Genomic DNA, 72,089 nt, shown 5'->3' with positions numbered 1-72,089 from the left:
TCTAACAATAAATTTGGAGGTAAATGCCTGCTAGCATTTGTTATGCTACTAAATGATGCCACTGGGAATATATCCAAGCCTTCCTACTTTTAACAAGTTGACTTTTATTTCTATGCATATTACCTACCGCATAATAGCAAGATTGTTGCTGAAGATCAGATAGCTAGTCTATCTTCAAGGCAGAAAAGGACAAAGAACAGCATCAACAGATCTGAAGCCCCTTTCCCTCTTTTTTAAAAGTCAGAATACAAAAACTTGTCAAAAAAGTTGTAGGAAACTTCACTTTTATTCACCTGAACTGTGGTACATGGCTCCTGCCATAAACAAGGGAGATTAAGAAAGTGAGTATCTTGCTTGGAACTGGGAACTTGGTTATCCCAAACTAAGATGAGCTTTGTTAGCAAGGAATAATTAGGGAATAGGTATTGAGAAAGCAAATGACAATGTCTAACTCAGGCATTCTATTTAGTTGAAATATATTTTAAAAGTTTTCTCTTACTTCTCTGATTGGTTCTTCTTAGTTTCCAATTTGCCTTTCTCTATCATACTTCTAGAAGTTAACATTCCTAAGTCTTGGTCCTAGTGCCTTTATATTTCATTTGGTACTCTCCACTTAGCTAATAGCATCCATGCTCATAAACTTGATTACTTATAATTTAATGACTCCCAAATTTATGTCCTCATCCAAGAAGTCGCCTATAAGCTCCAGAATTAAGTGTGTGTGTGTGTGTATACATATATATATATATATATATTTTTTAAATAATTGCTTGTTTGTGTCTGTCTCCTCTACTGAAAGGGCTGATACCATGTCTCTTTTTATCTCTGCTCTATCTCGTCTAGCCCAGTAACTTCTACATAGTGGGTGCTTATAAAATATTTCATAAATGAATGAAGTTATTTTCTAAGCTACTGACCATGGGATACATCCCTAGCCGTATGGGTGGCATAGTAAGTAGTGCCAGTTGATTTCTGCACAGACCAGTGGAGTCTTGAGAACGTCAATCATGCCACTGGAGAGTAACTTTTATGAGTCTTTGGATGACCACTCCATATCACCAGGCAAAGAAACCCCTGGAGAAACAGCTCTCTACCATACTTTTTATGACCAACTATCCCTTCAAGTGTTATACTGAAAGTCCAGAAAATAAAAATGTTCGCAATGTCTGAGACTAAAATAATAGAAACAAGTTATTCTGGAGCTGTGACAGAGCCCATTTGAACTCACAATATGGAACAAACGTAGACTTTCCTTCCCCCAGAGAATGGGCAAACAGAATGTTCCTAAATTTATGAAAAGACTTACAATCACAGAGAAAGGCAACAAGGGCAGCAGTACACTTTGATATTGATTAGGACCGAGACATAGGAGCAAATATAAGAAACTCTTAAATTATAATGAGATTAGAGAGAGCATTATGTTTATAAAAAAAAGGAACAATTTGAAGTCTGCTTTATAATTGAAATTTGAAAGTTCTGGCAAAATTTTAAATTTCAAGAATGAAAACTCACCCTCAAATATATGGTCAGAAGATTATACATAAAAAGGAAAACAAAGGGACACCTGGGTGGCTTGGTCGGTTAAGCGGCTGCCTTTGGCTCAGGTCATGATCACAGGAACCCCACGTCATCGTGGGGCTCTCTGCTCAGCAGGGAGCCTGCTTCTTCCTCTCCCTTTGCATGTTGCTCTGCCTGCTTGTGCACATGCGCTCTCTCTCATTCTCTCTCTATCAAATAAGTAAAAATCTTTTTTTTTTAAAAAGAAAAATAAAATAATTGGGCTTTTCATCTGAAATACTAAATACCAGAAAATGTTTGAGCGGTGTCTAAAATCTTTTGAGAAAGAGTTTGCATCCCAAGGGTTTTCTCTACCCTTCAAATTAAGGAGGCAGCAGGAAACAGGAAGATTCTTAGACCAGTTCATTAAGATTCTCCAACCAGACACTTACATAGCCTGAAAAGCAGTGTTTCCATGGACTAAGAAGTGCTTCAAAATCAAGGTCTCAACTATGGCCAGAAATTGTACTCATTTCACATAAATTGAGGTAGTGATTTGTATATATTTTCTCCCTTTCTCCATGCCCACCTCCTAATCATTACCCCCATTCCTTTTCTAAACAGGTATCCATAATATTTTAATTTTCTCCCCTTAGAATTTTCAAGCATTTTCTAACTTTTCTAAAGTTAGTTCTGTGCAGTGTGTTGAGTAATTAACAACTGAGAGAACATTACAAGTTTTATATATGGCCAAATCTGAATTTATGGGAAATCCACAGAACTAGGTAGAGCTAGAAATGCTTTAGAAAGTGACAAAGTTTGAAAACAATACCAGTTTTCAATTATAGAAATTAGAAAAAGGGCTGAAAGCTTAACTAGAAAAAGTAAGGAGAAGGAAAATGAGGGCAAAATCAGTGAGAAATTTAAAAAGAAACCTTTAAGAATAGGAAAAAAGAAAAAATAGAATATGGTGTTGGGAAAACAGGACAACTACATGGAAATAAATGAATTTGAGCCACTTTCTGACATAACACAGAAAAATAAACTCAACATGGATTAAAGATATAAATGTGAGACCTGAAGCCATAAAACTTCCAAAAGAAAACATAAGCAGTAATCTCTCAGATGTTGGTCTTGGCAACGTATTTATGGAAATGTCACCTCAGGCAAGAAAAACAAAAACAAAAATAAACTATTGGGAATATACCAAGATAAAGTTTTTGCACAGAAAGAGAAACCACCAATTAAACAAAAAGGCAATTTAACTGAATAGGAGAAGATATTTGCAAATGACAGATATGATAAGGGGTTAATGTCCAAAATATATAAAGAACTTATGCAATGCAACACCAAAAAACCTACAAACAATCCAATTAAAAAATGGGTAGAGGACCTGAATAGACATTTTTTCCAAGGAAGACATCCAGATGGCTAACACAAAAAGATACTCAACAACACAGATCATCAGGGAAGTGCAAATCAAAACCATGGTGAGATATCACTTCACACATGTCAGAATGGTTAGTATTAAAAAGACAAATAATAACAAGTGCTGGTAAGGTTGTGGAGAAAAGGGAACTGTTGCATGCTGTTGGTGGGAAGATAAATTGGGGCAACCACTATGGAAAACAGTATGGAGGTTCCTAAAAAATTAAAAATAGAAATACCATATGATCTAGTAATTCCACTGTTGGGTATTTACCCAAATGAAAAAGAAAAGATAAATACAATACTATGTTTACTGCAGCATTATTTGCAATAGCCAAGATGTGAAAGCAACCCAACTGTCCATCCCTAGATGAATGAATAAAGAAGATGTGATGTATATGTATACAATGGAATATTACTCAACCATAAAAAAGGATGATATCTTGACATTTGCAACAACATGGGTGGACCTAAAGGGTATTATGCTAAATGAAATAAGTAAGACAGAAAAATAAATATATGATTTCACTTATACGTGGAATCTAAAAAACAAAATAAAAGAATAAATAAAAAACAAATAGACTCTTAAATACATAGAGCAAACTGGTGATTGCCAGAGAGATAGTGTGTGGGGTGATGGGCAAAATGGGTGCAAGGGTTTAAGAGGTACAAACTCAAAAAGGTGGAAAGCACAGCATAGGGAATATAGTAAATAATATTGTTATGACCTTGTATGGTGACAGATGGTAACTACACTTATGGTGAATGTTGAATAATGTGTAGAATTGTCAAATCACTACGTTGTACATCTGAAACTAATATAACATTGTATATCAATTGTACTTCAAACTGCCCCCCCAAATTAAAAAAACAAAAATTTATTAAATACTGGTTTATATAAACTCAACCCATTATACAAATTTTCAGATATACAAACCTGTGATAAGGGTGGTAGAGAGAAAAGAAAGTTTATATAAATACATAATATTAAGGAATATCACCATGTAAAAAGATGAGATTAAACAATTTTTAAGGAAAACACGAGGTACAACATGGTCCTAATAAGCCTTCTGGATAAAATGGATGATTTTATGGGGAAATTAAAAAATGACCAAAATTGATGCAAAAAAGATGAAAATCTAAGTGGAAAAATAACTGGAAGAAATAATAATTTTAAAAACTGTCACAGAATTATTGAAAATAAGCATGCTAGGCCCAGATGATATTTTAAAATGTTTATTTATTTATCTTAGAGAGAGACGGACAGGAACAGGATAGAACAGGAGGGAGGGGCAGAGGGAGAGAGAATCTGAGCCAGACTTCCTGCTGAGCACAGAACCTGACACAGGGCTTGATCTCATAACCCTGAGATCATGACCTGAGCCAAAACTAAGGGTCGGATGCTTACCTAACTGTGCCACCCAGATGATTTTTTTTTAGAAAAGATTGATTGATTGATTGATTGATTTTAGAGAGAGGGAGGGAGGAAGGAAAAGAAAGGGGATGGGAGGGGTTAGAGGCAGAGGGAGAGAATCTTCAAGCAGACTCCCTTCTGAGCAAGGAGCCTGACATGGGGCTGTATCTCATGACCCTTGAGATCATGACCTGAGCTGAAACTAAGAGTTTGAAGCTTAGCTAACTGAACCACCCAGGTACCCCTAAGCCCAGATGATTTTTAGAGAAAATTTCAACACACTTGCAAGAAACATATACTACTGTCTTTGCTATTTAAACTGCCCAAGCATAGAAAAAAGGGTGAAATTTCCAGATAATTTTACAAGGTTGACACAAACCCAGTTTCAAATCTTAATAGTATAAGTGATATACATATATACAAAAACTAAAGAAAAATAACAGTTAACCGAGCATAAATAAACTACTGGCAAATAAATTCAGGAGTGTTTTAAAAAGGCAGTACACCTTATATTAGTCAGGGTTCTTCACAGAAATAGAACCAGTAGAACACAAACACACATTTATCATAAGGGATTGGCTCACACAGTCATGGAGGTTGACAGGTCCTGAGAACTGTGATCAGCAAGGGGAAGTCCCAGGGCAACTAATGGTGTAGATCCAGTCTGAATCTGAGGGCCAAAACCAGGACAGCTAATAATGTTAAGTTCCATTCCAAAAACTGGCAGGTTTGAGACCCAAGTAGCAATATTTCAGTTAGAGTCTAATGGTGGAAAAAGATTGATGTCCCAGCTCAAAGCAGTCAGGCAGAAGGAGTTATTAGCCAGGGCTGCCTTAACAAAATACCAGAGACTGGGTAGCTTAAAAAACAAAAAAAATTTTTCTCACAGTTTTGGAGGCTTAAAGTTAAAGATCAAGATGCCACCACGATTTGTTTCTGGTGAGAACTCTCTTCCTATGTTATAGATGACCTTGCTATGTTCTCACATGGCAAGGAGAGTAAGGGAGAAAATTCTGTGGTGTTTCTTCGTATAAGGGCACTAATCCCATTATGAGGGCCTGACCCTCAGAATCTCATCCTGTGTGGTTTCCAGAGGCCCCATCTCCCCATATCATCACCATGGAAGTTAGGGCTTCAATTTAGGAATTTGGGGAGAATAAAATTGAGTTCATCCCACACCTTCACTAAGTAGGATTTATACCAGAAATGTAAAGATGATTCAATTGTTGGTATATTTTGATTAAATTCATTAAATCAAAAGGTTCAACAGACCATTTCAATTAATGCCAAAGATATGTTAAGATTAATCTGTTTCTTCTATAAGATGATAGAGACTCTGAAACCAAAGGCACTTTTTTAAGAGTACAATACTATAGGTAAAAAGTAGTGACAAGGGTACTCCCTATCATTGCTATTATTAAATTTTTTTTTGGAATGTCCCAGCCAGACTAGTAAGAAAAGAAAAAGCAACAAGAGAACTAAGAAAGACAAAATTGGCATTGTTTGCAGATCATGTAATTATGTAATAGGAAAACACTACAGATATACGGATTTAAGATATATTGAAATAATAAGAATTTAGTAAGTGACCATATATGGATAAATGAAAACAAAAATCAATAGCTTTCCTACACCAGTGGTAACCAGAAAATATAAGAAAAAATTTTCTAATTTGTAATGTAAATAACAGTAACAGTGTAAGCCACCTAGGAATAGACTTAGCAGGGAATATCCAAGACATGCATGAGAACACTTTAGAACTACTGAGGGCATAAAAAGAGATTGTGTTTTTAGAAGGAAAAACTGAACCCAGAGACTCCGAGTTCTATGTTGTAGCTGCTTTCCAGGATAACACATTTTAAAGTAGACAATCTTACACAGCTTTTAAGATCTCTTTTCCTTGGTGTTCTGAAATTTCACAAGGGAGGGCCCAGGTGAAAGTCTACTTTTCATTCATCTTGCTTAGAACTGAGTGGGCTCTTTCAATTTAAAGGTTGTTGCCTCTTTGTTGTTTAGAAATTTTGCTCTTTGACAATTCCTCCTCTGTTTTCATTTTTGGAGACTCCTATTACTTATTTGATGAACCATGTGGATTATGTTTCACCATTTACAACGGCAACATAATATACAAGTTACTTATGAATAAACCTAACAAAAGATATAAAATGTTAACATTAGGGGAAGCCATGTGAGTGGTAAACCTAGATCTTCGGTATTACTTTTGCTATTTCTCTCTGAATCTAAAATTATCCTACATTGAAAAGCTCACTGGAAAAAGATATGGGGGAAATATAATACATTATTAAAAAATATTAAAGGAAGCTGAAACAAAGGGAAAGACACATTATATTTATGAATTAGAGGATCCAATAAAGATGTCAGTTTCTCCCCAATTTTCCATAGATGCAGTATAATTTCAATGAAAATATCAGCAGCACTTTTGAAGGAATAAGACAATCTGATGCCTAAATTTTTATGGATAAGCAAAGCCCCAAGAGTAGCTAAAACGTTCTAAAAGGAGGAAGAAGTAGGACTTGTTTTTTGCATATCAATAATTGAGCAGAGTATCCGCAGTTAAGACAGTGTGGTATTGGTTCAAGGATAGAAAAGCAGGTTAATGGAAAAGAAAAAAGGGCCCAGAACGAGACAATTATATGGAATCTTGATATTGATGCATTGTAGTAGGTTGACTAAGTATAGCCTTCAAAATTCATGTCTACCTAAAACCTTAGCATATGACCTGATTTGGAAATAGTGTCTTTGCAAATGCAATTAAGGATATAGAGAGGAAATCATCCTAGACCCTAAATCCAATACTGCTGTTCTTTCAAGAAGAGAAGTAATTTGGAGATCTAATTCCATTTTCTTCATATTTTTTTTTTTTTTTTTTTTTTTTTTTTTTTTTTAATTTATTTTTATTTCCAGCATAACAGTATTCATTATTTTTGCACCACACCCCGTGCTCCATGCAATCCGTGCCCTCTATAATACCCACCACCTGGTACCCCAACCTCCCACCCCCCGTCCCTTCAAAACCCTCAGATTGTTTTTCAGAGTCCATAGTCTCTCATGGTTCACCTCCCCTTCCAATTTCCCCCAACTCCCTTCTCCACTCTAAGTCCCCATGTCCTCCATGCTATTTTTTTTTTAAGATTTTATTTATTTATTTGGCAGAGAGAGATCACGAGTAGGCCGAGAGGCAGAAGCAGGCTCCCTGCCAAGCAAGGAGCCTGACACGGGGCTCAATCCCAGGACCCTGAGATCATGACCTGAGCTGAAGGCAGACATTTAAGCCACTGAGCCACCCAGGCACCCCTCCATATTCTTTATCTATACATGTATATATGTGTAGATATCTCAACATCCTTTTTGTCATGTTTATGTCTCCACTCTCCATTGATTTGCAATATGAATGTACTAGATTCTTAGAGCTGCTGTAGTAAGTTAATCACTTGGTGGCTTAAAATGACAGAAATCTATTGTTTCACAGCTCTGGAAAACAGAAGTCTGAAATCAAGGTGTCAACAGGGTTGGTTCCTCCCATAGGCTCTGAGGAAGAGATCCTTTGCCTCTCTTTTAGCTTTTTTTGGCTGCCCACAATCCTTGGTGTCCCTTGGCTTGCCGATGCACCACTCGTCTGCCTCCGTCTCACTCTGTCCTGTCCTCTTCTTGAAAGGACAGCCTTATATCTCTCTACCCCTCCCCACAAATCTGGGTTTATTGGGTTTAAAAACAAGTTATTAAAAACAAACTATCATGGATGGAACTAGAGCGTATCATGCTTAGCGAAATAAGTCAAGCGGAGAAAGACAGCAATCATATGATCTCCCTGATATGAGGAAGTGGTGATGCAACATGGGAGCTTAAGGGGGTAGGAGAAGAATAAATGAAACAAGATGGGATTGGGAGGGAGACAAACCATAACTGACTCTTAATCTCACAAGACAAACTGAGGGTTGCTGGGGGGAGGAGGGTTGGGAGAAGGGGGGTGGGGTTATGGACATTGGGGAGGGTATGTGCTTTGGTGAGTGCTGTGAAGTGTGTAAACCTGGCAATTCACAGACCTGTACCCCTGGGGATAAAAATATATGTTTATAAAAAATTAAAAATTAAAAACAAACAAACAAGCTATTGTTTAAGGATACACTCATATGTACAAAAAAAAGTAAAATTTCAAAAGCAAGGTCATAACATTTACCTCTGGTTGGGATGCAGGCAGTGGGCATAGAGCTGGAATAAACAGATTGATGATGCTCTGTGGGAGCTGGACTCACTGGTGTTCATGTGATTGTCATAACTTACAGCTGTTACATATATTCTTTCATGTATGTCAGGTATTATACAATACACATTATAAAAATAGTTTCTGTTGACTTTTCCCTCATGCTTTCCATTTTTCTTTGGTTTTACTTTGCAGATTTCTTTTTCTTTCAGCACTTCTGTAGCACTTGTAATTTTCACAATCATGTTTTTAATTCCCAAGATTTCTTTCTTGTTTCTTAGTTGCTGCTTCATCATAGCAGCCTAAACTTTTTTAGTAGCTGCAGCATCTTCTCAAATCTCTCTAAGAAATTCACTGGGATTTTTAAAAGACTTCACTGTTCTCTAAGTTGTTTCTCCTTCCCTTGGACCAGTTTGGTTTGTTATCTTGATCGTTTTTCAGACATGCTACTGTTTTCCTCATTGGTCTGCAGGATTTTGGTTATGAGTAAAAAATTAGGTGATGAATGAGACTTATCGTGGGCCATTCTTCTTAGGGGCAGCTTGCTTAGGGCAGAATCCTGGGTTCGTGGGAAGAAGGTCTCTGTTCAAGAACAGGAAAGCTCTTTACTGAAGCCTTGTGTGTAAACTCTCTTCCCCAGACAAGCCCAAATTCCAGACCCCAAAATGAACATGGACTCCGATTTTTGTCTTATTAATTATTTGTAGAAATTTCCACTTCTTTCTTTCTTTCAAACGTGGCTATGTATTGTAAAGTTATTTTTAACAAAAGTTTTTTTATCTATGTGTCTGTCTGTACTTGTGGTGGGGGTTCTTTTACATAAGCTTAGTAGACTATCTTGGCAGGAAATCTGCACTCTGATATCTATAATCCTTTTAGCAAACACCTCTGCTTGTATGGTATTTGTCTGTCTGCATGCACAAGGAATTTTGGCACACAGTTTTGAGAACACATCAGAAAAATACATGATTTCTACCAGATCCTCTAGCTATAAGACAGTTATCTACTTACCCAGAGCTTCTTTTCTCTCTTTTTATACCAGCAGCCCCATACTCTCTAGAGGTGCCTTACCTCCCTTTTATTGGCTCCTGGCTCACATCTATATGTTAGTATGTGGTTTTATACAAATATGTTTTGAAGTATAATCAACAGGATCTCCTGACAGGTTGTGTGTGGATTGTGAACAAAAGAGTTGTTATCAAGGATAACTCCAATCAGGGAATATTATTTCCTAAGATTGAGAGTGTTGCTTGGAGGGGTTGTTAAGAAGTCAAGGGCTTGTTTTCTGAAATATGAGTTTATTATTAGACATTCTAGCAAAGATGTCAAGTAGGCCGGTGGATATATAAGTTGGGAGTTTAGGGGAGCAGTTGGGCTGGAGATATATACTAGGGAGTCACTGGCATAGAGCTGGTTGTTAAAGTCAGGAGACAGCCTGAAATTACCTACAAACAATGTGGAATAAATAGTGAGGAAGACTGAGATTACAGCATTCCACAATTTTGAGTGAAAGGGGAAGGATCTAGCAATGGAGAATAAGGAGGGGAGGGTGAGAAGAGAGGAAACACAGGAGATGTGGTATCTCTGAAGCCGAGTGGCAGAAGTGTCAAATGCTGCTGAGAGATTGAGACCTAAACGTTATTTGGCCAGGTAGAGATTACTGGTGGTGTTGACAGGAGCAATTTCAGTGGAGTACTAAGATAAAAGCCTGATTGAAATGAGTTCAAGAAAGCCTATGCAAAGAATTAATGGAAATAATGATACAGACAACTTTTTGCAGAATTTACTGTAAAGAGAAGTGAGAAATGGAACAGAAGAGAAACAGATGTGGGGTTAAGGAACATAATGAAGAGTATTTGTTCATTAATAGGGATTTTGAGACCACTTAGAATAAAAAACAAGTAAAGTCTTAAAACATCAAAGAAAGAATCCCAAAGAAATTCAAAGCATAAAAACATTCTTTATAGTGAAAAGTTAGGCAAATTTCCTTTAAACATACAAAGATGTTTTTATTCCACAGTGTAATGGAAGTCTTTGTTTGCAGGCAGGGTAATTATCTACATTCAAAGTCTATAAACTTGAAAACTTTTTGATTTGAAGATTTAGTAAAGTTTTTGGATATAAGATCAATATACACAAATTGTGGTTCTTATCTGTTAGTTAAAGAAATACAAAATGGATTTTAGAAAATATAACATCTAAAGATACAATAAAACATAACCTAGAAAATAATTCAGAATTTATGCAAGAAAAAATGTATAGGGTCTCTATGTGTAGCCTTATCAAATTTGCCCAAAAGGGTCTAAACAAAAAGAGAAACCATGTTCAGTCCGTTAATGGAAAGATTTTAGTTCTAAGGATGGCAATTGCACGGAAAATAACCTGTTAATTCAAAGCAGTCAAGTAAATACTTTATCAGTTGTGTGTGTGTGTGTGTGTGTGTGTGTGTGTGTGTGAGAAATTTTACAAAAGGTTAAAGTTGCCAAGATAATTTTGAAGTGAAAAAATAACAGACTAGGTTATCTTACCCTATTGTGAAACTAAAATAATTAAATAAGACAATATTGACATATGGATGAGCAAATAAATCCATGGAATGGGACAGAAATCCCAGAAATGGTACTGTGTACATATGAAAAATTGACATATGGCAGAAATCTTATTATCATTATAAATATTCGGGGAAATAACTCACTATTTGATTAATAATAATAGTTATCCATGTGGAAAGATAATACATCTCTACCTCACACCATATATAAAAATAGACGGTTTTAAATTTAAATGAGAAAAGCAAAAAAAAAGAAAGAGAATTATGAGAATTATGTATCATTTCTGCCATAACCTGAATCTATAGATAGATTTATTTATTTATTTGAGAGAGAGACCATGTGCCTGGGGGGAGGGGCAGAGATAGAGGGGGAAAAAACCTCAAGCAGACTCCATGTTGAGTGCAGAGCCTGAAGCAGGGCTTGATCCCGAGACCCTAAGATTATGACCTGAGCTGAAATCAGGAGTGGGCCTCTTGTCCGACTGAGCCATCCAGGTGCCCTTCCATAACCTGAATCTAATCATGAGAAAACAACAGATGGCTAAGAGACATTCTGCAAAACAGATGGCTTGTATGCCTTAAAAAAAAAAAAAAAAAGTCAATGTTAGAAAAGATATAAAGCGTGATGAAGTGTTTAAATGAAAGGAAACTAAATAGACATAAAATTAAATGTAATATAATTGGATCATATACCAGAAAAAAATTTCAAAAAATTACAATATTAGAAAAACTGACAAAATTTGAATATGATCTATATATTATAGTTTTATATCAGAGTTAAAATTCCTGATAATTATACTGTGGTGACGTAAGTGAATGTCTTTGTTCTCAGGAAGTATACAGTGAAGTGTTAAAGAAATGGGATATTTCTTTCAAATTATTTAGAAAATGTACGTTAAAGCGTACTAATTAAAGTAATATATAGTGAGTAATATAATTATATAATATGAATTATACTTATATAATTATCATTTGTAATTTATTCTTTTCTACCTGTGGTAATATGTAATATACAACACATTTGATTATATTAACATACAGAAGAGTAACTGTATATAGAGAGAGGGAGATAATAAAAAAGCACATTTGATAAAATGTTGACAATTGGTAAATCTGGGTAAAAAAAATTTATCACTTCACATATTTGAATTATTTGAAAATTATTTGAAAAGTAAATATAGGAAAATATCACACTTATAAATCACATGTCAAATACACAAATCATAAAGAGAAAGATTCATTAATTTGACTATATTAAAATTTTCAAAAGGTGTCAATATGAGGAAAAAAGAGAAGTTAAACTCTGAAGGAGGGTTGCAAAATTTATAATCAGTTAGGACCCAAAATATATTAAAAGTCCCAGTAAATTAACAAGAGAAAACAAAAAAGCTTAAGTATATAAATGAGCAATTCACAGAAAGAGAAAACTTAATGGCTACTAGATATGCCTCATTATTCAACCAGTTAGGAATCAAGAAAATGAAATTATTAAAGCAATAAATAATTTCACACCAGCTATATAGACAAAAATTTAAAAAAATATGATCGTTCAAAATATTAGCAAGGATATTGAGTGTGAATTCCCGGATAGAGCTGGTGGGTGTTTAATTTGTTATTACTAGTTTTGGACAGCAGTTTAGCAATACCTTCTAAAGATTGAAGATGCCCAAATCCTACAAACCTAGTCCCCACTTTCCTATATTTATACCTGAGACAAACAGGTATAAAGGTACACAAGCAATGTGTGTAAAGAAGTTTATTGCAGTAATTTTTGTGATCATTACATAACAGAAGCAACAAAAGTGCCCATAAAAGGAGAATGGATAAGTAATTGTGTTATGTTCATACAAGGGAATATGATGTCATACTTATGTTAAAACGAACAAACCACAGTTGCAAGTATAAAGACAGATTAATCTCAGAATTATAAGTAAACGAACAAAAGCCAGTTGCAGAATGATATCATTTATGTAAGTTTTAAAACAACCAATCATTTCCAGGTATTGTTTACAGACATTGTTATGGGTTGAATTGTGTCTCCCAAAATAATCTGTTGAAGTCTTAACCTCTAGTACTCAGCATATGACCTTATTTGGAAATAGGATTGTGGCAGATGTAATTGGTTAAGTTAGGATAATATTTAATCCAATAAGACTGGTGTCTTTATAGGAAAAGACAGAGACACCAGAAAGAATGCCAAGAAGGCAGAGACTGAACTTGAGCTGCCACAAGTCAAGGAACACCTGGGACTACCAGAGGCTGGAAGAGTCAAGGAAAGATCCTTTGTAAAGGGGCTGGAGGAAGTGTGGCCCTACCAACACCTTGATTTGGACTTTAAGCCTCCAGAAATGTGAGAAAAAAATATTCCATTATTTTAAGCCATAAGTTTATGATGCGGGTTTCCTTAGCTATTAGAGTATTCCCATGAAACTTTTCAGAAGCCAAAAGGGCATAAAGCAAAGACTACTGTTAATTTAAATGGAAAACATTTTGAGCATTTGTGGACCCCCAAAATAACCTCCCTCAGTCTTTTCTTATAGTTAGGACACATCTTGCTAACAGTTATACAAAATAAGTGGAGATGAAGCACAGATGCTCACAGACACAGTTCAAAGCTGTGGTGGGTTGATGATGAGGTACTGAGTGTAGGTCCCAGCAAAGGAGCTTGGTGGTGTCACTCTGGCTGCTTCAGGTTCACATTACCTCTTAAATGGCTCATTGCAAAATAGACAGTGAACGCTGTTTTTGCTGTAAAAGCAAAGGGTGTAAAAAGCAGGGAATACTTGTATTTTGCTATAGCAGCACTCAGAAACTAATACAGATACATTAATGTCTAAATATAAAGTGAAAAGTATATAAATAGTTACACATGCAAGGGGATAGTGAGTACCAAATTCGGGATGATGTTTAACCCTGGGAAGAGAGGAGAACAAAGAGAGGTTCACAGAAGTCTTTAACTGTATCTGTAATTTGTGTTCTTTTAAAATATTAGCACACTAAGGGATGCCTGAGTAGCTCAGTCAGTTAAGTCTCCAACTCTTGATTTCAACTCAGGGCATGATCTCAGAATTGTGAGATTGAGCCTTGTGTTGGTCCATGCTGGGCATGGAATCTGCTTAAGGTTCTCTCTCTCCTTCTCCCCCTTCTCCCCTCTCATGCACACATGCTCTCTCTCTTTCTCTCTCAAATAAACAAAAATATAGTACAATAAGATTTGACAGATGTTGGTAGAGGGTCAAAGAAGGTTTGTTGTAGCTTCCTGCATGTGTAGAGTAATTGGTAATATGGAAAGAAAAGTATAAATCCTAAGATGTATTGGGGGTATATGGGAGAGCATAGTTGGAACACAGTTTCTCCTGGAGTCCATCTACCAGGGCTTTGCCCATTTGGTTAGTGACAACTGTTGGGAGCAGTTATTGGTTGTAGTGGTTTGGCAACTAACAGCAGAGCTAGGAGGTGACTGGAATAAAATGATGTTTGTTACCCTCTAAGACTGGCATGTGCAGCCCAAATATGTGAAGGTAAATCTTTCTCAAAAGAATTATCAGAAATTAATTTTTGGAGTATCTGGGTGGCTCAGTAGGTTAAGCCTCTGCCTTCGGCTCAGGTCATGGCCTCAGGGTTCAGGGATCAAGCCCCGCATAGGGTTTTCTGTTCAGCAGGGAGCCTGCTTCCCCCTCCCCCTCTGCCTGCCTCTCTGCCTACTTGTGATCTCTCTCTCTCTCTCTCTCTCTGTCAAATAAATAAATAAATAAATAAATAAATAAATCTTTTTAAAAAAGAAATTGATTTTTCTTTATTATCTCAGGAGAGAGCCTGCCTCATTGTTGAGGAGTTCTTGTTAATAATAACTTTAAATTGCATAATACTTTAAAGTTTAAAATGTAATTAGAAACCAGTTAAAAAACATTGAGCTGAAATTTTCTTGCCTGCAATTTCACCTCTCAGTCCAGAGTCTGTCTTTGTAAACAGTGTGGAATAGATCCTTATTCGCCATCACTTGATTTCCCTAGTTCTTCTCTCCCCAACCAGAATGCTCCTGCTCTCCCTTTCCTTACCATGTATCTCTTATTACCCTGGGAAGTTTTTTGTTTTGTTTTGTTTTTCTTTTTTTAAAAAAGGACAGTCTATCAAGAAGACAGGAGACAATGGGGACTGGTGAGGTAGTGAGCAACTTTTACGTTGCTGGTAGGATTGTAAATTGGCCCAACCATTAAGGAAAACAATATGGAAGTTCCTCAAAAAATTCAAAATACATGGAACACCTGGGCGGTGTAGTCAGTTAAGTGTCCAGTCTTGGTTTTGGCTCAGGTTGTGATTTCATGTGTTGTAGGATAGAGCCTTGCATGGGGCTCCACACTTAGCCGAATCTGCTTGGGATTCTCTGCTCCTTCTGCCTCTCTCCTGCTCATGCATGCTCTCTCTCTGAAATAAATAAATCTTAAAAAATATTCAAAATATATCTACTTTATGATCCAGAAATTCCACAACCGGATATGTATCCAAAGAAAATGAGAACAGTATTTCAAAGAGATATGCGTCTCTACGTTTATTGCAGTATCATTCACAATAGCCAAGATATGGAAACAACCTGAATTCTCCATCAATGGATAAATGGATAAAAGTATGAATTTTTAATCCAATGGACAAATGGATAAAAATATTAAATATCATATCTATATTATATATAATATACATATATATATAAAATATTATTTAGCCAGGAGAAAGGAGGGCTTCCTGCCATTTGTGACAACACGGATGGATCTTGTGAACATTATGCTAAGTGAGATAAGTCTGACAAAGACATGTACTATATGGTATCAATTACATATGGAATATAAAAAAAGTCAAACTTATAAGAATGTAGAGTAAGATGGTGGTTACCAGGGGGTGGGGGGGGGAGATAAGATAGATGTTGTTTAAGGGTACAAACTTGCAAAAAGTGGTAAACAAGCCATAGAGATCTAATGCACAGTATAATGAATACAGACAATACTGTACTATAATCAAATTTCCTAAGAGATTAGAACCTAATTATTCCAACCACAGAACAGATCATTGGATAATTATATACTGTGATGGAGGTGCTAAATAAATATCACTATAATGACAATCATGTTACAACATGTAAGTATATCAAATTAATGTGTCATACACCTTAAATTTACACTGTTACGTCAAATATACTCAATAAAAAATAAAATGTCCTGGTGATGGTAAAGAAAAAACCAAAAAGAAAGATAGAATGCCTCTAACTTGTAGACCCATTTTCAAACCAGTTAGACTACGGTTGTGTTTGAAACTTTTCAGCATGTAGCTCAGAAGCACGAAGTCTTTTCAGGTCACTTTTGGCTTATGGTTGTTTGCAAAGGTGGGAACCCTGGACTGGCAGTGCCATTGTGTGCCAAGACTCTGGGGTCTTGGGCAAGTTAGCTCCTCAGATCATCAATGTCTTCTAATGTGGGAATAATTGTTAGCTTATAGAGTTACTGTGTGGGTTAAATGAGACGTTGTACTAAAATGTCTCATGTCTAGGAAAATTCAGTAAATGTTAAAAAAAATTTGCTAAATTTTACTAAATTACTAAAAAAATTTTCAGTAAATGTTAGCCACTGTTAATTATTTTATTGGCCCCTACTTCCACAAAAGGAGATGTCCCTATAATCTTGGTAAGGTCACCATTGACCTAAGTGGAAAGTTCTAGGCAAATTACCACAGAGAATCTTGTTTTTTATAAATGTATTTATTTCTTAATTTTTATAATTAAAAACACCCTTACAACCCCCACATTTCTCCCCCTGCAGCTTTATTAAGATTGACATATAACATTGCATAAAGTTAATGTATACAGTGCATTGATTTGATATACTTACATATTGCAAAATGATGACTACCATAGTGTTAGCTAACACCTTCATCAGCACAAATTTTTCATATATCGAGGAGAATACTGAAATAATGTGTTTCAGTTCTTGTTTCTGTTTCCTTCCTCTAAATTATCTCACCAGTTCTCTGTTCTATACACAGATAACAGAGAGGGTATGAGCAGTGGGGGAAAGGGCCTGCATCTTTTCTTTTCTATGAGACTTTGCTTAGCAGGCTTATCTTCCTATCACCAATTTTGAAAAATTTGAAAAAGTCCAAGATCTTGGGGGAAAACTGCTCCATTTTACTTGAGGTTTAGTTTTAAATTATTTTTTATAATGAGAAAAATCCAATGTCAGCACAGTGTCATTGAAATGAGTTAGTCTTATATATTGCTGGTGGGAATATGAATTGGAAGAATCTTTTTGGAAAGCAATTTAGCAACAAGTGCCAAAATCATCAAGAATGTTTTTTACCATTTAGCCTACCAATTTATTTCCAGGAATTCTTCCTAGGAAAAGGTAATAAAGCACTGGGAAAGATCAATAAACAAATATATTTAAAATAGCTTTGTTTATAACTGGGACATCTAAAAAAATGTTTGAAAATATGGCAATAGTTAAATTATGTTCTATCACCAGAAGGACTATTATGCAGCTAATAAAAATGTTTCTGAAAAATACTTAAATGTATGAAAACTTCTGATTATAAAATATCAGGCTAAAAAGATATCAATCATATTCAGACAATAGTTTCTGTTGTGTAAAATAATCCACAGAGGAATAAAGAATGGTTAGCAATATAGATTCAAGATTCTCTGTGAATAAAGAATGGGTAGTTTTTAGTTTTCTTCTCCAAATTATTATGTATCTTCCAAGTCTTCTTCAATGAGCCTGCATATATCTTGTAATATGAAAAAGCCATAATAAAAAAGAATTTAGAAAGACCTTATCACTCAAAACTTACCTTTTATGTTTATCAGTATTTTAAATTAAACAGTGAAATGTTGGTAAGTCTTTTTTGGAATATGAATATATTTATTAGGGTGCGCACAAGAATGACACACTAGCACTGTCTCTGATGTGATAAAGAATACATAAATCTGACCCACATTGTGGCAGGAAATAAGAGTCAGGGCTCTTAGGGCTGGTACCAAGTGTCCACTGAAGCCATCTCCATTCACCAGAGAGGATGCTCCCTTGGATTCCAACATCTCTGCCTTAGCTTCAGTCAGATCTCCATAACCTGCCAGACTTCTTCATTCCAGCATCAGTTGACCCTCTATTTTCTGGCCACTCTGGACTCCTTCAAGACCTAATTTAACTGCCCCCTGTCTCACTCACCCAGGAATTCTGAGGTGCATTTCTTTGATGTGCTGCTTCTCTGCCACCCTCAGGGGCATGGTTGGGAGTTGAGGGAGAAGGGCAATTACATCACCTTACCCAAGCAAATAGCAGGATTATATTAGCAGATGGCACTTGAACATACACCTTACAACCTCACAGGGTGCATGTTTTCTCCCCAAATGATGCATAATCTCTTGGAGAGCAAACATGTACAGAATGACTTTGTAAACCAAGGCACAAGGGATGAAAGGTGCATGGTGTTTAATTCTGCCTTCTGCCTCAATAGGAAATAAGCACCTGAAACCTGGAACCAGAGCTCTATCCTGGCTCTCCCCTGCCTTTGAATGGTATCACCACTCAAATTCTGCCTGTTCGCAGCATTAGGTCATTTTTCAAAAGAGAGGATAAGATGAGAGAGATTGAGAGTAGAATGGGAGATTGGGGTGGGGTGGGGAGTAACATATAGATAACAACCGGCAAAATAAAACAAAAGCAATACAAAGATGCAAAAACCAGATTTAATACTAGACTATAACAAGAGAAGGCAGCTGGAGACTCTGCATGCTAACACAGACACAACCCTGGGGGGGTGGACTCAGTGATGAGTGGAGTAGAGGCCACCGGGTTGGGCTAAGAACCTTTCAGTGAGTACTGAATGGACTGGGTCTGCTGCTTCAGTTGTGAGCCTACTTTGATGGTGACAGAACAGGCAATGGCAGGCCTGGAAATCCCACAGCCCTAGGGCCTGCTAGGAGCAGGGGTTCACAAACACGCAGGACACACTTTTATCCTCGCACAACAGTTCAAGGTGCGGGATGATCTCCAGGCGCTCAGTGTCTGCAACCATCGCAATGAACTCAGAGATGCCTCTGTGGAGGGTTTTGGTGGCCTCACTGGCTCCTTCCTGAAGCTGCTTGTAGTTGCATGACTGCTAAACAAGGTCCAGTAGTTTCTTGGTGAGAAGGGTGTCTTGGAGGAGGTAGGCCTTTGGGTTTACATCAGCTTCTCCCTGGGTGGTCTCCTGCCCCACACTGCAGGGACACAGAAAGGACCCACCCACAGGGAAGCAGTAAGTGGCTAGTGCTAAAGTCTTTTAACCAAAAATAGCAGTCATCTACTCTTTTCTTCATGCTTCCTTCTCCATCCTGAAAAAAAAGGAGCCTTTAAAAAATTTCTAGGTTCTTTTTATGGTATTTAGTCCATGTATCTACAGGTGTTCCTTGTTTAATCACATTTACACATTGAGTTTATATTACAGGCAATGAAGATTTTAGCATTCTCATCTATCCCGTTGCCCTCTCTTTTTCTTCTCTCTATATATCCATCACAATTTTTAGTTAAATACCTATGCGGTGTTGTTATAATTGTGAAAATACTTTTCCTTGCTTTGCAGTGCAGGGTATTATAATAAATCGTAAATTGTAATGTTACAATGTATTATAGTATGGAGTGTAAATGTTTCCTTTCTTGCATAACTCCTGGTTTTTCTTAGAATTAACTGTTGTCTTCTTTTTTCATTTGCTTAATTTTCTTTGACTCATGGCTGTTTTTCAACACCCTCTAACTCTCAGTCAACCACCTCTCAATATAACTTGTCACATGGTAAAGTTCTCAGTTCATCTCTTTGCTCTGAGACACCCCACCTGAAACCCTCTGCTTTCCAGATTACCCTGGATTGAGTTCTAGAGTCTCTAGTCCTGTCCTATAGCCTGGCAATTTCTGTGCTATTATCATGGAGATTCATGATCCTATAGTAGATACCATGTTTCTAGGATTTCATTTCTTTTCATATCTTTTCTTCATTTTGTAAGAATACATCCACTAGAGAAAAGGTTCATGAAAGATAAAAATTTGATACCTTGCCTGTGTGTCAATTGATTTATTCTATCTTCACTTTTGATTGATACATAGAATTCTACGTTGAAAACCATATTCATTCAGTCGCTTTTGAAAAGGTTCATGGCTTCTTTTGCGTAATTCTTTGTAGGCAAACTGCTTTTTTGAAAATCCTTTGGGTCTTCTCTATACTCTTAAATTTTATGATAATGTGCCTTGGCAGGGTTTTATTTTATTCACTGGAAAATACTGAGCAGGTTCATTCAATCTAAAAACTCATGTCCTTCACTTCTTAGATGCTTTCTGGTATTTTTGAAAAACAATTTCCTCTTCAAAATCTTTATTTTTTTTTAAGATTTTATTTATTTATCTGACAGAGAGAGAAAGCGAGAGAGGGAACACAAGCAGAGGGAGTGGGAGAGGGAGAAGCAGGCCTCGTCCTGTGCAGGGAGCCTGATGTAGGGCTGGATCCCAGGACCCTGGGATAATGACCTAAGCTGAAGGCAGACACATAATGGCTGAGACACCCAGGTGCCCCTCCTTTTCAAAATATTATCTGCTTTCTCCTCTTGGAACTCTTCCTCATTTTATGTTGGACTTCCAGGAGCGATTTTCTAATTTTATTTTCTTTTCACATCCATTTTCCCCTCTTTTTTGTTCTACTTTTGACCATTTTGTTAACTTTTTAATTTTGGCTAATCATATATATGTAATTTCTAAGAGTTCTTTTCTATTTTCTAAAATATGTTACCTTTATCTCATGGATATAGTATTTTTTTTTTGAAGAACATTAATTATGATCCTTCATTAATGATATTTCTTCTCTTCCTAGCATTGCCTCTGTTCCCTTCAAATTTCCCTTTGTTGCTTTGTTTTTAGTCCATGTTTTCATGGTAAAATGTTGCTGTCCTCTTATATTTAAGAGTGAGTTTCTAAAATGTTTATTGAAAATTCTGTGTATGTGGTGATAGCATGCTGGAATTTGGGTGGGAAAAATGTCAGGATGGGTTCCTCTCTTCAGTGATTTTCAAGTAATCCTCCCTTCCCATTTTTAGTTTGGCATCTCACTTTCTACCTCTTCTGTTCTAATTGATTCAAGTCTAGAGTTCTCTTGTGTAATTTTTCCAGAGAATATACTTCCAGTACCCTGGGGGTAGGGAAATAATTACTTGACTGTGCTATGAAATGATACGAACCCTGAGAGTCTAATTGCTTCTTATATGGACTAAACAATCCCTGTTGTCAGTTTCTTTCCACCCTGTTTTCTGGAGTACATGTTGCTTAATTGAGTCTTTCTGAGGTTGTGTGGTTGAATTGGCTTCCTTCTCACTAGTTGCCTGTTCCTCTCAGTAATTTATTTTACTTACCCATCTGCTTTCCCACTCTTTATATGTTCTATCTCAGTCAATGAACATGAGATTTGTTTGCTTATTTATTTTTTCTCCTTGGTATTTGGAAGTGATTTTCAAGAAGGGAGAGAGGGGAAAACACCTTAAAGTCACTTTTTAAGGTAAGAAAATGGTGTCAAAATGTAAATAATCATGTCTTGGGCAGCCAAAGGTAGACTCTTTTTCTCATGTCTCCTGCATTTTAATGGGGGCAGTAAAGGACCAGCTAGTTCAGAGCAGAAAGGAAGAACAGAGGTAAGTTCTATATTCCTAAACATAGTGACAATACGCATCCCGCACTGGGAAAAAAAAAACCTGTTGTTTTCTCCTCTTATGTTCTAAATTCCCCAGTTCGGGGAAACTTGTATCCCAGGTTTACATGCACTCTGCAAGATGTAAGTGATTCTGTTTCAGGTGATTCCTGTAAATAAAGAGAATAGGACAAGTAAAGTGATTTTTGTACATGAACTACCTTTCTAGATGCCCAAGGGAGCTTGCTTTAAGAGTAGTAAATCCTTGTACAGTGTGTAGGTGGAATTTTTAGAAAGGTTTTCCTTAAAATATGCCACATTCATGCAGGCACAGAAGAAACACCCAGCAGACAGTCTCTTCTATAACAAAATTCCAAGCTGGGATTTCCTGTTGGCTCTAAAGCAAAAAGTGTTCATTAATACAATGTAAATTTGTGCCACCCGAGAGAAGCACTCCCTCAGGCAGATACTTTCCTGTGACTGCCCTGTGTGGTTGCTTCAGTCCAGGGTGTCACACCCATAAGAATTTTTTGTATGAATATTAAATAGCAGTCTCATATCTGTGTTGGGAGTAGAGACTTTATTCTGAATAATCTTGAGACCATTTATAATATGAGAGTGGCAGAACATATTACAGTTACTAAATACTTTCACATTTGTCTGGAACTCAAAATATACAGTTACTAATAGAGTTAGAATTTGGAACTCAAAACAGACCTACTGTCTTAATTTATTTCTTATGTCTGTACATGTGATTCTTAGCTTATGTCCCACATTTGCTTCTTTCTATCTTAAAAGGCCATCTAGGTATTTTGAAAACTCTGAGTTAATAGAAAGAGTTAGGGAATCTTAAATATCGCTAAATAAATTATTTTCATTTATGTCTATAAAAATCTCACATTTCAACAGCAAAAAAGTAAAAAGGAAGGAGGCAGAAAAAAAAAATAGGGAAAGGGAAGAGAGAAATCCCTTTCTTGAGGAAAGGAGTTGTTTTGTGCATGAGGGCGGAGAATGAAGACGGAGTGGGTGTTTGGCTGATTCACATCCTGGGGCAAGCACTCCCTTCTTGTGCTTTAGTGCCTTACATTCAATCATTAAATTCATGCAGGAGTCCTGCAAAGCACTGCAAAGGTATTGATATACTCAAATTGTAGATGAGAAAACTGAGGCTAGCTATTTTAAGTAAACTGCCTGTAGTAATTCAAATAGTAAATAAACCTTTTATGTAAATAGTAAGAACAAACCAGAAATAATAGCAACAACCACAATAAAACTAGTCAAGTTTCTCTAAGACTGTTATCAAGGCTTGGGGGAGTAGCACGGGTAAATTAAGCCATATCACTCAATGAATAACTGCTTAGTGCCAGTACTGTATTTATACACTCCCAAGTATGTAGGAAAATGGAGATGTTGATGTCATTGAAGTCAACAGTGAATGTTCTCTTGACTAAATGTCCACTGAATCACAACTTTTTTTTTTTTAAATTCAAACCCATGTGGAGTTTTTTTCTTTTTTCTTTTTCTTTTTTTAAATATGTTTACAGTCTTATAACAGTAGGGTCTTGCTGTTATGGAACAACTTGAAACCTGACCAGACCTAATTATCTATGAATTCCTATTGCAGAAAGGTGAGAAAAAAATTACTGGGTCATAGCCAGGATACTTGGATTTAACTCTGACTCTTATCTTTGATAACTATATGATTATCATAAAATTGTTTTGACCTCCTTGAGTCTCGGCTTTCTTATTGGTAAAATGGAGACATTAATATATGAAATCTGTTCCAACTCCGGAACTATTAGAGGACATCCTTCCTGCTGGAGGAGTCTGTGGATGGTAAATTCTACTTGACATTTACTAAGCCATTTCAGTCAGATAGGGCCTTTTTATTTTTGTTAATTTTTGGAAATTTTATCTACACATTCATGTACTTAGTCCCCTACATTCTCTTTATTTTCTTTTCCTAAATTCTTTTTAGTCAGATGATGAAATTTTTGGATCTTTTAGTCTTGTCTCTTCATTTTGTTTTCATACTCTTACATCTTTATTCATTTCTGTTGCATTCTGGTAAGAACCCTGCACTTAAGCTTCCAGCTCATTAATCATTCTTGGCCAAGTACATTTTTCTCTGTAGACCATCTTTTGAATTTCTTCCACAATCTCATTTTTAATGCCTGTGACCTCTAATTGATTATTTCACAAGAATACACAAATATATACATATAGACATATACAAGCACTATATTTTTTCACCTATTTTTGAGGAAATTAATTGAAGTTAATCTACTGTCTTGCTCTACTAAGTGCTATTAACTATGCTTTCTTAGGTAATGTTTCCTCTATTTATTGAGGTTACTTCCTCTCATGGTGTTGGATTTCATGAAATGTTTGGTAATTCTTGTTTGAGAACACATTTTTTATTGAAATAACATGTTAGTAAAGTATCTTCTAATAACCATTCTGGAAAAAGTAAGATTACATTAAAAACTGTGGGCGATAGTCTCTCATGGTTCATCTCCCTCTCTGATTTCTCCTCCTTCAGTTTTCCCGTCCTTCTGCTATGGTCCTCATTCTATAGCTTATGTTCCACACATGAGTGAAACCATATGACAATTGACTTTCTCTGCTTAACTTACTTCACTTAGCATAATCCCCTCCAGTTCTATCCATGTCAATGCAAATGGTGGGTATTCATCCTTTCCTATGGCTGAGTAATATCCCATAGTACGTATGTGCCACATCTTAGACTATAAACCCCAGGAAACAAACTGAGTGTTTCAGAGGGGAGGGAGATGAAAGGAGGGGAGTAACAGGGTAATGGGTATTAAGGAGGGCATGTGTTGTGATGAGCACTGGGTGCTATATGCAACTAATGAATCATTGAACACTACATCAAAGACTGATGATGTACTATACAGTGGCTAACTGAACATAAAGCAAAACAAAAAAGAAACTGTGGGTGATTTCCAGAAAGATGCAGGGCCCCAAGATTATTTTGAAAATGAAACCATAATTCCAAATATGTACAGAAGAAAAGGTTGCAAAGGCCAGAGTGGCAGGGACTATGAGGGCTCCTCCTGCAGTGGGAACAAGAAGGATTGCCAAAAAAAAAAAAAAAAAAAAAAAAAAAATAGGAAGGTGACTTTCCCTCTAGGGGTTCTCATGCTTCCTGGAATCTCAGGATGACATTTTAATGATGACATCAGCCTTCTGTGATAACTTACTCTTGGACCTTAGTTCTTGATAATATTTATTGGTTCTTCTCTTCAGAGCTTCTGTCCCACATCTCTCTTGCTCTTCTTGTTGCTGAGCCCGCACCCCTCATCTCACACCCTCAATTACGTGGATTTTAATATGTGATCATTTTTAGGGCAGCTGCTGTATAATCAGAGTAAATATGCAGAAGTGTGTGACAGGGAGGAGAGAAAATGGAGCTGAAACCACAGACCCAGTTCTTAGTCTCAGGATTGAATTGAATTTTTGTTAGGTTTTGAGTTTCTGGGTTTTTTGGGGGGGGCATTGAATGTAATTAATGTTCCTGAAGATGAGGGTTTACATAAATTTTATGTTTAGAAATTTTAAAGAAAATGTAATTTTATGTTGTCAAAATCCCCTACTTTCTTCTAGCCATGTGAGACCTAAAATATATGTTTTGCTCAAATGAAATATTAATGTCTTTAATATAACATATATAATTAGATAAATGTAAGTGTGAAATTAGGAAAAAAATGAGCTGTACATTAAAATTAATTATAGTTTCTTTAGAACTATGTCAGTTAAACTGTCATATTATCATTGAAGATTAATCACATGAGTTAAAAATTGCTAGAGAAAATTTAGGCATTATAAGCAAAGTTATGAAGATAATCAGATAATATTCTTTAATGGAAAAAGTCACTCCAACTCCAGATTCTGAATTTACAAACCAAACAGATTCAGGTCAAGTCCTCTGAAGGGAACAATGAATGAATGAGCTTGGGGAGAATCTGGTGAAGGGGAGAATGCACAAAGCCAAAGCCTCTTACGAGAGAATCTTCCCCTGACTCAATGAAGTTTATTTATGCTCTTCTTTCCAGCCTCATACCCATAAAGGAAAGAAGCTTCTCTGGAATGTTATGCCAGGAAACTGGTTGTGTTCTGAAGAGCACTGGACACAGATTTAGGAATTGGGATTCTAGTCCTTATTCTTTCACATGGTTGCAGGGGGACCCTGAAGACATCCTTATGTCTTGGGACTTACCTCACCTTTCCTATAGAATGAGAAGACAGAGTGCCATGACTTTTCTTCTGGGCTCGAGGTTCTAGAATTGAATAGCTCAGGATTAACAAACAGAAGCATACCTAGACATTTTTAGAGAATTTAGGTATCTAATTTCCCTTTTAGTTTAAGTAGAATTACAAATAAAAGAAGTCTGTCAGTATTCCAGATTTCAGAGAAACAAAAATTATTTCAATTCTCCTTCCACGGCTCTGGCAATGTACTGTCAGATTTCAAATCCCAGATCATTTCTGGCAACCCCTAGAAGAAAGAATTAAAAACTGTCATCTAAACAAACACTGAGGGAGTAATTAAAATTTAAGCTTTTGAATTTATAAGAAACCCCATCCAAAGTTGATTATAGATAGTGTAGGTGATGGTTTGGGTGATAATGATGATGATTCTTTCTTTCCAGTGTTTTCAGTCCTCCCTCATGTCTTCACACTGATCGTTCTTCTCTGTCTTCTCTAAGGTCTATCTTTACATCTCACCTCACCTTCATTTAATTCTACCTCCCTTTCTGACAGATCCCAGATTTCCAACAAACATGTATTGTCAGGATCAAAGGCAAAGACATTTCCATACTAACCAGCCCCCACTCAGTGAACTTCATAGTGTATCCAAGTTGTTTGGTTGGAGTGGAGTTCTATAATGAGCATACTGCTGGAGAGCTCACTCTTCTGCAAAAGCTCAAGGAGATGGTGAGCTGACAGCTGTATAACTCTTATTGAAATGGCACGTTTTAAAGGGTGCTTTGAAGCTAATAGAAGGAATGAAGAAATAGTTCACACATGCTGTCTTTCCACATTTCACCTCAAAACATTAGATATTATTATTTTGTTGGGTTAGCAAGGAGAGAAAGACAGGGAGAGAGAGAAAGAGAGAGGGAGAGAAAGCTAATGGAAGGAATTTAAATATTCTCTGAGTTAGAGATGAGGGGGATTAGAGAGTCCTGATACTCTCTGCCATGAAGACTGTGGCTCTAACTTAGCTTCCAAGCTTTCTATTCTCTTTTTCTCTTCGCATGGGAAATGCAATAAGCACACAGAGACCCTCTCCTTTTTTTTTTTTTTCAGTAGGTTTGACTGCAAATTGCTAACAAACATATGAAAAGAGATTCAACTTCAATTTACTGTTTCACTAACCAGGTTGGCACAGATTTTCAAAAATATTTCCCAGTGTGCATAAGGTATAAGAAAGCAGGCATTTTTCATAAAGTGCTAGTGGAATTCCAAATTGTTGTGACCTTTCTGAAGGGTAATTTTGATGTTTATATCAAAAGCTATTAAAAATACTGATACCTTTTGACTCAGCAATTGTACTTAAGTAAAAGTGTAAATGTGCACAAAGATTTAACTTTAAGGATGCTTACCACACTATTGTTTATAAGATTTAAGCTCTTGAAAGCAAATTCAATGTTCCCCAGAAGGGGAATAATTAAATAAATATTTCCCATTCATATGAGGAAATGCTTTTTTTTTGCCATTAAAATTATGTGATGATGAAGAAAGGTCCTTGTTGGCATTGAAAATATTCATAATACATGTTTAAGTTTTAAACTCAGTGTCTTATGCCATTTTGTAAAAATTAAAAGGTCTGTATTAAAAACATTGGAAGAGTAATACATCAAAATATTAATAGAGGTTATATCTGATGATAAGCTTATAAAATGTATTTACTGGTTATTATATCCTTATTTTTTAAATTTCTAAAATAAAATGAATTCATTCGGCCATAAAAATAAATTGCTTTATAAAGGAAAGATTGATCTGGGCAGGAATATAGCATAAATCAGAGAGGACAGAGGCAAGGGAATACAGTCAAGACAGTGTTACAAAATAGTAACATGCTGGAAATAGGAAGGAGGGGCTGATGTGAGAGACAGTTTTTAAAGGTAGAGGCAATGATACTTGATGGCAACAGGAAGTGGCAATGAGTAATGGTGACTATATGATATGTGTGTACTATCGTGAGAAACAGTACTTTGGTGTATAGATTTAGGTTGGTAGAGAACATCTAAGGAGATGTCCTACAGATAGTGGAAGATATTGGAGTAGTGTCAGGTGCATTGCCAAGGCAGGGGGAGGATTTGTTTTATCCATAGAGCTGAAACAGTAGGAGTTAATTACCAAAAGAAAAGACTGTAGTCACTAAAGACAGGTGTACAGGAAGATTGGTGAGTATGAGCATGAAGAGGAAGAAGGGCAGCAAAGGAAATAAAGAACCATCTAAAGAAATGGAGAACAAACTAAATAATGCAACATAGTGGGAAGCTAGAGGAGAGGGTGTGAAGAAAATGAGGTAGAAAACAATATTCTATTTCAGAAAGATCAAAGAAAATGATGACAGAGGAAAGGCCACTGAATTTGAGAAAGGACTCTTGTTAGAGTCATTAGAAGAGAAATATTCCATTTCTGGAGGTTAGTGGGAATAGAAATCAAATTGTAGAGAATCATTCATCCCAAAACCTGTGCCAGTGAAAGAAGGAGGGAGGGCTTTAGAAGTGAGCAAAGCCAGATAAAGCAGAGTTCAACATGGAAGAGACATGCTTGTCTTTGAAGGAAAGGAGTCTGCAAAGAGGGACTGGAAATAATGAGTGAAGGTAATTTGGGAAGAAGTTTCCTGAGAGGGAGGGAATATTTGGGCTGTGGAGCACAGATTTCACAGTTCAAATGATAGTAAAGAGATGTTCTCTTTCTTCTAGAGATCAAGGAAAAGAAAAGAGAATGAATGTAGACAACCATGAATTTTGAAGGATGAAAGAATGGGTAAATTGGTGGATATTTTGGATATCCTCAAAGGTGGATTTGGGGTCCTTTATGCTCTTATAGTAGAGTCCTGAAATGTGGGCTCAGGAAAGCAAAAGGGCTTAGAATTTTAATTTTAAGAAACAGGGGGAAATAGATTAATAAAATTTTTACCAAGTGTCACGTATTAGAGGAAAGTGGCTAGTGTTATTTGACTTCATTTTACTCTTATGAGGATCTAAGGGGACTTTGTAGCCAACAGCATCATGTAGGGCAGGAAAAGAGAACCATGGTTTCACATGGGAAATGAATCTGTGAATCTGAAGTGGCTGGCAGCCATGTTAAAATAATTGACCCAAGAATGAGGGCTAAGTGTTGCTAGAAATTGGCTTATAAAGTTTGTGAAGCTAGATGAGCTGATGTTAAGTCAACTGAGTGGAGGTCTGAGAAGGCCATAGAAGGAAGGAGATGGAGAGAGGTTTGATGGAATGGGGAAATAAGAAAGGTGAGAAGGCTGTGGTAATAAATGGTGATAATTAAGTAACTGAGGGATGGAGCAGCGGAAAGAAAGGTGCCCATTTTGATGGGGTGCTCAGGTGCAAAGAGATGCAGAAGGGCTGATCTGAGCAGAAGGTGGATATGAAAGTATGATATTAGGTATTTGGGAAGGGTCTTGGAGTTGAATGTGAAAATGGACATGAGTGCTGATGTCAGGTTTTGTCTCAGAGAATATTAGCCCTCATGGGGGCAAAACCCTCTCTATAGGTCCACAGGACTAGGAGTAGTGTAGCTGAATGGTAACGAACAAGGACTTTCCCACTTCCATAATTTCCCAGTCATATGACCTGGTGAATGTTACAAAACCCTTCGAAAAGCCAGTTCCCTTATCTGAAAAACACTGCTACTGATCTCCTGTTAATGTTGTGAGGATTGAATGAAATAATATAAGTATCTGGAAGAAATGTCACCCATTATGATGGTAAAGTTTACAGTGGTGGTGAAAGTCTTTTGATGAGTTCAAGATTTTGACATCATTGAAGACTCTTGGTAGAGGGTCCAAGTCATTTAGGAGTTCCTATCATATGGGGCTGATTATATAATTTCTCAGCCACTTATGAAAAATGTGGCCTTAGCACAGGAATAGGTGGTTATTATTATAAATGATGTAGAGAAAGAGTTGTCCATTGTTCTCAGATAATCTTGGCTTGAACGCAATAAAACTTAATCTGGCTTAAGATTTCTAGTTCCTACCTTCATTATGTCTTCAAAATGTGATTTTTATGACTTGTTCTATGAGTTTACCTCCAAACTATTATCTTTGTTCTGACCTTAATACACGAGAAATTTTTAATGTACCCATCTTTTCTTTATTTTTTTAAGAAATAAATACTGCAATAATTAATGATACTAATAGTGGTCCTGAGTGTTCTAGAAGTTGTTACATTTACACTACTCTCTACTTTAGAAAAGCAAGGAGGTATATATGATATTATAGATCTTTTTATTTCATTAAAATAGTTGAAATAAATGATTTGATGCTAAAATTATTAGGACTCAATAATTTTGAAAATTTCTTAGTAATTGTATAGAGAAAAGTCATCCTCATATGCTAGGCTTTTATTTCTAGCATTCTTTTTAAATTTGTTGGTTTCCATAAGATCATCCATATTTTGTGAAAATTACCTGGAATAGTAACCCAAATTAGAAATACAAATTCTATGCCATTCACATGTAAATATATATATTTAAGCACCTTATTTTCAATGATCATTTCTTCCTGGCAGTAATAGATAATGGAGATTATACCTCAAAAGACATGAGTATTTTCGGGAGTTAAGTATAAAGATGATAAATAAAGTTGTTTTAAGTTTTTCTCACTCACAGGCATGATTCTGGTTCCTATATCCATATAATTTATCATCAGACATGGAGTATGTATGCAAGTATTAAGGGAGCTTCATCATAGATGAAATTTGGCATTAGGTGTGAGGCTCTAAGAGAAAAGAAAGTACTCAAATCATCTAAGTGTTGGCCTGGCTGGATAGGAAATAAAGATAAGAAAGACGGAAAAGCCACTTAGCATTAAGATCAGGCTGATCTATTAGATGTGGGGAAACAACAGACTGGATTCTCTCCCCTTTTCTTTCTCACTCCTCTAACATATTAGGTAAATTATTTGTATAACTAAATAGCTAAGATCCACTAATTTCCACAGTAATGAATAAAAATGTAAACATTAATGTTTTATGCCTTTATATTGAGTCTGATCCACAGAAGTCCTTATCAGTTTCTTTAAATAATGCCTTCTGACTGGAGACATCATGACAGAAAAGTATCCGAGGGATCTCGCTTCCCAGTGTGAGGTGGGACAATTTATAACATATAAAATGTAAATATAATTTGTAAATTTAGTACCTGGCTCTCTACTTCCAAGAGCATTATTAATAAATGAGGACCTACATGTGTCCAGGACTCTAAAAGTCCATGATTCAAACACAAAGGAAAGTTACTAGAACAAAGCATAGTTGAAAAAATGACAACTTATTTATTTTATAAATATAAATAAATAAAAGGAAAGTTTAAGAGGTACATTAAAACAAGAGAATCATCAATATATGGTAATACAACCATTTAAAAATCTTTTTTGATTAAAGACAATGAAACTTTGCTATCTCCCTCTCAATGTGCACGGAAGTACTGAAACTGAAGGAAAAGTTATCAAAGAAATGGAAACATAACTTATTCCCTGATGTTTCTATTCTGTCAGCCCATTTGGGGTGTGTGTTGATTCTCTCTGGAACCTATACAAATGGAAATATATGTATGTACCAGTGTGCTTTTGGGTGATTTGAAGTCTTTCATTTTTTGAATTCCCATTACCACACCACCCAAACATCCGTACTTACCTTTATCATGTCTGCTGCCTGTATTTGGCTAACCCCTAACCGCTAGCCATTTTCAACTGAAGTGCATCTGCTTGGTACTAAGCAGCTCGCTGAGAAGATTCTTCCCTCCCAATCAACACAACCATAGCATGAAATGAAGACACGGAATGAGGTAGAAGGAGGGAGGAAGAGAAGGGGTGTGGGCACTATTTCTATTAAAAAAATCCTCTGACTTCTTATGTGTTCTGGAAGGACTATTAATATTTCTTCCTAACTCTTCCTGCACTGCTAGGCTTCCCTTTCTCTCCCACCCTCACACCTCCCCATGCCGCCAAAGTCTTGAATCAGCAGATTCTGAGCTCGGAGCAGTAAAGAGCTATTGAGGGACAGACTCTGATAGCATTACGGCCAAACATGGAACCATTTTCTGTGGCGAATCGCTGAGTTCTACCTGGTTATCTCTTGCCTTGCACATCACTTCCAAATGACATGCTCTCAGTCCAGGCAAAAATGAGAGTTTTTTAAAGAACTGGGATTTCAATAATATGTGACGAAAGGATGAGATTACTTTCTGAGGTAGGGGAAGGCAGGGAGGAAGGAGGGAGGGAGAGGAAGTGGGAGAGGAAGAGAGGTGGGGAGGAGGGAGAAAGAGGTAGAATTGTGTATCCCTTAGAGCACTTGATTACATGATTTCTCTAGTTCTTGAAACTGGTCCTATTCTAACCTAACTTTGCTAGGTCAAAAAGAGAAAGTCATTTTAATTTCCTTTGTCTTCTTTCTTTCTCCCGCTTCTCTTACATGTAGCAGCTGAATGTTGTAGATCTTCCTAATATTCTTGAGTTATTTATAGGATTTACTGCAATTTGACTGCTACACACTATGTAAGGTGAAGACTGATATTATTACGCATTTTCCAAAATATAGAGAGTGAAATAGGCAATGGAGAGGGAAATAGATCCATTTGCATAGGGCAGTTGGGAAATTTGGAAACCAGCAGTTTTTGAAGTAGAATTAGTAGGCAGCTCTGCTGTCTGCCTACAAAAAGAGAAGACATCCTACAGTTCCCAGTTCCCTCCCCTGTCTTGAATGCCTCTGCCTCATTCCCAGGGTTCCCAGAAGAATAAGGGAGACACATTTGAATGCTTCTTATCTGTGATTAATCAGCATTGTTATGACGTGAATTTATCTCAGAAAACATGAAGAGATGATGAATAAAAGAAACACACTTTTGTGCACCCTTGTGAGGTTAAAAATGCAGTCTTGAACTATAAAATGTGTGTAGTTGCTTCCACATATTTCCTGCAAAAGACATATTTTCATTTTAATTTGACAGTGACATTTCTTTCTCTCAGGAGCATAGTCTTATGGACTGAGATGGAACCTGTAGGGTCTAAACTGAGATGCTTCCAAACATTATTCACAGATGCAATAAGGAAAATTGGAACAAGGAGCAAAAAGGGTTCCTGAGGCTTTTCCTAGAACTTTTGATGGACTTATATCCTGGGAGATAGGCACAACAGTAGTAAAAGGATCCAATATAGGGATGAATTAGAAATAGGAGCAGAACCCTATCAAAAAGTATCAGAGAACAAAGCTCAAAATGAACCTTAATCTTTAGTCCCTAACAGAATTTGAGCAACATGCATCACTTAGGGTTGCTAGTGCAATTTCCATATATGACAAAGAGAAGGAAAAATCTATTTTTCAATTTACATATATGTATATATATATATAACAATACTATATAATATAATACAATAATAAATACTACAATCAAACTGTAATAAAATATAAAAGTTATGTTTTGCCAAATCCCTTACCTCCATCCTCAATATAACATCCTTTTCTTAGAAAAAACTATAATTAAGATTTCTATGTATATCCTTTCATATAATTTTGTAGAAATTTGCTATACATAGTCATTTAGAATATTTTTTTTCTTAGCTTTTTCATATATGTGGACCATACTTACCATGTTATTATATAGCTTGCTTTTTTCGCTGACCTGTCTTGAAGAGCTTTTCATGTCAGGAAAGAATGAGATACACGGTATGCTTTTCAAAAGTTGCAAGGTATTTCTTAATATGGATGTACATAATTTATTTAAGACTTCCCTTAAAGATGCCCATTTAGGTCATACCAACTTCTGCTCATAAAAACAAGTGTTACAATAGCCTTTTCATAATATTTGTGCTAACATATTATTTGTCACCTTTTTATTTTGAAATAATTTCAAACATATGGAAAAAGTATGAGAATAGTATAAAGAGCTCCCACAGGTCAATCAAACCTCAACACTTTGCTGAAGTCTCTCTTTCCATATGTATCATGCACACATACTGTTGTTATGCTATTATTTTTCTGAACTATCTGAAAATAAGTTTTAATCATCACACCCTTTCCTTCCTAAATTCTCCAGTGTGCCTTTTCTAAGGACATGTATGTTTTCTCACATAGCTGTACAATTGCCAAGTTAAGAAAATTTGACATTGACACAGTACTATTATCTAAATCATACTACTATAAATAAGTTTATAGTTTTTTTAAAAAAATTTTAATTTCTTTTCAGTGTAACAGTATTCATTGTTTTTGCACCACACCCAGTGTTCCATGCAATCCGTGACCTCTATAATACCCACCACCTGGTTCCCCCAACGTCCCACCCTCTGCCCCTTCAGAACCCTCAGATTGTTTTTCAGAGTCCATAGTCTCTCATGGTTCATCTCCCCTTCCAATTTCCCTCAACTCCCTTCTCCTCTCCATCTCCCCTTGTCCTCAATGCTATCTGTTATGCTCCACAAATAAGTGAAACCATATGATAATTGACTCTCTCTGCTTGACTTATTTCACGCAGCATAATCTCCTCCATTCCCGTCCATGTTGCAACAAAAGTTGGGTATTCATCCTTTCTGATGGAGGCAAAATACTCCATAGTGTATATGGACCACATCTTCCTTATCCATTCGTCCTTTGAAGGGCATCTGGGTTCTTTCCACAGTTTGGCGACCATGGCCATTGCTGCTATAAACATTGGGGTACAGATGGCCCTTCTTTTCACTACATCTGTATCTTTGGGGGTAAATACCCAGTAGTGCAATGGCAGGGTCATAGGGAAGCCCTATTTTTAATTTCTTGAGGAATCTCCACACTGTTCTCCAAAGTGGCTGCACCAACTTGCAGGGTTCCCCTTTCTCCACATCCTCTCCAACACATGTTGTTTCCTGTCTTACTAAATTTATAGTTTTTACTAGTTCTAATAAGTCCCTTTATACCAATTTTGTTTTCTGGTGTGGGATTCCATTTAGGATCATGTATTACAATTAGTGGTCATCTTTCTTTTCTTCTCTTTTTTTGTTTTTACTTTTTTCAGCTTTATTGAGGTATAATTGACATATAGTAACCTGCTATACTTAAGGTGTACAATCTGATGAATTTTGACATATGTGCATACACCTAGGAAACCATCACCACACTTAAGATAACGAACATGTTCATCACTCTCCATGGTTTCTTTGCATTGTTTTGTAATCTCTTCTCATTCCCTTCCCTTCCTCCAACTCCAAGCACAGGCAAAATGTGCTCTGCTTCCTATTACTGTAGATTAGTTTGCATTTTCTAGAATTTTACATAAGTATAAAAATATGCTACCTATTTTTTTTTTTTTTGCAGTGGAGGGCAGTCTGGCTTTTTCACACCATTTTGAGATTATCCTTGTTGTTACATATATCAATAATTAAATCCTTTCTAATGCTAAGTAGTATTGCATTGTATGGATATACCACAATTTGTCCACTCACTTTTTAAAAATTTTTTATTTTTTGAATTTCTTTTCAGTGTACCAGAATTCATTGTTTATGCACCATACCCACTGCTCCATTCAATATGTGCCCTCCATAATACCCACCACCGGGCTCACTCAATTTCCCACCCCCTGCCCCTTCAAAACCCTCAGATTGTTTTTCAGAGTCCATATTCTTTCATGATTCATCTGTCCATTCACCTTTTGAAGGACATTGGATATTTTCCAGTTTGGTGACATTACAAGTAAAGCTATAATGAATGTTCATGTATAAGTCTTTGTGTGGACCTGTGCTTTCATTCTCTCAAGTAAATTACCTAGAGGTAAAATGATGGGTCATGTAGTCAGTACATGTTTAACATTTTAAGGCACTGCCAAACTCTTATCTAAAGTGGTTGTATTAGGTGCCTGGGTAGCTCAGTTAGTTAAGCATCAGATCTTAGTTTTGGCTCAGGTCATGATCTCACAGTTGTGGGATTGAGCCCTCATCAGGCTGGGCTCAAGACAGAGCCTCTTCAGAGTCTCTTTCCCTCTCCTTCTCATTCATTCTCTTTCTCTCTCTCTCTCTCAAACAAATACACAAAATCTTAAAAAAAAAAAAAACAACTCAAAACCCCAAAATGGTTGTGTCATTTTACATTCCACCAGCAGTAACTGAGAATTCCACTAGCTCCACATCATTGCCAGCACTTGATATGATCAGTCTTTTTAATTTTAGACATTTTAATAGATTATGAAGTATCTCATTCTGGTTTGAATCTTTCCTAAAGACTAATGATCCCAAACATCTTTTCATGTGCTTATTAGCCACTGTGTGTCTTCTTAGGTCAAGTGCCTATTCAAACCTATAGCCTGTATTTTCACTGGACATGTATGTGAGTTAGATGATCATTTTTAATAAATTGTTTTCTTGTTGACTTGTAGGAATTTTAAAATGTGTTATCAATAGCAATCCTTGGTCTTCTCTCTGCATTTCATATATTGTTTTCACCTCTGCTACTCATATTTTACCCTTTTACATAGGGAAACTTAATTTTTGTGTGGTCAAATCTTTTTATTTTTCCTTTGGGCTTCTGGAATTTTCTTTATTTTTTTAAAGACTTTATTTATTTATTTATCAGAGAGAGAGCATAGGCAGACAGAGTGGCAGGCAGAGAGAGAGAGAGAGAGAAGCAGGTTCCCTGCTGAGCAAGGAGCTTGATGTGGGACCCGATTCCAGGACACTGGGATCATGACCTGAGCCAAAGGCAGCCGCTTAACCAACTGAGCCACGCAGGTGTCCCTGGAATTTTCTTCATATATATAAAAGTCTTCTCAATATCCTTCTGTATTTTTTCCTGTGCTTGTCTAATTAAAAAAATTTAGATCACTAATCCATCGCTAGTATGTTTTTATGCAAGATTAAAGATCTTATTATTTTCCTCAAGGCAACATATTTTTTATATTTCCAGTTATGGGTAAATTTATGTCCAAGAACTTTACAAAATTTAAATATGGGATCTTAGATCCAACCCTGAGATTTAGGAAATTATCAAAAATGGCAGATGAATAGAAGATTAGAATTATCCCTTAAAAATTATGATACCAAAGTAACCTACATCTTTGGGGCACCCGAGTGACTCAGTTGGTTGAGTGTCCAACTCTTGATTTCTGTTCAGGTCATGATCTCAGGGTTGGAAGATTGAGACCTGCACTGGGATCTGCACAGGGCATGGAGCCTGCTTGGGATTCTGTCCCTCTTTCTCTCTTCCACTGCCCCCTTCTACCTCCTTTCCCCAAAAAAGAAAAAAGAAAAGAAAAAAAAGTAACCTACATCCAAAGGAGAATAAGCAGGAGGATAAAAACTTTGCCAAACTAAATTATAAGATGTACTAATTAGGTTTTCTTGTACTAATGTTGGCTTAAACAAAAAGGAGGTTATTTTTCTCGTGTGCCAAGAAGTTGAGAGAGGGACGATTACCAGCACATCTTCAGCAGCTCCACCCTGCCATCAAGGCCGAAGCTTTTTCCTATGTCTGCTTCTCCATCTTTAGCATCCTCATGGTTGTGAGAGGATCATCCTGGCTTTAGGTTCCCACCCAAGCTAGTCAGGAAGAAGGGAGAAAGTGGACAACATAGGTCAGTGTATCTCTCTTATCAAAAGATCAAGTGTCAAAGTAAATTTTCTTGATGTTTCTCTGGCTAGAACCTGACCACCTTTCTATTTCTAGAGGCGAGGGGGCTGGGAAAGTAAATATTTGGTGTTCTAGCACTATAGTAGAAGGCAGCAAGGAAGAAACTATGAAAGAATTTAGATTTGGCTGCTATGAGTTAGCGAACACATTGACTTTATCATATGTGATAAATTTGAAGAAACGCATGTGGCCAGCATGGAGAAGTATTTGTATGTATGTATGTACATATTATTGAAGTATAATTGACATAGGAGAAGTGTTTTAAGAAAGAAATTCCATGTGTCTTTTAAAATTTAAAGGATTGTCACATGGAAGGGGAATATTTTATATTGCCAAGCTAGGCCAATATGTGGACTTTAAAAAATTATGTTATGTTAGTCACCATAGAGTACATCATTAGTTTTTTATGTAGTGCTCCATGATTCATGTATGTGGACTTTTATAAGGAGAAAAATTGCAGCTGAATGTAAGGCAGACCAAAGGGTCTAGTTGCCTCAAGAGCAAGTAAGTTTCTGCATTTATTCTACATGCTTTCAAAATTATTTTTTCAGCTCTGTAAGTATGCCCTTCATATAGATTAGAAAACCAAGGCCAGAGACATTAATATCTTTTCCATGGTCACAGAGCTAGTAAATGTCAGACTGGGACTTGAACCTAGGCTGCCTGTCTTCAGAGTTCATGTTCTCACACACTTTACTGCACTGTCCTAGCAGAGATTGGATCAGATCCCAATAGTTTGGTCCCATCACAATACTCTTAAAATTAGGTTCCTCTTATGTATGCAATTAGATACATGTCTCACTAAACCAGTATCTATTATTTATTATCATTTAATAAATACTTATTCAACTCAGGAGGAAAAGCCTTTACTTTCAGCTCTTCTTTTGGCTGCACATACAGCTACATGTGATTATTTTAGTGTATCATATATGTTTTATGCCCAAACCCCCTCAGCTACCTCCTCAAAATTTGGCAGTATAAAATGATAATTTATTTCCTTTATTATTTTGTAAAAACTCCTATTGAACAACCATTGTTTCTTGTATAGGAAACTAAACAAAACCATTTCAGAACGAATGTATTTAGTAGTTTCTTCACAGATGGGAGGAAAAGGCAGACCCAGAATAAAGGTGAATGCCATGCGTACTTCAGCATGAGGTCCGGCTTCCTCATGCCAGTGCTCTACAATTTGTTCCAGGTATGTGCCTCAAAGAGACCACCTGCAAACCACTTCACTTTTAAAACTTCTCCCAAAGAGATACAATCAGGGAGATTACAGACTCTGGATTGATTTGCAGCTGCTACTCCAGGTTAGTGAAAGGTTGTAAATCCCACATTTCCTACAGTCTGTTGAAATGAGATCCTTCCACAGCTGCTGCTTCTCTGCCTACAAGAGAACAAGGCAGCACAAAGGCCAGACACGGTGCCCAGGGTGGGGACCTGGGTGGCAGCCAAGAAGACATGCAGAATAGATTAAGTGTGGCAGCTGGCCAGTGTTCTGCAGGCCAGTGCTGCATGGTGTCTGGAGGGAAGGTTGGGGATTCTCTAGAATTAGAAGAGCTAGAGCAGATCTGTCACAGGAGAGAAGACCAGGGGGACTGGATCCAGTCATAGCGGAGCAGTCTAGACCTCAAGGGCTGGAATAGGCTTCTGAAAGAAATGAGGCATTCAGGGCCAGAAAACCAACTTCAGTTTGGGGCTGATTTAGCAAGAGCAACGTCACGTAACATTTCCAGTATGACAAGATGGGCCTCCCAGAGGCCAACTGGCTCTGTCCCTTCCTCTCCATTTGCCAAACACCTTTGCCTTTATTCCCATTTCCCCCAGCTCTACTTCTTGGGGAGTGAATTTTCTAGGTTATAACCTGCTGTGTGATCTGCATTCCTTTTTATTTGTTCCAAATTCCTTTTTTTCAAGTTTCAAAAGTGCCTCTTGATCCTAACATTTGGGAGAAGGGTGTCTGGCAAGGACATGGACCTGGAGGTGAGCCAGAGAGCTCACATTGTGTTCACTATCCTCAGCTTCCTAATCTGTAAAGGGAGTGAGCAACTGCCCACATGCTGGATTTCAGGAGGCGGTGGGTTACTGAATGTGAATATGCCAAACTCTGCACAGCTACTCATTGTGTTGCTTCTCTTGAAGCACACTGCCCTAAACATGGTTATCCCTTCAATTCCAGCAGTCCCAAGACACCCTCCTAGGAAAAGTGGCCCAACAGTGGGCAGGTGAATTTGAAGAAATAAATCGGGTACAAAGTTAGGAAGGTTGTTATTTTGTTTGGAAGATTTCTTAAGTTGGAGCTCTTCCTTTATTAGGAAAATTTGGCTTATTTATGTGTACAGGTTTTGTTCATCTACCATTTTTCCTCTATTCACATACGCTATTTAAAATACTTATAGGATCTTTATTAGTGTGTCTCTTTAATAATCTGAGTTATTAGAGATTTTGCTCTCTGCTTCATTTCTCAAATCACTTAGAAAAATTTAAACTACTAGGCTAGGAACCTACCCTTGAGATACTGTGTTTTCATACCTCTTTTTAAAAATTTTGTTTTATTTTATTTCTTTTCAATGTTCCAAGATTCATTGTTTATGCACCACACCCAGTGCTCTATGCAATATTTGCCCTCCATAGTACCCACCACCAGGCTCACCCAACCCCTCAACCCCCTCCCCTCCAAAACCCTCAGTTTGTTTCTCAGAGTCTACCTCTTTTGTCTAAAATAGTCTCCCTGTAACCCATTTCCCTCAGTCTTAGTTCAATTAAAAATATATTTTTAGTTAACCATTTTCTTTTCTTTTTTTCTTTCTTTCTTTTTATTTATTTACTTTTTAAATTTCTTTTCAGTGTTCCAGAATTCATTGTTTATGTACCACACCCAATGCTCCATGCAATACGTGCCCTCCATTATACCCACCACCAAGTTCACCCAACCTCCCAACCCCCACCCCTCCAAAACCCTCAGATTGTTTTTCAGAGTCCATAGTCTCTCATGGTTCGTCTCCCCCTCCAATTTCTCCCAACTCCCTTCTCTCCAACTCCCCATGTCTTTTGTGTTATTTCTTACGCTCCACAAATAAGCAAAACTGTATGATAATTGAGTTAAACATTTTAAATATATCTATTGCTAACATACATATCTGATGCCAAAAATAGCAGTATATTAATATGTCCCTTCATATGTCATATTCTCTTTCTTTTTGGTAAGTTTTCTTTAAAAAATTGTATCCAGCAAGTCTCTGTTTAATCATAGTTCCTTGCCTGTCATAAGAGAAGCTGGTCTTAATATGTCTAGGATGGAGGCCATCTACAGTAACGCTACAGGTATACATTGTAGGTAGAAGTTGCATCGTTTCTTTTCTGAACATTTTACCTCCAAGTGATCTATGTTTGTTTTGGTACTTTAGCTTATTAGTCTGCTTCATGATCACTATCTGCAGCAGTCTTCAATTTTATATGGGTTTCAAGGGCTATTTTAGAAGAGGGGATCTCTCTGAAAATCGAGACAGATTTTATCCATCCTTTTGCTCTCTTCCTCCTTTTGTTCAATTTTGGTGTCATTATTTTAAAGAGATTCCATTGTTTCTCAAACTGTCTTCTTTCTTTTGATAGATTTTTTTAAAAGATTTTATTTATTTATTTGACAGAGAGACAGTGAGAGAGGGAACACACCAGGTGTGGGGTGAGGAGAGGGAGAGGAAATGGAAGAAGCAGGCTTCCTGCTGAGCAGGAAGCCAGATGTGGGTTGGATCCCAGGACCCCTGATCATGACCTGAGCTGAAGGCAGATACTTAATGACTGAGACACCCAGGTGCCCCTCCTTTGATAGATTTAAAGAATCTCTTCCCAGTCCTTTTGGAAACCTCTATAAGATGTATAACCTTTTTTTTTTTTTTCAAAGATTTTATTCATCCGACAGACAGAGATCACAAGAAGGCAGAGAGGCAGGCAGATGGAGAGTGAGAGAAGGAAGCAGGCTCCCTGCTGAGCAGAGAGCCCGATGTGGGACTTGATCCCAGGACCCTGAGATCATGACCTGAGCCGAAGGCAGCGGCTTAACCCACTGAGCCACCCAGGCGCCCTGTATAACCTTTTTTAAAAAATTTATCTAATTTTGAAGTTATTCCTAACCGGCCATATTTTGTGGGTTTATATGTTTACTTTCCTTGGTTCTTTTCACGCTTTATGAAAAAAATCTCCCTTCCCCTGCACCCAGCAGTTACGTTTTGGAATCTGTCAACTAGCCGTGGAGGGTTATTATAACCTCTTGGATGTTTTCTTGGATTGCTGAAAAGTCACTTTGAGCATATTCTCTTCGTTTCTTTCTTGTATGTTATTGAGTTTTAAAATTCATTCATTTTTTTTTTAGTAGAATACTTTCAAATAATAAGTAGACATGTAGTGGATTTAAATTTGCCTACAAAACTGTGGGATTAAATTGTGTGGTGGTCACTGTTGGTGATTTTGTATCACCTTTCAGACCAGGTTCCATTCATTGTCAGAATATTTCTGGTATATTTCTCTACTGCATAGGCTCCTTCTCTTCCTTTGCTGGGAAGCAGTAATTTTTCTTATCTAAAAAAATCTCACTTCCAACCTCTGTCCCAGTGAGGCATTTTTCCAATCTATGATTGAGTAATTAAAGTCTTCCATTATTACTACCTGGCCTAATTTCGCAGCTTCTGCAATCTCAATTAACATTTCTATCTCAGTTTCCTAGTCAGGTGGGCTGTAACATACCCCTATTATGACTTTTTAATTATGTGAGAATGGAATTTCTACCCACAGAGATTCTACAGAAGTCCCCTTTTCTGATAAGATTTTATCCTACTGCTTTGTAGAACTATCGTTCACACAGCATTATTACAGAAACGTATTTATTTATATCCATCCTTTTTGCAAGATGTATTTGAAGCAGCTTATAAAAATACAAACCAAGATGAGAAATAAATATTAGTGGGAAAATAGGGGCAAGGAAATATAAAGGTAAAACAATAGATGTAGTAAGAATGAACTCACGCATTTTAAGTGTTGGGTACTAGAGTATGCCATAAACTTGCCTCACAGTTTCCTTATGGCCAATATGAAGAAAGAAATAGGATCAATTCCATTGTTCAGAGTGTCTTTGTGGTAAAATTAAACCAGTTGCTTAAGAAAGACACAAAAATTTCTTCAGAGATTCAAACATTCTCTTCTTGGTCCAGATAACATCCTCAATAATATTCTTAGAGTAAATGTAACATGATTCACTTAACTGCCCCGTGTTGTTTCCAGCGTAGAATTACTGCAAAAATGGCAATCATTAGGTGAGAATAGTTCTATGCATGATTCCAGTGAGCTTCTAGTAAGTAGTGAGCAGCAGGGGATTCCGGATCAGTAGTGGGTTCTCTGACGAATAACTGGTCTGCAGATATTCTGTGTGGCCAGTTTAATGCAGGATTCCATGCTTTAAAGGTCAACTCAACAAGATTGATGTTCAGTCATGACTATGGAGGAAATGCTACTGGAACTTCAGTTAAAAAGAAAACCAATTTTCCTCCACTTGAAATACCCATGAGTGGAAACAAGGCTTTACACAGAAATATTTGGGATCAGAGCCAATACTGGGGTGGGAAAGTGACACAGCCGCTCTGGTTTGGCTTATGAAAGTCTGTTGGTGCATGTTGATGAATGTAGACCTCAGACAGTAAAGCACCTCTAACTAAACAATGTACTTTCAGGTCAACTATCCAAGATAAGCTAGTAACAAAATATTTGCTCTCATAGTTAATAAGATCATTCACAAAATGTTGGATTAAACCCTGAGGCTTGGAGCCAATCCCTGATACATTTTTTTTCTTATGCATTTTAGTTTTAGACCAGATAAAAGATGAAAAATACTTATGACTTAAATTTTGGAATAATTGATCTTATATTTTCCCTGGTAGTAGTTAGAAAGCAATGGCAACAATCTAGAGGGACATTTCTGTTTATGGTAATAAAATAGTATCATCTGCACATATGCTTTTGCAATTTGTCTCCTTCCTACAGTAGAATGTTTGGTGGAGGATAGGTAAGGGAAGTTTGCATGTAGCTGAGGCAACTGTGGTCTCAAGACATAAAGATAAAAGTTAAAAATAAGGTGGTGATGGTGGTGATGAGGTACAGGGTACAAAACCTCTTTTAGTCCATTGGAAATGATCTACTTTTATCAGGCAACTGTCTTGACCTTCTCAGAGCCTCATGGGAATATTGTATACTGATTCAGTGCAAGAGTGTATAATTAGGATCCATACAGGCAGACCAGCCCATAACTAATATTTCCCACAGAGCCTGAGGAAAGATCAACAAAACCACGAATCTAACTAATGACAGTGTCACAAAGATGTTTTCAAGCCTATAAATGGCCAGTAAAGGAGCAGGTACCACAAAAGCTCGCCTATTTCTTATTGTGAACATAAGCTGGCAATGAGCCTGGAAGGAAACTGTGTACAAAAGAGGTCTAGAGCTTATCTTAAAAACAAAAGTCCTTTATACGCTTAAGCTCTAGATATCTTTTAATTATACTTAATTATAACAATTGTTAGGATACATATTTTTTGTTATACCACTCTAGTAAGTGTGCAGTGCTCTCTTATGATTTTGTTCCATTTCCTTATTGATTGAAAATGCTAAACATTTCTGTATATGCTTATTGACCATCAGTATGTCTTCTATGGAGAAACTTTTTCAAATCCATTGCCTATTTTTAAAATTTTAGCTAACTGAACATAATGAAAAAATTAGCTCCTTATAATTAACATATAATGTTATATTAGTTTTAGGTGTACAATTCAGTGATTCTGCACATTACTCAGTGCTCATCATTCTTAATCCCCTTCATCTATCCCTGCAACATATTTCCCCTTAGAACCAACAGTTTGTTTCCTATAGTTGAGTCTGTTGCTTTGTCTTTTTCCTTTGCTTCTTAAATTCCACATATGAGTAAAATCATATGGCATTTGTCTTTTTCTGACTCACTTATTTCATTAGCAGTATAGTCATTATCTAAATTGTTTGCCTATTTTAAAAATTAGATTGTCATTTTATTGTTGAATTGTGAGAATTATTTGTATATTCTGGATACAAATATTTTACCTGATAAATGGTTTGCAAATTTTTTTCCCTATTCTGTAGGGTGCCTTTTCATTTTCTTAATGATGTTCTTTGAAGCACAGACATTTTTAATTTTAATGAGGTCCAATTTATCTATATTTTTCTTTGGTTGCTTCTGCTTTGGTTGTTCCATCTAAGAAACCATTGGTAAATCCAAGGTCAAGGAAGTTTATTTCTATGTTCTAATTGTTTTGTAGTTTTAGCTCTTATATTTAGGCCTTTGGCCCATTTTGAATTAGGTTTTGCATATGATGTGAGGTAGGGGACAAACTTTATTCTTTTACATTAGAGATTCAATTGTCCTGGTAATATTTATTGAAAAGACTATTTTTTCCCCATTGAATTATCTTAGCAATCTTATTCAAAATCAATTTACTGTAAATGTAAGTGTTTCTTTTTGGACTCTCAATTTAATTTCATTAATCTGTATTTCTGAGTATATGGTAGTAATACCACATTTTCTTGATTATTATTTTTTATTTGTCTTGATTGTAGCTATGTATGTTCGTTTGGCATTTTTGCACCTCAAGTTTAATGTTATTTTATTTGTTTTCTTTTTAATTTGTTCTATTTTTTATATTAAGACTTTATTTTTTTAGAGCAGTTTTAGGTTCACAACAAAACTAAGGGAAGAGATGTTTCCCATATACTCCCCACGCCCATACACGCATAGTCTCCTCCATTATTAATATTCCTCACCAGAGTCATACATTTGTTGCAAGTGATGAATTTATGTTGACATATCATTATCATCCAAAGTCCATAGTTTACATTATGGTTCACTCTTGGTGTTGTACATTCTGTGGGTTTGAACAAGTGCATTATGACATGTATCCACCATTATGGTATTATAATATTTTCACTGCCCTAAAAGTTCCCTGTACCTTGCCTATTCATCCCTCCCTATCCTCCTCCTCCTGGCAACCATCAATCTTTTACTGTCTCTATAGTATTGCCTTTTCCAGAATGTCATATAGTTTAATCATATAGTATATACCCTTTTCAGAATGGCTTCTTTCAGCAATATGCATTTAAATTTCCTCCTTGTCTTTTCGTAGCTTGATAGCTCATTTCTTTTTATTCCCAAATAATATTCTTTGTATGTACCGCAGTTTATTGATCCATTCACCCATTAAAGGACATCTTGGTTGCTTCCAAATTTTGGTACTTACAAATAAGGTAATTATAAGGTTGCAGGGTTTTGTGTATACATAACTTTTTGATGTTTTTGGTGAATACCAAGGATTGTGATTTTAGATTGTATGACAAGAGTATGTTTACCTTTATAGAAAGCCACCAAACTGTCTTCCAAAGTGTCTGTTCCATTTTGCATTCGCTTGAGAGATCATGTTGCACCATGTCCTCAACAGCTTTTAATACTGTCAGTGTTTTGGATTTTAACCATTCTAGTAGGTGACTTTGTAGTAGTAGGTGACTTTGGTTTTTTAATTTTGTTTTGTTTTGTTTTGTCCTCCAACTTTGTTCTACTTTTTCAAGATTGTTTTAGCTATTCTGGGTCTCTAACATTTCTTTTTGAATTTTAGAATTTGTCAGTTTCTGCTAGTGATATATTTTCTCTATTTTTGTTTATCTAACATAATCTAATAAATTGTTCTCTATTTTTGTTTATCTGATGTCTTCTCCCAAATTTTTAAGAATAGTTTTGCTGGATGTAGAATTTTATTGACAGTTGTTTTCTTTGAGTACTTTAAATATACCATGCCACTCCCTTTTTGTCTCTGTGTTTCTGATGAGAATCAGCTGTTAATCTTGTTAAGAATCTCTTATGTGTGAACAGTTACTTTCTTCACACTTTCAAGATTCTCTATGTCATTAGATTTGACAGTTTTACTCTGATGTATCCACATGTGTGTATATCTGAGTTCATCCCACTTGGAATATATTGACATTTTGGATGGGCAAATAAATATTTTCCCTAAAATTTGAGAAGTTTTAGGCAACAATTTCTTCAAATAACTTTTTATGCTCTTCTCTCCTTCTGGGACTCCCATTGTGTGTACGTTGGTATACTTAACAGTAACCCTTAGGTCTCTGAGCCTCTGTTCATTTTGTTTCATTCTTTTTTCTTTCTGTTCTCCAGACTGGCTATTCTAATTTGACCTGTCTTCAAGTTTACTTATTCTTTCTTCTGTTTGCTCAAACTAATTTGAGCCCCTCTAGTCAATTTTTAAGTTTCACTTGTGCTTCTCAACTCCAGAACTTCTAATTGGTTATTTTTCTTTACTTCCTTTTCCTTCACTTTCTTTCTCTTAAAACAAATAATTCTTTTATCTTTATTTGTATTCTCTGTTTGGTGAAACATCATTCCTAAACTTTCTTTAATTGTATAAGCATGGATTCCTATTAGGGTTTTGAACATATTTATGAAAGTTAATTTAAAATCTGTGTCTGGAGTACCTGAGTGGCTCAGTCTGTTAAGCAGCTGCCTTCAGCTCAGGTCATGGGATCCTGGGATCCTAGGGTCCTGGGATCAAGCCCCACATCAGGCTCCCTGCCCAGCAGAAAGCCTGCTTTTCCTTCTCCCTCTGCCTGCTGCTCTGCTTAATTGTGCACAGTTAATCTCTCTGTCAAATAAGCAAAAAATATCTTAAAAAAAATAAAAAAGATAAAATCTTTGTCTGGTAAATGCAACTTTTAGTCTTCCTTAGAGACTTTCTCTGTCAATCTCTTCCCTTCCCCCCAGCATATAGGCCATAGTTTTCAGTTTCTTTGCATGTCTTGTGTACCTTTTGTGGAAAACTGGACATTTTAAATAATGTGTGTCAGCTCTGAAAATCAGACTCTCCTCCTGTCCAGGATTTGTTGTTGCTGCTATCAATTTTGTTAATGTTGTTTATTTAGTGACTTTCTTGGACTAATTCTGAAAGTCTGTGTTCTTTGTTATTTATGGCCATCAGTTTGCTCTGTTGTCAGCTAATGAATGGCCAAAGATTTCCTTAAATACCTTGAATCAATAAGTCTCTTAGTCACTGCTAACTGGTTCTGTGTATGTGTTGGGGCAAGCTTCCCATTAACCAATGGAGCTAGAATTTGTGCAGAACCTCAATGTAAGTCAGAGGTGAGAGTTTAGGACCTCAGATTTTTTCTGTGCTTGCACATGGCCCTATGAATGCAGATAGCTTTATATATATATATATATATATATATATATATATATATATATATATATATTTTTTTTTAAAAAAGTTAATACTCTCAGATTGTTATAAGCCTTTTGTTCTGGAAAAGTTTATTTTGACAGTTTTTGTCAGTGTTCTTACTGCTTTTATGGAGGAGTGGATTTTTGGTGGTCCCTACACTACCATTCTTAAGGTTGAACTCTATATTATTTTCCTTTTGGTATAGCCTATCAATATCATACGTAGGCAAGTACATTGTTGACTGGAATAATTTCATGAGTAATGCCCTATTTTTTTCTTTTTGTTGGAGTAAATAATTTTTTTAGGCTAACATTCCTTCTCTTAGGCCTAGAAAGAAGTCAAGAGACCATCAAAGGAAATATTGATACCTCCAAGACCATAGATATATTTGGAGAAACATGTGCTTCCATGTTGATAGTAAGTAGAAATATTTGAATGCATCAGGAAGATAGTCACACAAAAAGGGAAGCTATAAGAAATATAGGTGTATAAGCCCTTCATGGTTTTAGATACTTTTGTCAAGTAGTTATGGTGTTATTAAATGACATGAATTTAAGACAAATTACTGAATGTCTAAATATCAAATATTAGGTAAAGAGTAGCTTCTGGATTCTACTCTCAAAAATATTTGTAAACTTAAAGATTTTTAAAAAATATATAAGCACACTATCAACAAAGTGAAAAGGCAACCATGGAATAGGAGAAAATATTTGGAAATCATGTATTTGATAGAATATATAAAGAATTCCTATAGTTTAACAACAATAACAAAACCTGATTAAAATATAGGCAAAGGACTTGAATAGACACTTATCTCAAGAAGATGTACAAATGTCTAATAAACACATAAAAAGATGTTCAACATTACTAATCATTAGAGAAATGCAAATCAAAACCACAATTTGATACCATTTTGCACTCATATGACCCCTTCTATGGAGTGAATTATGTCTCACCACCTCCCACAAGTTCATATGTTCAAAACCTAACCTACAGCACCTTAGAATATGATTGTATTTGGAGATAGGGTTGTTAATTAGATAACTAAGATTAAGTGAGTCATAAAGGCGGGGTCCTAAAACAATAGAACTGGTGTCCTTAGAAGAAAAGGAAGAGACACTAGAGATGTGTACGCACAGAGAAAAAGCCATGCAAGGACACAGTGAGAAGGCAGTCATCTGTAAACCAACAAAACCAAACCTAATGATACTTTGATTTTGGACTTCCAGCTTCTAGAATTGTGACAAAATAAATTTCTATGGTTTAAACTACCAAGTCTATGGTATTTTCTTCTAGCAATCCTAGGAATCTAATATAGCTACTGTCAACAAAACCAAACCAAACGTAGGAAATAACAAGTGTTGGAGAGGATATTGAGAAACTGAAAACCTTAGACACTGATAGTGGGAATGTAAAGTAGGGCATCAACTATGGAAAACAGTAGAGTGGTTCCTCAAAAAATTAAAAATAGAATTCCTACATAGTCCAGAAATTCCACTTTTGGAATTCTACCCAAAAGAATTATGGGCAAAGTCTCAAAGATATGTTTGTATATTTGTGTTTTTAGCATTCTTCATAATAGCTAAAAATGTGGAAGCAACCAAGTGTTCATCAAAAGATGAATAGATAAACATAATTTGGTACATATACATAGGAATATTATTCATACTTAAAAAGAAGGTAATTTTGACACATGCTACAACATAGATGAACCTTAAAGGCATGATACTAGGTAAAAAGGCCAGTCACTAAAAGACAAATAATGGGGGTGCCTGGGTGGCTGAGTCAGTTAAGTAGTACCTTCAGCTCAGGTCATGATCCCCAGGGTTCCTGGGATGGAGCCCCATGTCAGGCTCCCTGTTCAGTGGGGAGTCTGCTCTTCCCTCTCCCTCTGCCCTTCCCCCTGCTCATACTCGTGCTCTCTCTGTCTCATGCTATCACCCTCCCTCAAATAAATAAGTGAAATCTTTTAAAAAATAAAAAAACAAATAATGTATGATTCTATTTGTATGAGGTACCTAGAGTAGTCAAATTTACAGAGAGAATGTAGAATAGTGGCTGTCAGAAGTTGGCGCTAGGGCCTGGGGACTTTTTTTTTTTTTAAGATTTTATTTATTTATTTGTCAGGGAAAGAGGGAGAGAGAGCGAGTGAGCACAGGTGGACAGAGAGGCAGGCAGAGGCAGAGGGAGAAGCAGGCTCCCTGCCAAGCAAGGAGCCCAATGGGGGACTCGAGCCCAGGATGCTGGGATCATGACCTGAGCCGAAGGCAGCCGCTTAACCAACTGAACCACCCAGGCATCCCTGTTTTTTAATGGGTGTAAATTTTCAGTTTTGCAAGTTTTGCAGTTTGCATTCATTTGGAATGAATCTGGGATATTTGTTGTACAGGAGTGTAAAAGTACTTAATGTTATTGAACAGCACACTTAAAAATGATTAAGATGGGAAATTTTATGTTCCATGTATTTTACCACTCTCTGTGTGTGTGTAATTATAAAAGTATGTTAAGTGTGAAAGTGCCTTGAGGGAATATGTTTACTATTTTTTTCAGGGGGTGAATGGGAGGGCTTACCTAGAGATGATTTGAAGGGGGTGTACAACCTTAACCTTTGGTTTAAAGAGGGTCCTGTGCAAATGGAGCATAGGGGTTAAGGGAGGAACTTGTGCATTGTGGGTGTATGGGTTCATGTGCAGTGAGTAGCAGTGCCCTTTAGCAGCAGAGAGATGAGATAAGATAAAAGCAGACAGTATACTGAGGAAGGTGTTGGATTTGAATTTCCCCAGTGAGCTCCCAGCTGGCACTGAGTCAAGGAACTAAAAACCTGATTCTGGACAAGGTGGGCAGCACTTAAAAATTTGTCATTTTTGTTGTCACTTTACTCTTGTCACTTGGGAAAAATATACAAAAGGGTGAGACAATATGAGCCCTTGTCTAGTAAGGGAGACCAAGCGGCTTAATGGAGGTTCTTTTCATAAAGAATACTCCTTTCAGCAAGATTCTAATTATGTGAGTTTATTGATCACACACATTCTACTATCCACATCTACTCATTTGCACGCTTCAAATGAAGAGAGTAGCCAGGGAGCTCTGTCCAGGGCAATGAGAAAAACCACTGCCATGACACTCAGATAGCATCTCACACTTGTCATCGGGAGTCTTCTGCCATCTGTCCAAGGGAACAATCTGACAGAGCACACAGGATGAAATTTTGCTAGCTTCTGTCTTTAGATAAGGACACTATCACTGGCTGAACATATTTTATGTATAACCTACCAGCTGCAAAGACCACTCAAGCATCATGTTTAAATATATTTGATAATATCTGGAATTCCTGTTAACTCTTGCCAGGGTGTGTGGGCTATAAAAGCATACAATAATACTAAATCGATGCTTAGATTAAAAACAAAAACATGTATGAAAAATGGCTATGGTTCATTCCCAAATGGAAATGGTGTCTGTGGGGAAAAAGAAATCTGTATGTCGAGCAGGAGGATGGGGGTAGAGATAGATGGTGGTTGTGGAGCGTGCACAGAAGCTATTAAAGGGACATATTTTAATTCATTTCTTTTTTCTGTCTCCTGATTTTAAATGGGACCTGATATGGGGGGGGGAGCTCAGTATTGCAAAGCTTTTCTTTCCTCTGTAGTTCAACTAACCTCTCACTGTTGGCTGATTTCAAGACTATTTCTCATAGTTTAGATGATTTTGACTTAGGCCAGGATCAATGTTTAGAGAAATTAGAATGTAAATTTGGGCTTATCTTTAACATGTTATTTTCTCAAGAATTTGTACAAGTTAATACTAAATTTGATGCTGCACATTTATCAACCTGTGGCTTTTGAAATGTCACTACTCTTTAAAGGCAATAGCGTGGTTTAACCTTGTTCTGAAATCACATTGGGTGTCTTACCAATTATAATAACAAAATAATGGTAACTCACCATTGGTATGGTTCATTCCCCCCCCTTTTACATCTAAATACTTGTGTGTGTATTTAGTTGGAATAAGAAAATTATTTTGTATAACTACAGTATAGTTAGTAGAATCAGGAAATCTAACACTGATACAGCACTATTATATAATCCATTGTTCATATTCAAATTTAATCAGTTGCTCTAATGTCCTTTTGTTCAAAAATGTCCCATAAGAGACTCTGTACTATAGAGAACAAACTGAGGGTCAATGGTGGGACGTGGGTGAGAGATGGGCTAAATGGGTGATGGGTATTAAGGAGGGCACTTTTAGGTCTCTTCCGAGGTGAGGGCCAGAAAATCCATGTGTGTCCATATATATTTATTTATGTATCTATATTTATTTTTAAAAACTTCAGTGATGGGACATCTGTGTGGCTCAGCCAGTTAAGCATCTGCCTTCAGCTCAGGTCATGGTCCTAGGGCTCTGGAATCAAGTCCCACATCGGTTCCTTGCTCAGTGGGGAGCCTGCTTCTCCCTCTGCCTGCTGTTCTCCCTGCTTACGCTCTCCCTCTCTCTGACAAATAAATGAATAAAATCTTATTTTTTATTATTTTTTAAATTAAATTTTATTTTAGTTTTCAGTGTTCCAAGATTAAATGAATAAAATCTTAAAAAAAATAAAACTTCAATGGTATCTTTAATTCCAATCTAGTACCACAGGGTATGTTCTAATCTTCCTTCTTTCTATATTCTATTAATCTCAGTAAATTTACTAATATGCTTAAGCCTAGAACACAGAGAAGGTAGTTTCAGAATTGGCAATACATAGTTTTGGGAATAACAAGTCTCCTAATTAGAGTTTAATATTTGTTTCCAGTGGGGTTTTTTGTGGGGGGGCAGTAGGAAGTTGGGGTAGAATTTTAGTATATGTGCTGCCGAAGCGAGCACGTGGGGTAGAATTTATAGGCAATTTAATGTATAAATTTTAAGTTTATAATTTATTTAATTGTGACCCATATAACCTAGGCCTACCAGCATATAGAACATTTATCACCTCCCGTAAAATTCCCTCTACTCTTCCCAATCTCAGCCCCAAAGAGACAACCACGTTTGTGATAATTAAAAAAAATTTTTTTAAAGATTTGTTTATTTTGAGAGAGAGAGAGGAAGAGAACAAGTGGAAGGGGCAGAAAAAGAGGGAGAGAGAATCCCAAGCTGACTCTATGCTGAGCACAGACCCCAACGCAGGGCTCTCTCTCTCTCAGGACCCCGACGTCATAACCTGAGCCCAAACCAAGAATTATAGGCTCAAATGACTGCACCATCCAGGGGCCCCATGTGATATTTTTCACCCTAAATTAGCTTTAATGGTTCTAGAATTTTATGTAAATGGAATCATTCAGTATGTACTTTTTTCTGTGTCTGACATCTTTCATTTAGCATAGTGTGGATGAGATATACTGTGTGTATCGACGGTTTACTCCTTTTTTTTTAAAGAAAATTTTTAAAGGTTTTATTTATTCATTTAACAGAAAGGGAGAGTACAAGCAGGGAGAGCAGCAGGTGGAGTAGAAGGGAGAAGTAAGCTCCCTGCTGAGCCAGGAGCTGGATGTGAGACTTGATCCCAGGACCCTGGGATCACGACCTGAGGCGAAGGCAGCCACTCAACAAACTCAGCCACCCAGGCGTCCCTGGTTTACTCCTTTTAATTGCTAAAAAATATTACATTGAATAAATGTACCACAATTTATTTTTTATTATCTCTTGATAGTTTTCTGAATTGTTTCCAACTTCTTACTCTCATGAATAAAGCTATTTTGAACATATTTGTACAAGTGTTTTTGTAGACATATAAGTTTATTTCCTTTAAGTACAAATCTAAGTAGAAATTCTAGGCCATAATGTTGTCAGGTAGACTAAGGACACACTGGGTGCTGGGGCCTTGACCCAGTCCAACCCAAAGAAGTTGCTGAAGGTTCTTCATCTTGTCACAAGAAAGAATTCAAGGATGGACAAGACAGTGGTTGAGGAGCACAAGTGAGGAGTTTGTTAGAGTTTACTCTTGAGATGTGAGGGAATAAGCTCAAGGGAGACCTATGCACCCTAGGGTTTGGATCTTTATCTTTTATTGATAGCTGTTAAGAAGAGGGTAAAATATTTATTATTTGGCGATGGAATTTTTGGGGGAGCAGGATTTCTCACCTTTCCTCCCTTATGGAGTCTGGGTTTCAGGCTTTCTTTGTCTTCTACCCATTTCTTAACTGGGTTATTTGGTTTGGGGTTGTTGAGTTTGGTAAGTTCTATATATAGATTTTTGGGTACTAACCTTTTATCAGATATGTTGTTGGCAAATATCTTCTCCCATCCCATAGGCTGTCTTTTAGTTTTTTGACTGTTTCCTTCCCTGTGCAGAAGATTTTGTCTTGATGAAGTACCAATGGTTCATTTTTGCCTTTGTTTCTCTTGCCTGTGGTGATGTGTCTACTGAGATGTTGCTGAAGTCATGGTCAAAGAGGTTTCTGCCTGTATTCTCTAGGATTTTGATAGTCTCCTGTCTCACATTTAGGTCTTTCATCCATTTTGAATTTGTTTTGGTGTATGATATAAGAAAGTGGTCCAATTTCATTCTTTTGCATGTTGCTCTCCAGTTTTCCCAACACTCTTTGTTAAAGAGTCTGTTTTATTTATGTTGGATATTCTTTCCTGCTTTGTCAAAGATCAGTTGACCATATAGTTGTGGGTTCATTTCTGGGCTCTCTATTCTGTTCCATTGATCTATGTGTCTGTTTTTGTGTCAGTACCATGCTGTTTTGTTGACTACAGATTTGTAGTATTGCTTGAAACCTGGAATTGTGATGCTTCTGGTTTTGTTTTTCCTTTTCAGAATTGCTTTGGCTATTTGGGATCTTTTGTCCATGTGTTCTTTAAAAGAATGTGTATTCTGATGTTGGTGCATGGAATATTCTATAAATGTCAATTAGATCAATTTGTCGATAGTGCTATTCAACTTTTCATTATCCTTAGAGACTTTCTATTCTATTAAAAATTGAAAGAGAATTGTTGAAAACTTCAACTATAATTGTGGATTTCTCTATGTCCATTTCAGTGCGTTTGTTTCTTCTACTCAGAAACTTTGTTAGTAGATATATACTCAGTTAGGACTGTTATGGTCTCTTGAGGAATTGACATTACAATGAGATCCTTTTTATTCCTAGTAACATTCTTTGTCTTGAACGTTGTCTAATATTAATATAGTCACTCCAGTGTGCTTATTATCAGTATTTGCATGATATATCTGGCTCCTCCCTTTACTGGAATTCCAGTTACATATATGTTCAACTTCTTAAGTTGTTCCACAGATGACAGAGTTTCAATTCACTTATTTTAAGTCTTATTTCTCCCCACTTCAATTTGGATAGTTTCTATATCTGTGTCTTCAAGTTCACTGATCTTTTCATCTATATTACCTAATCTATTAATTTTTATGTTTCATTTTACATTTCAGATACTGTTTTTCAGCTTCAGAAGTTTCATTTGACACTTTTTAACATCTTCCATTTCTCCCCTCATTATGTTTTTCCCCTTTAAATCCTTGATCATATTTATAATATTTAGCTTTATAATAACTGTAATAAAGTATTTTTCCCTGTTATTTCAGGGGTTGCTTATTGATTTTTTTCTTCCACTTTTGGTTGATGTTTTCCTGCTTCTTCATACATCTGGTATTTATGAGATGCTGGACATTAGTAATTTTATTTTCTTGGGCTGGATTTTGTTGTCTTTCTTTAAAGAGGGTTGACTTATGTTTAAGCAGGCAATTGATTTACTTGTGATTCAGTTCGATCTTTTTGAGGCCTATTGAAGCATTTTGCGGTACTTATAGAATAGACTTAGCTCTGGGACTAAACTTTAGCCCTTCTAATAAGGTATGATATTTCTGGAGTCTTAATGGCTTGAGTGTTCAACAAAGTCTCTTCAGTTTAGCTGGACAGAACTTGAACAAATATCAGCTCTGAATGAGCTCTGGATGTTGTTCAGCTTACAACTCCCTGTAGTTTTTTGTTCAACTTTGTAGAATTTCATTCTGTATATGACAGGTTAGTATTAAACAACATTCAAGGGGACCCACTATGGTGATTTCTAGAGTTCTTTCTTTCTGTATTACCTTCCTTTCCAGTATTCTGCTTTACGCATTCCAACAGCCTCAGCTTTCTCAGCTCCAGTCTTTGTCTTCTTACCTCATAGTGATCACTTGGCTCTTCTCTGTTATCCATCCCTGCCTCACAATCCAGAAAATGTCTCCAGCATGATCAGAAGGATCTTAATATGTCTTTTCTTTCAGAAATCAAAGTCTTATACTACCTGTTGTGCAAAGTCTGAAATATTTTTTTGTTTAGCTTTTCACTGCAAGAGAACATATCCTGTATAAATCTAAAACATTCAGAAGCAGAAGTCTATATGAATGTTCTTTATTATAAAGCTAATTTCTTAATAGAAATAGATCTATTCAGAATTTCTATTTATTCTCATACCAGTTTTGACAATAGTGACTTCCAAAGTAGCATTTTTAATCTGTTTTTCCCTAAATTGTTCTCTTGAAAGCTTGGTTTTCATGCATTGTTGCCAAAACCTTTAATGTCTTCCCTTTGCTCTCAGTGTACTCTATTCCTTCAGTTGCTATTCAGTATCTTCTATAATCTGGTCCTAAACATGGGCTTAATCACTACTCTTTGTAGATGGCTTTAAAAATTTTTAATGTAGTTGAACTTGTCAGAATCATATCAACAACTTCTGTGTATTTTGGTAGCTTTTTAAACATACATCTATATCCTATATATGATACATCCTATGTAGTGTACATTTTCAAGCAAGATCAATCTTCCTTGTTCTTATGGAAGTATCTTGCATTGTATCTAGTGTCTTGCGCTGTACCTAGATATAGTAGGTGTTCCATGGGCATTTTATTTTTCACTGAAAGAGAGATCCTGGACCCTTGAAAAATTAAAGTGTTTACAAGGATGGAGGAGTACTGGAAAGGATAGAATGGAGGAAAGAACTGTTGGCAAGCACCAAAGATACACCATTGCTTCTTCACAATTTTTCTGAAGGTCAGTATTCCTGTTCCAGGTTGTGTCTCTCCAGTAGTTCATTGTTTAATGCCATCACATTGGACACTGAGTCAGACAGCATGAAAAGGGTGCAAAAAACCCACAATCATTTTGTGATCATTTACATTCTGGCTGGGAGTCTAAACATACACATACAAACATGAATGTCCATTTATTTTGTTCAGCCCCCTTTCCTGCATCTCTTTCTTCCTCTTCTCATAGGCTGTTTTTAATTTTGGTAGAGTGCTGAGTTAAATATCATCTGGCTGACAACCCAAGACCATTTATCTTAGACATTGAAAGAATGATGAAAAAGTCTTTTAACCTTTCACAAGAAGGTTTTGCATAGAAAAAGAGTCATCTTACTTAATATGGAAACTTTTTCACTAAATTTAACAAATTGGTTTATAGTCTCAATAATTTTTAGGAAACTTCAGCCACATCATCCAAATCATTATAAAAAAGAGACATTTTAGTGTTTTGTTGACTAAGTGCCATGAGCTATATGATTTAAAACTCATACATCAAGTTCAATAACATGCAAGTGAAGTGTTAATCAATTTTGTGTAAATTCACCTGGATGGGGAGCACATATCATGTCTTGAAGACTGTGATGAGGGACGGCCCTAGATACAGGATGGGAGAAAACCAAAGAAGTCCTGATGTTGGCTCAAGTCAGTCTTCATGAACTGCTATTTAAATTAAGCCATCTTCACAAATGAGACACTCTTTTCTGTACCCCTATTGTCCCAAAGCATATTAGGAGAGAAGCAGGACAGGGCTGTTTGTTCTTAATCCTTTTCAAGTCAGAGATTTCATTCAGCCTGAAGCCAAAAGCCCAAGTCAGACTGGAGACAGACATTAAGACTGTGATGGAAGGAGGATAATGCATTTTGTTTCTTACCTAATCTCATATGCCAGTTTAGGCACACACGTTCTCTCCCACTAAGTCATCTATTCTGAGAGTTCGGGAAATGAAACTTGGGCCATGCACAGAGGGGAGATGTCTAGTGAATGCTTGTTAGGCAACATAGAATTATCTAAAGTGGCATGTTTGTTCAGTGGGGATAATTGAAGCTCCATTCTCCCTGTTCACTCATAGACATAAGGAAAGTTCTTTTTTTTTTTTTTTTAAGATTTTTATGTATTTATTTGACAGAGAGAGATCACAAGCAAGCAGAGAGGGAAGCAGAGAGAGAGGAAGGGAAGCAGTCTCCCCTCCAAGCAGAGAGCCCGGACATAAGGAAAGTTCTTAAAGCTCATACTCACTGACTTTTTTCCCCCATATGTATCTATTTATTAATACTTGGTTAAATAAAATTAGTAGCTGTAAAGAAATATTTGTGAAAGATATTGAAATATAAGACATGCAAAATGGAATGTTCAGGTAAAAACATTATATCTTGTATAAGTGACACAATTTTTGGATTGGTATTATAATATTTAATAGCGGCACATATTGGAAGATACATTTGAGCCTAAATATCATGTCTGAAATATATTAAGTTATATTTTTCTTTCTTTTCTTCATTTAAATACTCACTGACTTTTTATAGTAATGCCTTTTAGTACTACTCACATAACTTCTTTGAAAATAATGATGAATTTAGTCAAGAAATTAATTCTTTGTTTTGGTTCTCTGGAAGTTGACATAATTAGGTCATTGTATTTTTTTTATTTTTTATTTCTTTTCAGCGTAACAGTATTCATTGTTTTTGCACCACACCCAGTGCTCCATGCAATCAGTGCCCTCTCTAATACCCACCACCTGGTTCCCCCAACCTCCCACCCCCCGCCCCTTCAAAACCCTCAGATTGTTTTTCAGAGTCCATAGTCTCTCATGGTTCACCTCGCCTTCCAATTTCCCTCAACTTCCTTCTCCTCCCCATCTCCCCTTGTCCTTCATGCTATTTGTTATGCTCCACAAATAAGTGAAACCATACGATAATTGACTCTCTCTGCTTGACTTATTTCACTCAGCATAATCTCTTCCAGTCCCATCCATGTTGTTACAAAAGTTAGGTATTCATCCTTTGTGATGGAGGCATAATACTCCATAGTGTATATGAACCACATCTTTCTTATCCATTCGTCCTTTGAAGGGCATCTTGGTTCTTTCCACAGTTTGGAGACCATGGCCATTGCTGCTATAAACATTGGGGTTACAGATGGCCCTTCTTTTCACAACATCTGTATCTTTGGGGTAAATACCCAGTAGTGCAATGGCAGGTCATAGGGAAGTTCTATTTTTAATTTCTTAAGGAATCTCCACACTGTTATCCAAAGTGGCTGCACCAACTTGCATTCCCACCAACAGTGGAAGAGGGTTCCCCTTTCTCCACATCCCCTCCAACACATGTTGTTTCCTGTCTTGCTAATTTTGGCCATTCTAACTGGAGTAAAGTGGTATCTCAATGTGGTTTTAATTTGAATCTCCCTGATGGCTAGTGATGATGAACATTTCTTCATGTGTCTGATAGCCATTTGTATGTCTTGATTGGAGAAGTGTCTGTTCATATCTTCTGCCCATTTTTTTATATGATTGTCTGTTTTGTGTGTATTGAGTTTGAGGAGTTCTTTGTATTTTTATAATAATGGAGTGCTTGAACTAGTATGTTGAGTTTCTTTTTAATTTATTTGGTAACATAATGTATAAATGTACAGTGCTAGAATAATCATCATTGCAGATGATTCATGGTTAAAACAAAGAGACAAAGAATCAATGGGATTTTTTTGGACCCTTGGAGTCAAAGGTGATCTTTAATTTTCAGTTCTTAAATATTAAACTTGACATCACTTTTTGATGATAAAATTTGTTCACACAACATACATCAATGTGTGTTTGAATTTGGAAATAACATGTTTCATAGACTCAGGGATAAAGGAGAGATAGAGAATATGTATAAAGCACTAAGCAGTTCATCTAGTTTATACCCATTCCTCCAACAACAACAAAAAATGTATTGAATGTCTGGAACATATTAAATAAATAAAATAAAATAAGTTCATGCCATTGGGGGTAGGGTGGGAGGAGAAGAGAAATTAGTAAGAAACAAGTAAGTACGTAGCATGTCATATGGTTGTACATACTAAGGAGAAATCAAAGCAGGGAAATAGAGGTGAGGAGTATCAGGTAGTTTCACAAAAAAATTTACTATATGGGATGACCAGGGTGGGCTTCACTGACAGTGTGACATCTGAACAGAGATGTGAAAAAAGAGAGAGCCAAGCAGATATCTGGGGGAAAAGCCCCAGAATTGGAGAATTATTTGCATTACACATAATCGAGAAATGGCTCATATGTAGACTATAAAACAAACAAATAATAAAAACTCAGACAACCTGATAGAAAATGGGCAAAAACCCTGAACAAGCACATCACTGAACAGGTACAAAGTGAAGTAAATTAAAACTGCAATGTAATAACTTTAGTTGCCCACCTGAATGGCTAAAATATGAAATTGATCACACACAATGAGAGTGAGATATGACACAGCCATTTTGGAAAACTGCTTAGTAATATCTACTAAAAATGCTCACCTATCCTAGGACCCAGCGACTTTCACTTCTAGGTATAAACCCAACAGAAATGTGCATATATGTTCACCCAGAGATGTACAAGAATGTTCAGAGCTGTACTCTTTATTACAGTCAGAAGTTAGAGACATGTGCATGAATGCACATCAACATGGATGAATGGTACAGTCACACAATGGACCATTACATGAGAATAACAGTATAATATGCAACTATGTGGATGAATCCCATAAATATAATGTTAAGCAAAAGAAACTAGATAACAAGAAAAAAAAACCAAATTTAAAAAAAAAACCTCCACACTGTATGATTTTATTTATGTGTAATTCAAAAACAGTCAAAATTACTTTGTAATGTTAGACATCATGGTGGTGGCTAGTGATTGTAAGGGGGTTTTTAGGGTGCTGGTAATATTCTCTTCTTTGATCTGGGTGCTAGTGACTCGGCATATTCACTTTGTAAAAACTCATCAAGCTTACACTTTGGCTTTTTGTAGTACACTTAGACTTTTTGTAGTAGTACTCTACTTTTTGTAGTATTTATTTACAAATATATTTAATGAACTTTCCACTAATAACCATCTTTCTTAGATGATTAAGCAGTCACCTTTAAATGTTCTAGGATATTCTGTCATAATTATGAGCATTGATTTCTAAAGCTATCCTTAAATATATGTGTGTGCATGCCTTGGTGGGGGATACATCACGTTGTATTTTTTTCCTAACTCACAGTGTATTGTTAAAATTATTGTACTTAATATTTTAGAATAGGTACCAAAGGCATATGATTAAAAATTCTACAGCTTTAAGAGGATATTCTATGAAGATTAAATCTATTTTTTAATCCTAACCCTTAGACAGCCAACTTCCTATCTTAGAGATGACTATTATTACTAGTTTATTATGTGTCATTACAGTTTACAGATGCCTATACAAGCATATATACATGTATGTAGAGCTGCCTTTTTTTTTAGTAGCTACATAGTATTCCATTGTATGTGATATGCTTTATTTAGCTAGATCCTTATTGATGAATGTCTTGATTATCACTAGTCTTTTGCTATTTACAGAACATTGCAATGATTACCTAGTACATGTCATATTTTGTTAATGCATATTTGGAGAATATTTGGAAAATAAATCTCCTGAATTCGAATTGCTCAGTCACTTCATTTGTATTATTAATCAATACTATTAAATCATCCCTTGTATGGGTGAATCAGTTTTTGCTTTCACAAGAAACATAACTATACTCCCACCAGAGATTCATTACTATATTGGGCTATTAAATTTTTAAACCTCTACCAACTTTATTTTGAAATTCCCTTTTTACAGGTGAGGCTGTGTTCCTTTTTATACATTTAAGAGCTTTTTGTACCTCCTCTATGAACTGTTTATATCATTTGCCCATTTTTTCAAATTGCATTGCTATTCTCTTTTTTATTAAACTGTGGGATTCCTTAATGTATTAAGGGAATTTTTTTTTCCAGCCAGTTGATTGCAGATATTTCTCAATTATTCATTTGTCTTTTGATTTTGTTGGTTTTTTTTTTTCCTCTTGGAGAAATTTTTAATTTTTATAAGGTTGGATTTATCAGTCTTTTATTTTATGGATTCTAGACTTTTTTTCATATTTTAAAAGGCCTTCCCCAATGTAGTGGGTAAGTTTAGGTTAACAAGTTTCATATTTTCATTCTGTATTTTTATGATTTCATTCATATGTGTAAGATTTTCATTTATCCGGAATTAATTTTGGTGAAATGTAAAGTAGAAATCTAAATTTCTCATAGGGCTTTCCTAATGTTGTAACACCATTTACTGAATAATCCATTTTTCTCTCACTAGTTGGAAATGCTGTGTTTATCAAATACTATATTTCTATGTATATATGAGTCTTTCTAGAGGCAGCAGTATGTTTTAATTATTATGATATATTGAGAGTATCATATGGTTCTTGTTCTTTCTTTTATTGATGTGTTGTATCACATTGACTGATTTGCGGATGTTGAACCAACCTTGCAGCCCTGGAATAAATCCCACTTGGTCGTGGTGAATAATCCTTTTAATGTACTGTTGAATCCTATTGGCTAGTATTTTGTTGAGTATTTTCGCATCTGTGTTCATCAAGGATATTGGTCTATAGCTCTCTTTTTTGATGGGATCCTTGTCTGGTTTGGGGATCAAGGTGATGCTGGCCTCATAAAATGAGTTTGGAAGTTTTCCTTCCATTTCTATTTTTTGGAACAGTTTCAGGAGAATAGGAATTAGTTCTTCTTTAAATGTTTGGTAGAATTCCCCCGGGAAGCCGTCTGGCCCTGGGCTTTTGTTTGTTTGGAGATTTTTAATGACTGTTTCAATCTCCTTACTGGTTATGGGTCTGTTCAGGCTTTCTATTTCTTCCTGGTTCAGTTGTGGTAGTTTATATGTTTCTAGGAATGCATCCATTTCTTCCAGATTGTCAAATTTATTGGCGTAGAGTTGCTCATAGTATGTTCTTATAATATATTTGAATTCTGGTTGTGATAGTAATATTTCTTCAGATTTTGGGGGGCATCTGTATTTACTCATATGAACTTTAGAGGCAGTTTATCTACCCCCAGAAAAAAATTTTATTGGCATCTTTATTTTCTATTGAATGCATTTTGTTGTATTCAAGATTAACTTTGGAAGAAGTGCTTTATAATTTTTGAAATCTTTCTAACCAAAGTCTGTTTAGGTCTATTGGTGTTCCTCAGTAGCACTTAATCTTATTGTTTTGATCTGCACATTTTCCTCTTTTATTCCTAGGTATTTTTATTCCTATGTAGTTTTTCCTTTTTAAATATATTTATATAATAGGGCACCTTAAACTCAGGATTTTCTAAATGGGTGTAGTTTTTGATTTCTGGATGCTAACTATCTGCCAAAATATCTCACTCAATTTTCTTATCATTTGTGATAGTTTTACTACAGATTCTTTCTTATTTTTTATATTTAAATTTTTTTCACTTACCTAATTATACTGGCTAATACTTCCAGAACAATATTAAATAATAGTGGTGATAAAGGTCATTCTTGCCTTATTCCTTTAACAAGAAGATGTGCTTAAGTGTTTCTTCATTAATAACAAGGTTTGCTTTTAGGTTGACTATATATGTAAATATATAACTGCATATTTCTAATAATATTCATGAAGAATTCATCTACTGCTATTATATCAAGGTTTGTTTTATTTATTTATTTATTTTTAAAATATTTTATTTATTTTTTCGACAGAGAGATCACAAGTAGGCAGAGAGGCAGGCAGAGAGAGAGGAAGAGAAGCAGGCCCCCTGCCAAGCAGAGAGCCCGATGCGGGGCTTGATCCCAAGACCCTGGTATCATGACCTGAGCTGAAGGCAGAGGCTTTAACCCACTGAGCCACCCAGGCGCCCCTATCAAGGTTTGTTTTAAATAATAAATAATGGGTAAGGATTTTTATTAAATTGTTTCTCAGCAGCTATCACTGCTCATATGGTTTAAAATTTTTTTTGGTTTAAAATTTTTTTACAGTGCATAGTTGAATTTTTTAAAATTCAAATACATACAAAAATAGAATCATTTTATTAAGCCCTACATACCCATCACCTAGCTTCGGTGATTATAACTCATGGGCAATGTCATTTCATCTAGACCCTACCTAATTCTTTTCATCATTCTATCTGTAAAAGTGTCCAAATTAAATTATAGGCTCCCTTTTTTATAAATATACCATAACAGCATTATCCTGCCTGAAAGATTTATTATGATGATGATGATAGTAATAATAATAATGATATTAAACAATAATATGGATTTTTTAAGGACTACTTCATATTTTGTGTTGGGTACTCTAACAGGAGGTACATATTGTCTGTTTTTCTCCATTTTGGGGGTGTTATCACCCACTGATGATTATTTTCTAGATCCAATAATTCGTAAGGCATTCCAAAGGGTGATATTCTGTTTTTACTTCCTTTTTTTTTTTTTTAAGATTTTATTTGTTTATTTGACAGAGAGACAGAGATAGAGAGAGGGAATACAAGCAGAGGGAGTAGGAGAGGGAGAAGCAGGCTTCCCACTGGTGAGGGAGGCTGATGCAGGGCTCCATCCCAGGACCCTAAAATCATGACCTGAGCCAAAGGCAGACACTTAACTACTGAGCCACCCAGGTGCCCCTCTGTTTTTACTTCTTACCTTATTAGCTACAATACATCCAGCTAAAGAGAAGCTTCCCCTCAACAACTACTAGGGTTCCCTAAGGTAGAGTTCATGAAGGAAGGACAGCTAAGGTGCTTGATTCTTTCCTTTTATTGATTGGTTTTAAAAATATTAGGTGATTTCTTTGCATGCTCCAATGGTGACCAGTGTTTCTTCTATTAAAGATTTATGTATTTATTTGAGAAAGAGATAGAGAGAGAATAAGCAGGGGGAGGGGCAGAGGAAGAGAGAGAATCTGAAGCAGATTCTGCACTGAGTACAGAGCCTTATGTGCGGCTCAGTCTCAAGACCCTGAGATTATGACCTGAGCTGAAACCAAGAGTCAGATGCTCCCATGAGCAGGGAGCCTGACATGGGGCTGGATCTCAGGACCCTGAGATCATGACCTGAGCCAAAGACAGACTGAGCCACCCAGGCACCCCAATGGCCAGAATACTGCTCCTTCTCCATGAGTAAAGAGGTTTCTTTTATCCTTTCCCCAGTACAATGGGGTTTCACCTGGAGGAGGCTGAGAAGGTTCATATAGGGTTCCATACACTTCTTGCAGTGGCAGTCACTCCCCTCTTCCAGGCTTGTGCCACTGAGGGAAGGTCTTGCCTTTCTTCTGCCTGCATCCTCATGCTTTCTTGTGAGACCCACTGTAGGTCTGTGAAGTAAGTGCGAGCTCCACTTCTATTTGTAGCTCCTAGGGATCCTGTGCTTGTATGCTACCACACACTTCTTGGCCTTTACCTCCATTCTTTTTGCCCATTGGCTGGTTCCTGGGGTCCCTCTCTCCCATGCTCCGCCATAGCTGAGGCAATGTTCCTGGTTGGATAGGGTGATTTTCATTTGGATTTCTGGCTATTTTTTGCCCCAAGATCTCAGCTCTCTATTGGGTTAAAGAAAAGCTATGATTGTGTGGTTTACCTTTCTTTTTTGAGCTGGTAGGGTGGGAGTAACACATGAGCTAACTTTCTACATTCTAGACGGTGGTGGAATTCTGGCTGCAGTTGTTTTTAATCAATCAAAAAGCTACAGTTGTTTCCAAGAAAACATTTACAGTTTGTCTTTTGTTGTTTTTATTTCATATGGAGAAAGTTTCTGGATTACAGTTACCTGCATCAATTTTTATACTATTACATTTATATCATTTATTTTGGAAATCTTTGAACTAGAATAAGAATTTTCTCACAATCAGTGCTGTGAAATGTGTAAACCTGGCGATTCACAGACCTGTACCCCTGAGGATAAAAATACATTATGTGTTTATAAAAAAATTTAAAAATTAATAAAAAAAGGAATTTTTTCACAATTGAAGCTTTTCCTGTTGTCTGTCATATTATTTTACCTTTTGGGGAATTATGAAAGTATAGAAAAACACCTCTTAAGTGGATGTTCCTTTATTTGATTTGAAATTCAAGTACAGTGTAATCTTTCCCTTGGAGCTATACCTTACTCAGGAAAGCACTGCTACTACTACTGCTACTACTCTGCACACTGTTTTCAGTGCTCTCATCAAGGGCTTGTGACAGATGGGTGTTCGGTCTGCTTTGGAATGACAGTTTTGCCTGAGGCCTGCAACCATCAGAATGCTCTCTTGGAGTTTTTCTACATCTGCATTTGACTTTCACAGCTTTAGCATTATTTCCCCCTATATCATGATTGGAGATTTCAGTTCTCTAATTTCCCTGAAAATGGATTTGTGTCTCAATACCCTATTCCTTCTAGGGGATTTCCTACATTTTTCTCTTTTCTTCCTCTTATTCCTCAGCACTATCTTTTTAATACAACTTTTCTATTTAATAATCCAGGATATGAAATACCTTTTGATGTTGTCACTTTTCTAAAATAAACAAATTTGCCTATTTTATAGGTTCCTGGAAAGTTGTTACCAATTAGATCATGATGAGGATCCCCAGATTCTCCTACTGAAACTGTTTTATAAATGAATATTTTATTCCTTAACCAAGCATCTGCTGCTTAGTCTTTGTTTTTCTAAAGATTTTACTTTTAAGTAATCTCTATACCCAAACATGGGGTTTGAACTCACAACTCCAAGATTAAGAGTTTCATGCTCTTCTGACTGAGCCAGGCAGGTGCCCCCTTCCCTCTCTGCTTAGCTTTTAATGGGAACGTTCTTAGATTCAAGCAACTATGAATAATACCATGTTGTTATATAGTTGACTATATAAGTTGGCTATATAGTTGAATGTATAAACACAACCACAAAGAAACAAGTTTTAAATGCAAATGCTGTGATGAGGAATATGATAATGACTCTGCTTAATATGTTTTGAATGAATACATAAATGAGGGAATGGATGAGCTTATAAGGAAATTGACTTTGGCACTGATTGCCATCAGGGCCAAACTAATCAGCTAGCAAAGCATTTGACCAGTAGCCACCAAGTGATCAAGGTGTGTGACCATTAGCCAGTTAACCAGTAACTGATCCCACAAAAATCTTTTCTCCAATCATGGAAGAACGTGGTACAGGGCACACGAAGGATATGAGGGTGTTGCTGTTTAGGTAAAGAATGTGGTCTATTGTCCCTCTATAGGTGAGTGATCACCACACCTATCCTGTCGTTCTCATAGCAGTTCTCCTCAGAAGTTGCCTTGGCAACTTCCCCTCCTGCCACCCACCCTCTTCTGGTCTCTGGGCTCAGCAGTACCTGTCTGCTCTCAGTTCCTCAAACTAGCCAAACTCTTGTCCAGCTCAGGAGCTTTATACATTTTGTTTCCTCTGCCTGATATGCTCTTCTTCTGCTCCTTGTTATCAATTTCCATTCCTTTCTTAAATGCTCCTCCTTAGATGAAGCCTGCCCTCAGTGTTCCATGGAACTTTTATTTGCCTTGTCAGTCTGCCTTAAATATACCTGTATCTCTCAATCCAGGGCAAGTTCCCTAAGACAAGGACCATGTCTTGATTCTCTTTATATATGTTTGTTATATTTTTATTTAGTTTTAATTGATTGCTTACCTGAAATCTTTTTTAAAGAAAGTATTAGATTAAAAAAAAATCCCCATAAGTGAAGTGTTGTGGTTAAAATAAAGATAATAGATCAGAAATCAGACAAAACAGGTAGGAATATTGTACCTGGTATGAAAAAATTTCTAAAAATGAATTATTTATCTTTGTTTCCCATTCAGTGTCAATATAGGGTCTTATACCAATTGAACATTAATTAAGAAGACTTTAACTGGGTTAAAGTCTAAAAGCTAACTAAGAGCTACTACCTCAGCAGTACAGATGGCCAGATATAAAATCCCCACCTGTTTTATTTCCCTGATCTTTTTTATCTTTTAACTTCTCATCTAAAATCTATTTCTAAGACAAATGTGAGAAAGCTGTGGTAAAACAGTGACTTGAGGGGTACCTGGCTGGCTCAGTTGGTTAAGTGTCTGATTGTTGATCTCAGTTCAGGTCTTGATCTCAGGATCATGAGTCTCACATCGGGCTCCACTCTGGGCATGGAGCCTACTTTAAAAAAAATAAAATAAAAATAGAGTGACCTAAAGAAAGGCTACTCAGGGTTACCTTGGTCCAGAACTCCCCACACCAGGCACCTAGGCACAGTATGGGGGTGTGCTGCAGGGCTTCCTTTCCTGACTCTCTAGGGGCTGCCAGCCAGCCCAGGCTCCTGCTGATCTCAGTGATGTCACTCTCCAAGTCATGTCACCTTGCTTCTCACCTGTAATGTCATGGCTTTTCTACATTTCTTAACAGAACCATCATGGGATCAGTGCCTTTTCCTTTTATCTGCCACTTTTAAGTATTTTAAAAGATTGAATGCAGTCCTTTTTCTCTTAGTCTGCCATCTACTTCTCTGCTTTACCCAAATACAGTCTTTTTTCCACCCACTGTTTGCTGCTCCTTGCCCAGAAGGTGATCCAGTCAGAAAAGGCAGTCATGATGCCACCTGCACAAGTCTGGTTACCCATGTGAAGCTGAAACCATTTAAACTGACCCCTTGTCCACTTGTAGCATATGACAGATATGATAAAGGGAGGCTTATAAGGAGGAAAACAATACTTAAAATTGTTTCTAATCTCTCTGCCTCATTGGGTCGGGTGTTTCCAGGTAATAGAGGAGGCTTTGTAAATTAAATGCCCTCAGCGGTGGAGGAAGCAAGTTCAGAGTCAGAGGAGCTGGGGTAGGGTTACATGGTTCCACAAGATAAAGGTGTGAGAGTTAATGAGATGGGAATATAGAAATCCTGGAAGAAGCAGATGGACAACCTGAGATGTTAGGGGACAAGAGAGAAGAGAGGATAAAGTCCCTTCCCCAACCAAGCCCTCCCCCAGCAGAGATGTAATTAAAGGTGATTTTTCCAAGGAACTACCACATACTGTGTAACCATATTCTGGGAATTTTCATCAAAATTATTGAAAGCACAGTATATTTGTAGAGTTAATTTCTTGTTAAAGATACTGTTGAAGAGCATGGTTTTTGTGTCATATTGGGAGGGTTTGGGCAGAGCAAAATTAGCTTGCTCAAACCTTGATTCTGACTTTGATTAACGATGCCTATGCATGATATGTACTCCAGCAACCCTTGTGTCTCCAGAGCTGATTGTCCTGCACAGTGAAGAGCTAAAGTCTCCAACCCAAGATACATTTTCTTTGGAGAGAAATATTTTCCAGAACTTCTATAGCCAAAAGCCAAAAGACTGAAAATTATTTGTTTCAATTGGAAACAAGATAATTAACAACTATTACTATACTATTTTATAACACTGAAATCAGATTGCTAATTTATGAATGGTTATACATTATAAGGTTTGTATGCCTAAAACTTGTGGTTTTCATGAAATTATCATACTTATAAACTTAAATTTTTTATGAAGCTAATTATTCCAAATGTATTTATTAGCATTTTTGTCTGAAATGAAATTACAACCTGCTCAGTTCAAATAAATAGAGCATGTCTTTATTTTTTTCCAGTTTGTACAAAACACTGTAACAAGTATGGAAAGCTATTATATTTTTTAAGACTATATTCTCCATGATTCTCAGTAGATGACATAAAATATTAGCCTCTTTTGGACTTGGACTTGTGTTGGTTTCTCAACAGAGAATACTGTTGAAATTCTAGGACTGCACTTTTAAGACTTTTGGCACAGGTCCAGGAACCCATGAGGGTTCTCCAAAGGAGAACTTACTTCATATCTGTGGTAGCGATGTTCATGCCAGATGTTCTTCAGAGGGATTTAAGTTAGAAGTAAGGAGATATCTTTTAGGAAAATAAGTTATTTTGTCTCTTGGTGACTCAGAATATATCTTTGATCATGTCACAAAGCAGGTTTCATGTCAAGGCTCCATGAAACCAGAAGACAATGCTCCAAATTCATGAGAGAGAAAATGGGCAGACCAAAGAACACTCAAAGTGGAAACACCCCTTATTCTGCAGATTATAGAGTCCGTGATTTTCTTCCAGAGCCTAGAAGATGGAAGCCAGTCTTTGTCTTACCTAGTATGCTAAGGTCTATGAAAACCTGTGATCATTATACATTGTAAAATAGGATCATTATATTATGTCTCACACCAGTATAATAACAGAGAAAGTCTGTAATAGACACAATTGGATCATTTTTTTTTTAATTTTAAAGAATTCGTTTATTTATTTATTTGACAAACAGAGATCACAAGTAGGCAGAGAGGCAGGCAGAGAGAGAGGAGGAAGCAGGCTTCCTGCTGAGCAGAGAGCCCAATGCGGGCCTCAATCCCAGGACCCTGGGATCATGACCTGAGCCAAAGGCAGAGGCTTTAACCCACTGAGCCACCCAAGTGTCCCCAATTGGATCATTTTTAAAGGGAAGATAGAACTCAGTTAAAATTAATATGACTCTGCCTAGTCTCTGAGGGAAGGATGATGCTTTTATAATACTTAGATATACTGGTTTGGGTCTGGAGCAGGGTTGGGGAAGAAGAGTAACCAGATCATTGTCAATTAATTGCTGTATTTTAAAATACTTAATACTTATTTTTAACTAAATTTACATATGTGGATTTGAAGAATGACCTGGATTTGAGTAGGCAAATGTTGGGAGAGGGGAAGGTAGATATTCCCAGAAAGGAAAGCAAAATGGACAAAAACACAGGAGTACAAATGGGTGTAATATTGGAGAAAATCAGTTATAATGTGGAAGCAAGAAGGCAGACACTCTTTAGGGTGGTTCTTAGAGTTAAAATCAAATGAACTGAAATGCAGAAAGAAGGACTGAGTGGATCTAGAGAACATCACAAAGAAGTCTTTTAATGGAAGTCTCAGGTGGTGTAAGCTTAACTAGGCTGCCTGCTCTGTTCCACAGCAGGAACAAAGAGTAAGGGTACATCCAAGGAGTGTTTCAGATAGGGAATGTGGTGATTTCGTGACAAACTGGTCACAGAAGCTGAGTGAAAAGATTGAAGTGAAAGTTGTTTTCAAATTTTTTCAACTGGGAGACCAGATGAGTTCCTTGAGTAAAATGGTAAAGTTGGAAGGAAACACAGTTTGAAATAAAATGAAAGAAAAAGGTAAGGCTTTGTTTTGGTCCCACTGAATTTGATGTGGAGTTGAGTATCAAAGTGGGAAATATTAAGAGGCCTAAAATGAGGGTGTTCTGTGAAGGGGAGAGGTCAGGATAGAAGCTGTAGATCTAGATGTCATCAGTAGAATCCATACAGATAAAAGTAGATGAGATTTCAGAGTGAAAATAAAGGCATAAGTTCTGACTCAGAATTGGAAATTGGTGCTACATGAGTTTTTTATGTAGTTACTTTTGGCAGCCAATACTACATTTCATTCAATTGATGATAACAGTAAGATTGGAGAAACATATTTCCTGTTTTTCTATAGGTTTTCCATTATTTCTCTAGTCAAATTTATCCATTACCATCAAGAAGCTATATTTGTTTTAGTGATGAACTTCCCTCTGGCAAGCATTAAAAAGGAGTCCTGTCTGGCTGCAGATTTTTTTAAATGACATGAACATAACCAATTTTCCCCCTTAATTTTCAGTTTGGAGCTTTCTGACAATGAACTGAACTGTGGCAGAAGAGAGAGGAGGAAGGCAGTGGGTAGAGACAGATCTTTTTATGAAGATCAGCAATTCTCCATGCTTTTATCCCGGGCAAAGATTACATTTAACACCCAGGGGGCTCAGCTGCTTCAGATCCTTTTTAGAATGAGTAGCTGTGGCACTGCAGATAGTTTGGGGTGTCCTTTCATTTTTTTTGACAGTATTAAATATATACCCCAGTGAGCCATAACTCAGTGATTTATCTAAGAATAAATCATATCTCTAATAAGGGACCACTTCTTTTAAATTGAACAGCACATTATATTAAACTGATGAACTTTCTGAAAAATACAAACTGCCAGCCAGC

At 36.5% G+C, this 72,089-nt stretch overlaps 1 pseudogene; it reads right to left on the bottom strand.

The window, feature by feature from the left end:
* Positions 1-18,956: 18,956 nt before the first annotated feature.
* Positions 18,957-65,527, bottom strand: LOC116590396 (annotated as a pseudogene).
* Positions 65,528-72,089: the final 6,562 nt, after the last annotated feature.

The sequence above is a fragment of the Mustela erminea genome, chromosome 1 (assembly GCF_009829155.1).
Source record: "Mustela erminea isolate mMusErm1 chromosome 1, mMusErm1.Pri, whole genome shotgun sequence".
Taxonomy (NCBI): Eukaryota; Metazoa; Chordata; class Mammalia; order Carnivora; family Mustelidae; genus Mustela; species Mustela erminea.
Note: the sequence above shows the minus strand (reverse complement) of the source record. Positions and strands in the feature narration are given on the sequence as shown.